This window comes from Gorilla gorilla, chromosome X (assembly GCF_029281585.2).
Source record: "Gorilla gorilla gorilla isolate KB3781 chromosome X, NHGRI_mGorGor1-v2.1_pri, whole genome shotgun sequence".
NCBI classification, from domain to species: domain Eukaryota; kingdom Metazoa; phylum Chordata; class Mammalia; order Primates; family Hominidae; genus Gorilla; species Gorilla gorilla.
In genome coordinates this window covers 125,599,751-125,671,839 of record NC_073247.2, presented here as the reverse complement: position 1 = coordinate 125,671,839, position 72,089 = coordinate 125,599,751, and positions in this window count along the sequence as shown.

The following is a 72,089-nucleotide window of genomic DNA, read 5'->3' as shown; positions in this document are numbered from 1 at the left end:
AAGCTGAAATTATCTTCCTTCCCTTAAATTTGCATCTATCTCTTCCCGGGTCTGCCAGCTCAAGCTAAGCAGCCATTCTTGATTGTTCAATCCTTCCAATCAGCCACTTTATGCTGTATCTAAAAACTAAATATCTCTGGAATCCAACTACTTTTCTCTATCCTACTTCATTACTTATCTTAAGCCATCATTATCTCTTGCCTGGATTACTGCAATGGCTTTCTCCCAACTCATACCCTTGCCTTCATTTTTTACCCTTCCAAAACTCCTACTCTTATGACACAGTCCAAAATGATTTTCTAAAGCACAAATTACAAAACTGGCCATGTAACTCCCCTAATAAAAGGCTTAGTTTTTCCTCCATTTCTTTCAGGATAAAGTCCGTTGACTATAATGTAACTCATAAAATGCTGAATGATCAGCCTTCTGCTTATTTCTCCAGCCTCATATCTTGCCTTCACTGTTTATCCCCTCTTCTTACTGAATGATTACAGAATGTGCTCCATCTCTAGTAAATAATTTGCATCTATTGAAATATATTGTGGTCTTTCTTCAAGACTCCAGAGTCCCTATGTTGAAACACTTTAGGGGCAGCAATATTGTTACAAAATGGTGCTAAAGTGTTGTCTTGAAGCTACATTTCCATAATAAATGAAACTTTGTGTGTGTGTGTGTGCACACGCGTGTGTGTGTGTGTTTTGTAGTTTGGTGATGGTACCGATAGAGATTGTAAAGGATAAATAACTCCTCTTGCCACCAGTTTGCTTTAGACCTTTGCACTTGTATTTCTTCATTTCTAGAGCATTTTTTTCTCTCCCTCCTTCCATATGATCATCAGATCATTCTTCCAATTCAGTTGTTGGTTCTTCCAGAAAGTCTTCCTTAATTCTACAAAGCCAGATTAAGTGTCCCTCTTCAGTGTAACTCACTGTAATCTTGATTCTATCATACCACTATAACATATGGGAGTCACATGTTAGGGGATAGATTCTAAAAATCATTCTTTCCTTCTCTGGTTGGCAATGCGATGGTTATAGGATGATTGCAGGAGTCAGATCACTAAAGAATGCATAATGCCTAGTAGCTGAGAACGCAGAGAAAGGCATAGTGCCTCAGGTTTGTGTATACTCGGTAATTTTAAATGAACAATAGAAAGATGACTTGAAGAAAAGTGTGGGTAGAGTACAGAGAGAAATGAGGCGTAAATTGCAACATGAGTCTGGGAACAAGACTGTCCAAGATCATGAAGAGCCTTTTTGGCTTTATTAAAAAGCTTGGTCTTTATATTTAGTGCAATAAAATGTTGTTGGAAGATTTTTTTTAATCATAAGAAAATCTCTATGATATATTAAATAAAAAAATCAAAATGCAAAACATAGTGGACAGAGACTAATGTTTATTAGAAATAAAATGCATGTAGGTATAAATAGAAAATGTATGAAAAATTTATAATAAACTGACAAACAACCTTTATTGCCTGTGGGAATGGGGATTTATAGCCTAGCATTTAGGTTATACCCTTTTATATTGTTTGTGTTTTCATTCTAGTGTATGATTGCTTTTTCGAATAACCAAAAACTTGATAACCATGAATTTTGTTATCAAAGACAGATTGGAATCCTGATCTGCTTACTCACTGTGTGATATTGGACAAGTGACTTCATTTCTTTGGACCTCAGTTTCCTCATGTAAATAGGGATGATAATCATGCATACATATGGTTGTGAAGATTAAATAAATTAAGAAATGCTAACAGAGCCTGACACATAATAAGCACCCACTATATGTTACCAATTACCATTATTGTTTTTGCCTTTATCAAAATTCACACAGGTCAGCAGAGCATAACAGTTAAGAACTTGAGCTTTGTAGTAAGAACTGAGTTCAAAATCTGTTTCTGCTACACGCTGATGGTGTGAATTTTATCATGCCACTTCCTTTCTCTATGCCTCTGATGACTTATTGTAAATGTGAACAACTAGAGTACTTATTCCTAGAGTGGTTGTGAGACCTGTGCCACAACAATAATGATAGCTCCCAATTTTGGGGCACTTTCTATATGCCAAGTTATATTAAGTGATTACAGATAATGATTGATTTCATAACTATTCTTTTTCTTATTACTAATGCATATGTGGAGAGAGAGAGAGCAATATTAGTAAGAGTCACTTGCATACTAGCCATTGGGTGATTACCAGTTGTTTCTCCAAGAAAGTGGAGATACAACAAATTTATTTAAAAATATTTCAATATATTCTAACTGCTCTGGCTAAGTCTCCCTACCATGAAGCCATAACGCCCACGAAGTCAGTCACACAATCTGGAGTGATGACCACAGATGCCAAGATATTTGTGGTCCAGGTAGGATAGTAGGTAGGGGCTCTGTACACTGTGTCTGGCACCAACTCAGAAAAGTGTTTCTTCATTATGCTTATCCACATGGTACTCATCAGCTGCAGTTGATAGTACACAAGAATGGTGAGATGGTATAGGACCACCCTGTTACCACCACCCAAAATGACATACAGAAAAGGTTTTCCTGTGATATTGGCAGATGGGATAAATATACTCTAGGTTGATCAGATCAATATCTTTCTATTGCTTTTTCTTCAGTTAGAGGTTACTGTTGGAGACCAGGTACAAGCTAAAATACACAGTCTTCTTGGGCAAAGATATCATCCAGCACATCAGGTATCACAGCTTATCTTTGAGCAACTTGAATGTGCTCAAAACCATTATCTTCTAGAAGTGGTTCTTGATCTTGTTTTTGCTCAAGCTTCCAATGATGAAGGCTGACACAGCCTTCTTGATCCTCCCTTCCAGGGTCTACAGATCCTTGTCTGGTCCTTCATAGATAATGCTAAAAAGGTTACTTTTGTCTGATTGCCAAATGGCTGCATTGCACCAGTTAGTCAATGGCTCTCCCTGTACATGTCCTCCTAAAATATGTGGTCCCGTCAGCATGGTGCTGACAATTTCATTCATATATATGAAGATACATTAGCCCAGTGCATTATGAATTCACACTGGCTTCTCTGAATTCAAGAAGATCTTGATAACAAAATAGGTGCTAGACGCTACCACTTTCTCTCAGCAGATCATGCATCCAATTTATGAAGCCGTGGGGACTGTGGGTTTTTTGAATCAACGCTGGGCCGAGTCTCAAGCCCAGATGGTATTGTCTAAGCAAATGAAGCAACACAATGTGTCCAGCTGCTCTGCCAGTATACCACTCATGATAGATGTGAACTGAGTATGAAGAAAAATGTGACCACAGGGCCAAAGTAACAGCTGAAGCTCATCTAGACTCTGGAATGGCTGCACTCAGCTACCAGCCTCAGGATGCTGATCTAGCCACTCCTATAGTGATAGTGGTGAAGGTCATCCTGACTTCCAGAAAATATGTGGTCAAAGAAAACCTTGGACATTACCATATGGGTCACATGGCTAGTAACGCTCAATGATTTTAAAACAGGACTATTCCATTATCCAACTTGTTTTTTTAAAAAGGGGATAAAGATCACTGTGTGCATTGTGAATGGAAGCAGGGGAGCCTGGGAGAAGCAAAACCAATTAGAAGGATGTGATATTGTGATATAACAAGAAATATATATTTAGTTTTTGTTCCTGTTCTTGGCAGGGAGTTCCTAAAACACTTGGAATTTCCTGAGTAATAATGATGAGAGGAACAACTCTTGTTATACATAATATGCCCCTTGCAACCATATCTTAGTTTATACTAATAAAGTAACTCTTGGAGGATGAGGGCTGATTGCCAGAGGAACCAACCACGTGATTAGAAGGTTGAAACTTTCAGCCCCACCCCATGACCTTTGAGAAGGGAAAGGCGCTGGAAATTGGCTGAATCACCAATGGCCAATGATTTAATCAATCATCCCTACATAATAGAGCCTTCATAAAAACCCTAAACTAGGGGGTTCAGAGAGCTTCCCGGTTGGTGAACACACTGAGGTGCCAGAAGGGTGGCATGCTTGGAGAGAGCACGGAAGCTCTGTGCCCTTACCCCATGCCTTGCCTTATGCATCTCTTCTATTTGACTGTTCCTCAGCTATATATCCTTTATAATAAACTGGTGATAGAAATTAAAGCATTCCCCTAAGTTCTGTGAGCTATTTCAGCAAATTATTGAACATGAGGAGGGAGGCATGGGAGCCCCTGATTTGTAGCCAGGTTGGACAGGAGTGTGGGTAATCTGGGGATCCACTACTTGCAATTGACTTCTGAAGTGAGAGAGCAGTCTTGCGGAACTGAACCCTTAACCCATGGGGTCTGAGCTACGTCCAGATTAGTTAGTTAGTGTCAGATTTAATTAAATGGTAGGACACTCAGTTGGTGTCTGCAGGGAGTTGGAGAATTGCTTCGTGTGGAAAATCCACACATTTGGTGTCAAAAGTGTTGTGTACAGAGAAAGAATTTTCTTCTTCAGAGGATATTACAGGAATCTAGGCATAAGGTAGTTGTGGCTTGGATAGTTCTATGGCAAAGGGAGAGTGGTTATTATTTTTGCATGTAAAAAATTATTTTAATGAAGACTTATTTTAATTTGATGCTTGAAAAAGCATCAAATTTGATATTCCAAGTGATAAGTGCATTAAATGCATTTCATTAAGGAGGGAGCAGTGGCAGGCATAGCTTCATGTGAAGTATTTGATTTGGGTCATAAAGAATGAAAAAGTCTAATGGATAGAGAAGAGGAAGGAGACAGTGGAAGAATGAACAAATGCATGGAGATACAGAATTTTTAAAGACTGCTTGGGAAGCAGTAAATGGAAGAATTTAACTGAAGTGGGCAGGATTTTTAAGGGCAGAGTGGAAGATAATGCTGGTAAAATAGATTGGTGTCAGATTATGAAAGTCCTTGCACACGTGGCTTTGAGAAATGGACAATGCTACTATAGTGGCCCAATTAACAAAGATAAAGAAGCAGGAAAGGGAGTACTTTGAGTGAGGAAGATAATTAAGAGTCTTTCCTAGATGTACTGGTTGAAGTCTGGATACTAGATAAGGTTATCAAAGAGGAGATTAATAGAAGAGGTCAGAGAAAAACTTATGCTCCTGACCAGTTGAAAAACTTTTCCTAACAATTTCTAAATTTCTATAAGTTAGGATATATGCTACCATAAGAAGTTCTATCCACCCATCTCTTTCCATATACTAAATAAGTACAAATTCATCATATACAATTGGATACAATTCCAAAACTTCTTTGTAAATTGAAAGATCTGGAAAGTAAATATAAAGGAAGTTACAAAATTAGCAATGTATTGCTAATAATGCTACTAATATGTATTGCAGTAGTTTGTATGAATGTTTTGTCCTTTTACTAAAGTGTATTGGAGTATCAGAGGCTCAGGCAATACCAGAGCTAGGGCTCAAGTATATTTGAACTTTTATAAATTTTTAAGTGTACTTTGTTTTGTGAATCAGAATGATAGCATATACAAAAATAAAACTAGTTCAACTAAAAAGGATCCAAACGTATTATCAGGAGCTGTATTTTCTCTGGTTATGATGTCCATCCTTCCTTGTAGCCAGGTGTGATTTTGTCTACCTATCTGAATTCTTGCCTACCTGAAATCTGGCACCAGCATCAGCATTGAGTAGAACAATCCAGAAACAGAACATTTGTTACTGTTGTGCCTTAGTGTTCCCTGAGTTTTAGGTTATTTCCTATTTAAATTATCTGCCTGTATTTTCTTCATACATCATTGTGGTACCTGAAATTTGAATTATAGAATGTTTGTTTGTTCCTTCCTGCTTTAATTCACTTACCTGGACTTGTCATTTATCTTTTTGCCTGATTCTTACTTTGGTGGCATCTCCTTTGAAGTCAAAGTTGTAGTAGTATTCACCTTATTTTAGACTTTTCCTCTTTTCCTGCCACACAAGTCCTAGCCCAATGTTTGTGAATTTTGTTATCAGATATCCACAGATGCTTTCACATGAATATATATATATATATATATATATATATATATATATATATATAAGCAATCCACTGTCTCTTTCTTAGCATTCTTTATACACAAAATGTCTAAATTCCTTAGATCTCCTTCCCAAACTCATAGCATATTCCACTCAGCCCCAAAATCTTGTGTCATGACCTCCAGACATTTCCTGTTATCTGCCTCCATCAAAACTTATCTGTACTTCAATCCATTTTCTCAGGACCCAGACCTCTAGTAAGGTGCTATGGTCTGAAAGTTGGTGGTCCTCCCAAAATTTATATGTTGAAACCTAATACTTAATGTGATAGTATTAAGAGGTAGTGCCTTTGGGAAGTGATAAAATCATGTGAGCTCCACTCTCATAAATGAGATTAATGCTCTTATAAAAGACACTTAAGTGGATTCCCTTGCCCCTTCTGCCATGTGAAGACAGTGTTCTACCCTTCTGCTATGTGATGATGCAGCAACAAAGCATCAAGGAAGCAGAGCAACAAGGAAGCAGAGCGTGAACTCTTACCAGACATGAAATCTTCTAGTCTCTTGATCTTGGATTTCCCAGTTTCCAGAACTGTGAGCAATAAAATTCTGTTGTTTACAAATTACACAGTCTAAGGTAATTTGTTATAGCAGCACAAATGAACTAAGGTTAATCTTTGTGTTATAGCAGCAAAAATGAACTAAGGTTAATCCAAAAAATTAAACCTCGTTTAGATATTAATGATTGATTGTAAGCTTACATACAATTCCTACTAAGAAATCAAGTTTTACTTTCCCTTGGCTTATTATGCTTTAACTGCAAATAAATGTAGCTGGCAATGGAGCTACACTGAGGGTTGGGATTATTTCTGAAACACTCTTCAAAACAGATTGTGTAGTTAATACACAATCTGCAGCAGCCATCACATTTCTGTATTGTTTCTGAAGAATTATCTCCTGAGAATGTGTTTTTATACAGTTAAATACTCTGACATGCATTTACTCTTTTTCTAGGAATATGATTTATATTTGACATTGAACATATATTGGATATAATTTTCTCTGTGCAGTTCAGTTATATTTCCCAAATGCAATTATCACATTTGAATATAGTATATTCCCCAAAGATGGAAACTTCTTATATTTTGAAAGGAAATCAATGCAATATGAAATTGAACAAAAAGATAAAGAGGATTGAGGACCTTATTACAGATAGGGAGTAAAAAAAGTAACTCTTCATCAAGGCTAAACTAACATAGACCATAAAGCAACCTGGAAAATTAGAACAAAAATGTCTTGAAGCCATTAACAACTTTAGCAGCTTAAAAATACGCAAAACATCACCATGTCCTCTACTCATACCCTCTGGCCTTCATGTCAGACTCTAAGCCCTCTCAATACTCTTCATAAAGATGGTAGAACCAGGGTTCTGTTTGCAGCAAATACACCTTAGTAACAAATTCACGTTAAATCCAAACAAATTATAATAGAATCCTTTAAAGTGAGTTAATTGCTACATTCTCTATGAAACCTTTACCAGACAGCTGTATCTAGAAGTAAGTTCTTCCCTCCCTGAACTCTTTTTCTACTACTCTTCTGGAACATTGAGCACAGTCTAATATGCATTGCAGTAGTTTGTATGCATGTTTTGTCCTTTGACTAAAGTGTGAATTCCTTGAAGAAAGAGTTCATGTTCTGTCTTTGAATCTCCAGTGCCCATTGGAATATAGTTTATTAAAAGGCATTATCAAGTCTAAAAAAAATCTACTTTTATTCATTAGTTCATCATTAATTCACTTGCTCAACAAATATTTAAACACCTATAATGTGCAAAGCACTCTCCTAGTTAGAAGGCATATCGTGATGTACAAGATGCATGGTTCCTACCTTCATGGAGCTTATATTCACATAGGAGAGACAAATAACAGCAATTGATTAACAAATTACTTTATTAAAATATCATATGTGGGAGAAAAACAGAGTAGTCGTTGTCAGTGGTTGTAAGAGTGATTGACTACAAAGAGGATGCACAGGGGAACTTTTAGGGTGAAACAATTGTTCCTTACTTTTAGAGTGAAATACCTGTGCTGTATTGGGGTGGTCAAAAACTATTTACATGCATTTGTCCAAACCCATAGAATTGTACATTACAAAGAGTGAATTTTAATGCACGCAAACTAAAAAATAAAATCAATCAGGATGTAGGGTATCTCACAATGGAATACAGACTGTGAAAAATGAATCTATCTCTTTTACAAATGTATAATATGGCCTCACTAAAGGGAGTGGGGAAAGTGGTCTGACCTAAGTAACATTGGAAAATAATGTTTTGACTGAAAACTATAAAACTAAAAACAAAAGATATTATGTAAGCACAGTACTCTAGTTGGTAAATTTATTTCTCATGGAGGTACAAGTTAATAATTCTAACCCTGTTGTCTATGTATCCTGGGTTAAATAAATAAGTAAATGGATGCTGCGCAGGGGTAGCCAGGTTTCTTAATGTTGGAGTGGTAAGTTACAAATAAGCAAGTTTGGGGGGAAGGCAAGAATATACCATGTGATACTGGATTGGAGTTGGAGACATCTGTATGAAATCATGCTTAGCTTAATATAGGTATTAATCAATACACAGAAATATTTATTGATATGTTTATATAGATGGTTTAGTATACACAGATGTATTTTCTTGCTGTGTCCACCAAAAGGGCCTAAAAACAATGACAGTTCGGTAGCAATAAGCACAGCCAGCACATAGATCGTGGTCTCTAAACACCATTTTTCAATAAAAGGAAAGAGAGCTCCATGGAGAAATGGCTGATTGTAGGGCTGGAGTGGGGAATATATGACATGAGCCTGGAGCATCTTGCAATGGCAGAAAGTAAGGAAGTGCCCTCCTTGACAAAGAAAAACTAGCAATGATAAGACTGTGCTAGAGGGACACTGGAGCCAACTAGTGGCCCAAACTGGAACAATCTGAGCAACAAATCAGTAAAGTAGTTCTGAATTAAAACCCAAAGTATAAAATAAATATACATTAACCTATAGTGATATTAATAAATTATTAAATAAATAAATAAGTAGAGGTAAGGAGAAACATCCTTTTTAACAAAGAAACTCCAAATAATATATGCAGATACTTCCCCCTTCAAGGAGGTAGAGTTTAATCATCCCTCATCCTCCCACTAACTGCCTGACCCATCTCCACTTAGCATGTGCCAGATTTAGTGACTTGCTTCCAGAGATTAGAGTAGGGAAAGCGAAAAATAAGAACTTTATAATAAAAGTAATAAATATAATATTATAAAATGTGGCAAACAGTACATTAACCAAGTGGTGAAGGTTAACATCAGTGGTGTCATATAGATATGTAAACTCTCATAGATATGATGAGCAAGGCACTTCATCTCTGTGATATTCTTCCCTTAAATCCATAACTTTGGTCTAATCATGAGAAAAACAGCAGACAAATTCAGATTGTGAAACATTCTACAAGACACCTACAATATCCCTCCAGACTTTCAAGGCCATGAAAAACACAGAAAGACTAAGAAAATATCACAAAGCAAAGGAAACTGGGAAGACATCATATCTAAATGCGTGGTGGCACCCTGCATTGGACCCTGGAACAGAAGGAGGACCTTAATGGAAAAACTGGTGAAATCCAAATAAAGTCTGGAATTTAGTTGGTGGCAATGTATGAATATTGGTTCCATAGTGTTGACAAATATGCTGCAGAAATGTAAAATGTTAACCATGGGGAAAATTAGCTGAGGAGTGTAAAGTCTTATTATCTTTGCAACTTTTCTGTGAAACTAAAATTATTTCTATATAATTTTATATACAAAGTTTATGAAATGCAATAAGTGATTCAAATACTTATTTGAATGGCTCTGTGATTTTAAAATATTTTAAAGTATACAAATAGATACATATAAATCCATTGAACAATTTGAAGATCTTGCTAAGATCTATCTTACTGCTATGTCTTTACCTTCTTAGAAACCCTCTCCATCCTTCTGTCCTTTTGCACCACATCTAGAATCATCTCCCTACAGAAATGCTTCCATTATTCCACTTTTCCACTCAAAAAATCTATTGTGGCTCCCCGTTTCTGTAGGAGAAATCCTAAACTCCTCAGGTAGATATGCAAGTTTTCTTCATCAACTTATCATTACCTTATCTTTCCAAACTTTTGTATGGTTTAATTGAATAGGTGAACAAATAACAAATGTTTATTAATCACCAACTATGAGTCAAACATTCTGCTGATAGCTTGGTAGGATAGAGAGATTTAAGATGTTGTATCTGCCCTGCACTTGCAAACAGAAACATAAACAAAGAGATCTAAATGTTCTAAGTGCTAAAGTGTAGGATGGAGAAGATAAGACATGGATAAATAACTCACAGAGGAGGGAGTGGGAGAGCTGAGTCTTGAATGTAAGTCAGTGTTTACCAAGCAGAGAAGGGTATTTCATTCAAAGAGAAACAATTATAAACTCAGGAAGTCATAAAATACATGTGTAGGGATCAATGACTAGAGTGGATGGTTCTTTTGATAGAGGCAAATGAGACTAGTGAAAGTTAAAGTCAGATTGTGAAAGGTCTTGGATTCTTGGTTAAGAAATTTTGTTTTCTTCATGGAAGCTGTAAGTAATCCATTTGCTGAAATGCTAAGTCATCAAACATAGCATTCTGTATCATTTCACACTGTTCTCTAGTAGTTGTTTTTGTATGAAAGAGTCTTTAACAAATTCTGCTTTTCTACCTGGGTTGCAAACCAAGTCTTCCATTCCTGGATCCCAAAATTACATAGCAGAGTAATGGGTTCAATAAGTAACAGTTCTTGCAAACTTTTTGCTTAGCTTACCATTGTTTATTTATGCCAGGCATTCTTGCTCATTTTAAGACAAAATGAATGGAAAAATATTCTTAATTTTCAGGGCCACATAAGTGAATATTTTCATTCTAGTATTTGCATTTCTAAGTTCACTAGATATACAACTTCACTTTTTCCTTGAATTTCAGTATCAGTCAGTGTTATACTATGCACAAAATATTGTTTGGTTATTTGCCTAGTGGCCTCGAATTATTACTTATAGAAATTTAGTAGTTTTCAAATCCATAAGGAAGAAGCCAGTTGCCCATGGAAACTTTGCTCAAATACCTGGAATCATGGGGATTTTCTCAGCTTGTTATAGGGTGACAGTCAAGCATGAATAAAATTGGGTTATGAGCTCTGTTCTTGTTCCTCTCAAAATCCCTAATGTTACTACTGAACAATACATTATCATCCATCACAATCTTGAGAGACAAAGGAAGAGCTACTGAACAAGGTGCAAGTCAGTCTACTTTTTTCTTCATTCTCTCTCTTTCAGGGAAATAGATTGCATGAGACACTTTTATCCTGCCGAAGAAAATCAATTATAGTTTTAAGACTAACAAATGTGTGAGACACTTTTATCTCTATAGTTCAGATGAGAAAACAGAGGCTAAGTGAATACTATTTAATCACAAAGCCAATTAATAGTGGTTCCAAGAGCAGTCCAGGTCTCTTGAAGCAGTAATTTACAAAAACTACAAAGTTCATCAGTAACCTAGCTAACATAAATACAGGTTACTAGAACACTAAAAAAAAAAAAAAAAAAAATCAAATGGTGTGATGCAGAATATCCTGTCCACATTTTTTTATCATAGAAAGATGCTCTTTTGTGGGTTGCAGTTTTGAAGGCAGATGTTGCTGAAAGCAACCACGGCAATTACAAAAGTGACAAAATCAGGTTTGTCATGAAATTCATTCACGGATGAGAAAAGCAATATTCTGTATAATATCAACCACTGCACATAAGAATATTTTATACAATTGACAGAATCATAACAATATGAAAAATAGCACACTTAATTGGATGAAAACCAAACAGACAAGACCGTGTATGTAAATCCAAGCTTCTATAATGGTCACCGAAGGTGATCCAGATAGTCACAACTCCAAAATGAACCTCCTGATTACTTCAAGCTGGGAATTAGGCTTTGTGATCTGTGTGACAGCTGTGACAGATAATAAAAGAGAAGTTCCAATAAAGAGACATGATGCTGCATAATAATGTCACAAGAAGCAACAGATAAGATCAAGATTCATTGGAATTGGAACTTATGGTTAGCAAAGATAGTTTTATTCTATGGAGATTTACGAATAGGGAAAGTTCTCTTTTTCCTAAATTAACAGGAGATATGGTTAGCCCCAAGGTAAGATGATATCTGTATATTCTGACCTACCTAAGCTGGCTGGAAGCAGTCTTCATGTATTCTCAGTCTTATTGTTCTATGAAGCTTACTTTGCTATTCTAATTCCCAGGAAGTGAAAGATACAATCAATTTCCTTTGCACTCCTCAGTTTCCTTCTATGGGGATCTTCTTTTAACCAGCCCTACAACTACCCAATTTATTCTTACCACAAGTGGAAGAAAATTAATACAATAAGTTCAAAGCATATAAGGGCTAAATAGTACCCACAGATGTGAAAATATAATTTTCCTTAAATTTTATAAGAACAGTGAATATTTAGTCTTGTGTATAATTGGACCACAGTCCTGATGACATAATTTATTTTCCAAATTCTAGAATATCAGTAGAAAAATCTCTCTTACAAACTAGCCCTGATCATTTCTTCCTATGCCTATGTAAGAAAAGCATAAAATAGAGAGAGGAGAAAAGGATGGCATAGATACTTGAGATATTTTCTCTTGTTAAATAGGATATGGTTATACGTAACTTAACTATAGGAAAACTTTCTGAGAAATGTGCTGTTAGGCAAGTTTGTCATTGTGCAAACAGCATAGAATGTGCTTACACAACCATAGGTGGTATAGCCTGCTACACACCTAGGCTATGTAGTACAGCCTATCACTCCTAGGCTACAAATCTATAGAACATGTTACTGTCTGTATTGCATCCTTAGACAATTGTAACATAAGGGTAAGTATTTGTGCATCTAAACATAGAAAAGTTACAGTAACAATATGCTGTATTAGTGTATTCTCACACTGTTATTAAGAAATACCTGAGACAGGGTAATTTATACAGGAAGGAGGTTTAATTGACTTGCAGTTCCACATGACTGTGGAGGCCTCAGGATACTTACAATCATGACAGAAGGCTAAGGGGAAACAAGCTTGGACCTTCTCACATGGTGGCAGGAGAGAGAAGACTGAGGAGTGAAGGGGGAAGAGCCCCTTATAAAACCATCAGATCTTGTGAGAACTCACTCACTCACTCACTACCATGAGAACAGTATGGGGGAAACCACCCCCATGATCCGATCACCTCCCACCAGGTCTCTCCCTAGGTACATGAGGATTACAATTCAAGATGAGATTTGGATGGGGACACAGAGCCAAACCATATCATTCTGACCCTGGCCTCTTGCAAATCTCATGTCTTTTCACATTTCAAAACCAATCATGTCAGCCGGGCATGGTGGCTCATATCTGTAATCCCAGCAGTTTGGGAGGCCAAGGTGGGCAGATCACCTGAGGTCAGGAGTTCGAGACCAGCCTGGCCAACATGAGAAAACCCAGTCTCCACTTAAAAATACAAAAATTAGCTTGGCGTGGTGGTTGGCGCCTGTAATCCCAGCTACTCAGGAGGCTGAGGCAGGAGAATCACTTGAATTCAGGAGGCAGACCTTGCAGTGAGCCAAGATGGTGCCACTGCACTCCAGCCTGGGTGACAAAGTGAGACTCCATCTCAAAAAAAAAAAAAAAAACCAACAAAAAACAATCATGTCTTCCCAACAGTCCCTTAAAGTCTTAACTCATTTCAGCATTAACTCAAAAGTCCAAGTCCAAAGTCTCTTCTGAGATAAGGCAAGTCCCTTCCACCTAGGAGCCTGTAAAACCAAAAGCAAGTTAGTTGCTGCAAAGATAAAATGGGGGTACAGGCACTGGATAAATGCTCCCATTCCAAATGGGAGAAAGTGGCCAAAACAAAGGGGATACAGGTCCAATGTAAGTCCAAAATCCATGGGGGCAGTCATTAAATCTTAAAGCTCCAAAATGATCTCCTTTGATTTCATGTCTCACATCTGGGGCATGCTGATGCAAGAAGTGGGCTCCCACAATCTTGGACAGCTTCACCCCTGTGGCTTTGCAGGGTACAACCCCCCTCCTGGCTGCTGTCAGAGCTGGCATTGAGTGTCTGTGGCTTTTCCAGAGGCACAGTGCAAGCTGTTAGTGGATCTACCATTCTCGGCTCTGGAGGATGGTGGCTGTCTTCTTACAGCTCCACTAGGCAGTGCTCCAGTGGGGACTCTGTGTGGGGGCTCCAACCCCACATTTCTCTATCATACTGCCCTAGAAGAGGTTCTCCATGAGGGCCCCACCCCTGCAGCACACCTGTGCCTGGATGTTCAGGCATTCCCATACATCCTCTGAAATCTAGGAGGATGTTCCCAAACCTCAATTCTTAATTTCTGTGCACCCACAGGCCCACTACCATGTGTAAACTGCCAGGGCTTTGGGCTTGCACCCTCTAAAGCAATGGCATGAGCTGTACCTTGGCCCATTTTAGCCACAGCTATGATGCAGGGCACCAAGCCCAGAGACTGAACAAAGCAACAAGGCCCTGGGCCAGGCCCATGAAACCATTTTTCCCTCCTAGGCCTCCTGGCCTGTAATGGGAGGGGCTGCTGTGAAGACCTCTGACATGCCCTGGAGACATTTTCCCCAATGTCTTGGCTATTAACATTTGACTCCTCATTATTTATGCAAATTTCTGCAGATGGCTTGAATTTCTCCATAGAAAATGGGTTTTTCTTTTTTATCTCATTGTCAGGCTGCAAATTTTCCAAACTTTTATGTTCTGCTTCCCTTTTAAACATAAGTTCCAATTTTAGATATTCTCTCTCAAGTTCAAAGTTTCACAGATCTTTAGGGCAGGGGCAAAATGCTGCCAGTCTCTTTGCTAAAGCATAGTAAGGGTTGCCTTTGCTCAAGTTTCCAAGAAGTTCCTCATCTCCATCTGAGACCACCTCAGCCTGGGCTTCATTGTCCATATCACTATCAGCATTTAGGTCAAAACCATTCAACAAGTCTCCAGGAAGTTCCACATTTTCCCACATCTTCCTGTCTTCTTCTGAGCCTTCCAAATTGTTCCAACCTCTACCTGTTACCCAGTTCCAAAGTCACTTCCACATTTTCAAGTATCTTTATAGCAATATCCCACTTTCCATAGTACTAATTCACTGGATTAGTCCGTTTTCACACTGCTATAAAGACATATCTGAGACTGGATAATTTATAAAGACAGGAAGCTTTATTGACTCACAGTTCTGCATGGCTGGGGAGGCCTCAGGAAACTTACAATCATTGCAGAATAAGAAGAGGCACCTCTTACATGGTGGCAGGTGAGACAGAGAAGAGCAAAGGAGGAATTTGCCAAACACTTATAAAACCATTGGATCTCATGAGAACTCACTCACTGTCATGAGAACAGCACGAGGGAAACCGCCTCTCATGATCCAGTCACCTTGTAGCAGGTCTCTCCCTGGACTCTCCCTGGACATGGGGATTACAATTCGAGGTGAGATTTGAATGGGGACACAGAGCCAAACTATATCATATGGTTTAAAAGATTTAAAAAAATGGTACACCTCTGTAGGGCACTTACCATGACTGGAGCCTACAGGACTAGAAGTTGCTCTGGCTGTCAGTGAGTGAGTGGCGAGTGAATGTGAAGGCCTAGGACATTATTGTACACTACTATACTTTATAAACACTGTATACCTAGGCTGTACTAAATTTATTTTACAAATTATTATTTCTTAAAAAAAAATCTTAGCTCACTGTAATGTTTTTACTTTATAAACTTTAAATTTTTGAAAACTTTTTGACTCTTTTGTAACAACATTTAGCACAAAACACAAACACCATTTTACAGCTGTACAAAAATATTTTCTTTCTTTATATTCTTATTCTATAATTTTTTATTTTAAAATTTATTTACTTATTTACTTTTACTTTTTAAATAATCTCTATGGAAAACATTATAGAGATTTCTCAAAGAACTAAAAATAGAACTATCTTTCAATCCAACAATCCCACTATTGGGTATATATCCAAAGGAAAATAAATTATTATATTAAAAAAGACATTTGCACTCAAATGTTTATTGCAGCACTATTCACAATGTCAAAGTTATGGAATTAATTTGTGTCCATTAATAGATAATTGGATTAAAATGTCATATATATATATAATGGAGTGTTACCTAGCCATAACAAAGAATGAAATCATATCCTTTGCAGCAACATGGATGGAACTGTTGGCTAGTATCCTAAGTGCAATAACTCAGAAACAGAAAGTCAAATACATGTTCTCACTTATAAGTGGGAGCTAAACAATGGGTACACATGGACATACAAAGTGTAATAATAGACACTGGTGACTCTCAAAGGTGGGAGAGACGGTGGGGAATGAGGGATGAGGGATGAACCTCTACCTATTGGGTACAATGTACACTATTCAGGTGATGTGTACACTAACAGCTCAGATTTCACCACTATGCAATATATCCATGTAACACAACTGCACTTCTATCCCTAAACCCATAGAAATAAAAAAAAATTAAAAATAAATAAACTCTTTTGTTAAAAATGAAGACACAAACATACACATATTAGCCAGTTCTATACAGGATGAGGATAGTCAGTATCACTGTCTTCCACCCTCACATCTTGACCCATTCGAAGATCTTCAGGGGCAAAAGCATGCATGGTGCTGTCATCTGCAATGATAATGATGCCTTTTTTGGAATACTTCCTGAAGGATGTGCCTAAAGCTGTTTTACAGCTAACTTTTGAAAATATAAGTAGAAGTAGTATACTCTAAAATAATGATGAGTTGATGGGTGCAGCAAACCAACATGGCACATACCTATGTATCAAACCTGCACGTTGTGCACATGTACCCTAGAACTTAAAGTATAATTAAAAAAAATTGTAAGTATAGTAAATACATAAACCAGTAACAAAGCCATTTATTCTCATTATCAAGTTGTAAGTATTGTACATCATTGAATGTGCTATGCTTTTATGTGACCAGCAGTGCAGTAGTTTTGTTTATAACAGCATCACCACAAACATGTGAGTAATGCAATGTGCTATGACATTACAACAGCTATGACATCACTAGGTGATACGAATTTTTCAGCTCCATTATAATCCTATGGGACCACTATCTATACGCAGTCTATCATTTACCAAAACATCTTTATGTGGCTCATGACTGTACATGCTGATTTTATCTCACAAACCTTTTCTTCTTCTATTATATCATAAGAGTATTTTAAAGAAAATTCCACCTGTGTCATAACTCAAATAAAACTGGAAGTTAAGGCATTTAATCAAAAAGAAAGTAAGGAAGGAAATGTTAAAAAACTGCATTAGTTTTCTATTGCCGGGTAACAAATTACCAAAATCTCAGTGGCTCAAAATGAAATAAATTTATTATCGCACAGTTCTGTGAGTCAGAAGTCCTGGTAGTCTTGACTGTCTTCTCTCCTCCAGGTTTCAAAAGGCTGAAATCAAAAGCGTAAGCTGGTCTGTGTTCTTATCTGACGGTTCCAGGGGAAAATTCTCTTTCATGCTAATTTCAGCTGTTGGCAGGATTCCATATAACTATAGGACTGAGGTCACCGTTTCCTTGCTGGCTGCTGGTGAGAGGTTGCTTTTATCTTTCAGAGACCATCCACATTTCCTGAATCGTGAATCCTTTCATCTTCAGTATCAGCATGGTGGGTTGAGTCCTTCTAAAGCTTCAAATCTCTCTGATTTCTCCTTCTGCTTTATATTTCCTGTTTTTAGCCTGAGAAGATTTTCTGCTTTTAAGGGCTCATGTGATTAGATTGAGCCCATCCAGATAATCCAGGAAAATCTCCTTATTTTAAGATTTGTACCCTTAATTACCAAAACAGATTCCCTTTTGTTACGTAAGATAACATATTCACAAATTCTGTGATTCAGGCATAGATATTTTTGGAGATGGTGTACTTGGTCTCTCATCATAACCTACCCAAGACAAAACAGCCAATAAACAGTGTAGTAGTTTATTCAAATCTTGGGCTCTTCTCTCTTATCTATAGCACTTTCCACTATATTTTGCTATACTGTCAGTCATTTTCTTTCCAGATTGGTTAACAAAGGACCACTAAATCACCATTACTGTACTGGGTGGTAAATATTATATCTTGAGAATAAGAAATGTTGTTGAAAATGTAAAGATTAGGAACTTTTATTAAGAATTCCAAGAAATTACTCTGCCGAGCTGTTATGGGGAAAAAATAATTCCGAGGATCTAAGGGCTTCTAAATAATGTCTTGCTCTCGGGAAAGAGATCTGCCCTTTTTTTTAGTCAGAAGCTCACAATTCTAATTACATAAAACTAGTCGGTAAAGGAAACTTCATTTTCTTATAATAAGATATTATGTTTTCTGATAGGACAAAATATTGACTAGGAAAATTATCTGAAATCAGCCAGGATGTCATGAATGCCTTCCCACTTGATAAAGTCTTTTAAGGGGCTCAGTCTGGTTAGTTTCTCTTACTGTATGAAACAACTAACAAGCTATCATTTTTTCTTTCTAATTTAAATTCCATGTGCAGGCTACACACACAACACACACACACACACACACACACACACACACACACACTTTCTGTCTCTCTTTCTCTCATGTAGAATCTTCAGAAGTTGGCCTCCTATTCTAAGGCTAGCGCATAGAATTAAGAGATCTGAGCTCTTGTCCTGGATGTGCCACTTTCTGTGTGACTTCAGGCCAATCACTCAGTCTCTCTGCAGCTCAGATTCCCAATCTCTAAGCTAAAGGGAGTGATCTAGATGATATTTAATGTTCACAATAGCTCTGGTTTTCTATGAATCAATCATCTTAAATATTCAAATGAAATATCCTTGGCATCCTAGCCATTTTATCCACTTTATAAAGTGCTGTTTTGATAGGAGATTCTATGAATCTTTACTGGGATTTTGAGAGATCTTCAAAGCCAAACTTTGAATGTTTTGAATTTAAAATTCAATTTGTCTTTTATACAACTAAATTATTGCTATTGGTCTTATTGCTATATTTTCAACAAAGAGGATGCTTCCTGAACAATGAGGTCTACACTATTGTTAAAGAGTTGCTCTCTAACCAGAGAACTCTTTTGGAAGCTGAACTGCCTTTGGAAGCAATTTAATAACTCTTATTTAAAATTTTTTAGTTAAGTTAGAAGATGGAGGTAAAGGTAAATAGGCTAAAAACCGTAGTTCCAAAGCCTTCTACTCTTATTTTAAATGGCATTGGAAATCTTAGATCAAATTTCTAATGGGAAGATGGAACAGGAGGGCTAATCCCTGGTCTCTCCATTTAATGAACTAGTAAGATGTTTGTGAGAACGACATCAGTGTGATAATTTTTAGTTCAAATAGGCTAACCTCTGTTTCAAGCCAACCCCAAAATTTCAGTGGCTTCACACAAAAGGGTATTTGTTTACTCAATTCCTGTTGTGGAGGGTGATGGGGTAGGAGGACTTCTGCTCTACACAGTTATTCAGGGGCACAGGCTGCTAGCAACTCTGAATCTTCAGTAGATGATTCCCAAGGTCACCCTGGGAGTCAATGTACAGACAGCATACTAGAAAATAGAATGGAAGATGGCAAGCACAGTATTTTAATGGGTCAAGCTTGAAAGACCATACATTATTTTCCTTTACACACCTCTGGTTATAAATCATTTGTATGGCCACACTTCACTGCAAAGGAGGCTGGGAAATGCAGTCCAGTTATGTACTCAGAAAGAAGAGGAAATGTGGTTAATGAGCTCTATAGAGATCACTTTTATACATTATTTTAACTAGTGAAAATGACAAGCTTGCAAATGCTGAAATTCACAGAATTCATATTTGCAGTTAGTTTGGGATCTTTATAGTATTTAATTCCTATTTTCTAACCAAATTGTTTAAGATTTATATTGATATTATATTGAGGTATAACTTACATAGCATAAAATCCACCCATTATAAGTGCACAATCCAATAATTTTTAGTAAACTTTTACAGCTGTGCAATCATCACCACAATTCAGTTTTAAAATGTTTCTATCATGCAAAAATGTTCACTTGTACCTATATGTAGTCCATTCCTGCTCCCATCTCCAGTCCCAAGCAACCACTCATGTGCTTTCTCTCTCTATAATTTTGCCTTTTCTAAAACTGCATTATAAATGAAATCATATAATATGTAGTCTTACATCTGCCTTCTTTCACTTAAAATAATGTTTTGGAAGTTAACCCACACTCCTGCATGTGGATGTCAGCAGTTGATTCTTTTCTACTGCTTATTTGGATGTACCACAGTTTACCTATTCACCAGTTGATGGACATTTGGATTGGCTACAGATTGGGGTTGTTGCAAATAAAGGTGTTATGAACATTTTTATACAAGCCTCGTGTAAATGTGTAAATAAATGATTTCATTTATTTTAGGTAGAGATCTGGGAGTAGAATTGCTGGGTCAAATGCTAACCCGATGTTTAAGATTTTAGAAACTGAAACTGTTTTTCAAAGTGGCTGCACCATTTTACATTCTTCCTAGCAATACATAAGGGTTCCAGTTCCTTCGCATCCTCGCCAGCACTTGTTTTTTTGTGTCTTTTTTATTATAGTAATTCTACAAGTGTCTTGTAGCTTTAATGCGTTTCCTGTTGGAATTTGAAACTTGGTATCCCAGTGGTATATGCAGGATATAATCGTAACAGGTTTATAGGTATTTGCATCGTCATTACAACACTCAAAGAACATAGCTACATATAGGCAACCATATTCTATTTCACCATTGCCAGGAATTTGGCTAGTCCTATACATACTAAAGTGTTTTGCTACAATAAATCTGTATCAGTCAGCGTTCTCCAGAGAATCAAAACCAGTGGATTTTGTGTGTGTGTGCATGCGCATGTGTGTGTGTGTAATTTATTTCAATAGTTTATTTCAAGGAATTGGTTTACACAATTGTGGAGTCTGGAAAATAAAAAACGGGTCGTGTGGGTTGGAAAACTGGCAGGCTGGAAACTTTAAGATAGAAGCTGATAGAATACTTGTAGAATAATTTCTTCTTTCTCAGGGAACCTCAGTTGTTCTCTTAAGGCTTTTCAAGTGACTGGGTGAGGCCCACCCACATTATTGAGGATAATATTTCTTAAGGTCAACCAATTATGAAGGTTAACCACATCGTTAAAATAGCTTCACAACAACACCTAGTGTTTGAATAATTGGGTATTGTAGTCTCGCCAAGTTGACACATAAAACAAACCATCACAGTATCTATTGAAGGAAAAATTGCAGTGCAAAAGATTATTCATTTGCTAATAGCTAAAGTAAATCTTTCAAAGACAATACCTAGTTTGGCTGTAAAAAACAATAAAGGACATTTTTTTTCTACAGTGACAAGTTTTCAAAAAAGAAAAGTTAATTGGTTCCCAAGAATTATTATTTTCAATTCTATTGATGTAAGACCATATTAATAAATCGTGGTCAAATTTTAGGGAGAAGGGCCAAGATGGCCAACTAGAAACAGCTGTGGTTGGTGGCTCCCACAAAGAAGAACCAAAACGATGAGTGAATCCTGCACTGGCAACTGAGGTATCCAGGTTCTCTCATTGGGACTGACTAGGTGGTTGTCGCAACCCACAGAGAGCAAGGAAAAGCAGGGTGGTGTGATGACCCACCTGAGAGCCACATGGGGTAAGGAAGGCTCTCACTCCCAGACAAGGGAGGAGGTGAGTGATCATGCTACCCCCCATCCCCAGGAAAAAACTGCTTTTTCCATGAATCTGTGCAACCCAACCAATGGATTGCACAGAGGAGATCCCCCCTCGTGAGCCCACGCCACTAAGGCCTTGGGTCCCAAGCACAGAGCTGTGCAGATTCTCAGAGACCACCTGGCTGGAGACTGTCTAAGACTACCAAGTTCCACAGAGGAGAGGCAGCCATCATCACTGTGGCTGTATTTTGAGACAGCTGAGCTCCCCAGGGGAGGGGTGACAGCCATCACTGCAGCTCCAGTCTGCCATCTTTCCCCTGCCAGTGCTGGGGAGACTAGACACTTTGGACCCAGGAGGAATTCCCCACAGCACAGCACAGTGGCTGTGGCAGACAGTGGCCAGACTGCCTCTTTAGGGTGGACTCTGACCCATCCCTCCTCACTACGCTGGGCCTCCCTGCAGAAATTTCAGCAACTTCAGCCAGGAGTTTAGGGACAGAACTCTGATCTCCCTGGGACTGAGCCTCTGTGGGGAGGAGTGGCCATGGTCTCCATGGATCAACAGACATACTATTTTCCCCAGCTGGCTTTGAGGGATCTGGGCAGTCCAGACAAGAGGGATTGCCTCCAGCACAGTGCACCCCCTCCTCCAAGGGGCAGACAGAGTGCTTCATTAAGTGGGTCCCAGATCCTATGTCTCCTGACCGGGCGAGACCCCAAAACAGAGATCACTAGATACCTTATACAAGAGCATTCCTGCTGTCATCAGGTTGGTACTCCTCTGGGATGGAGCTCCCAGAGGAAGAAGCAGGTGGCCATTTTTGCTGTTCTGCAGCCTCCAGTGGTTATATCTCCAGGCGTGGGAGGGACCCGGGTGAATAGGGTCTCGAGTGGACCCCCAGCAAAGCACAGGAGCCCTGTGGAAAAGGGATCTGACTGCTAAAAGAGAAACAAATGAAAGCAACAACAACAGCAGCATCAACAAAAAAAGTCTCCACAAAAACCCTATCCAAAGGTGAGCAGCCTCAAATATTGCAGCTAGATAAACTCATGAAGATGGGAAAGAACCAATGAAAAAGTGCTAAAAGCTCAAAAAGCCGGAATGCTTTCTCACCATCAAATGATAGCAACACCTTTATAGCAAGGGCACAGAACTGGGCAGAAACTGAGAGAGATGAATGGACAGAAGTAGACTTCAGAAAGTGGGTAATAACAAACTTTGCTGAGCTAAAGGAACATGTTCTAAGCCAATTCAAAGAAGCTAAGAATCATGATAAAGCATTACAAAAGTTGCTAATCAGAATAACCAGTTTAGAGAGGAACATACATAAATGACCTGATGGAGCTGAAAAACACAACATGAGAACTTCACAATGCAACCACAAGTATCAATAGCTGAATAGACCAAGTAAAGGAAAGAATTTCAGACCCTGAAGACTATCTTGCTGAAATAAGATAGGCAGACAAGATTAGAGAAGAAAGAATGAAAAGGAATGAATAAAACCTCTGAGAACTATGGAATTATGTAAAAAGACTGAACCTAGGGCTGATTGGGGTACCTGAAAATGATGGAGAATGGAACCAAGTTGGAAAACATACTTCAGGATATCATCCAGGAGAACTTCCCCAACCTAAAAAGAAAGGCCAACTTTCAAAATCACGAACTGCAGAGAACCCCAGTAAGATAATCCACATGAAGATCAACCTGAAGACACATAATCATCAGATACTCCAAAGTCGAAATGAAGGAAAAAATGTTAAGGGCAGCCAGAGAGAAAGGCCAGGTCACCTACAAAGGAAAACCCATCAGATTAACAGTGGACCTCTCAGCAGAAACCCTACAAACCAGAAGAGATTTCTAATAGTCAACATTCTTAAAATAATTCCTAAACTAGAATTTCATACCTGGCCAAAGTAAGTTTCATAAGGGAAGGGGAAATAAAATCCTTTACAAACAAGGAAATGCTAAGGGCATTTGACACCACCAGGCCTTCCTTGAAAGAATTCCTTCAGGAAGTACTAAATATGGAAAAGAAAAACCATTAGCAGACCTTGTAAAAACACACTGAAGTACAAAGACCAATGATACTGTAAAGCAACTACATCAACAAGTCTGCAAAACAACCAGCTAGCATCATGATGACAGCATCAAATTCACACATAACAATTTTAACCTTAAATGTAAATGGGCTTGGCTGGGTGTAGTGGCTCATGCCTGTAATCCCAGGACTTTGGGACAGAAGCAGGCAGATCACTTGAAGTCAGGAGTTTGGGACCAGCCTGGCCAATATGGCAAAACCCTGTTTCTACTAAAAGCACAAAAACTAGCCAAGTGTGGTAGTGGGTGCCTGTAATTCCAGCTACTTGGGAGGCTGAGGCAGGAGAATTGCTTGAACCCAGGAGGCAGAAGTTGTAGTCAGCCAAGATGGTGCCACTGCACTCCAGCCTGGGTGACAGAGTGAGACTCCATCTGAAAAAAATAAAATAAAATAAGAAAAAAACATGTAAATGGGCTAAGTGCCCTAATTAAAAGACACAGAATGGCAGATTGGGTAGAGTCAAAACCCGTTGGTTTGCTGTATTCAAGAGACGCTTCTCACATGCAGACACACATAATAAAGGGATGGAAGGAAAGTTATCAAGCAAATGGAAAGCAGAAAAAAGCAGGGGTTGCAATCCTAGTGTGTGACAAAACAGACTTCAAACTAACAAAGATCAAAAAAGAGGAAGAAAAGCATTACATAATGGTAAAGGGATCAATTCAACAAGAAGAGCTAACTATCCTAAATATACATTTGGCCAATCCAGGAGCACCTAGATTCATAAAACAAGTTCTTAGAGACCTTCAAAGAGACTTAGACTCCCACAAAGTAATAGTGGGAGACTTTAACACTCCACTGTCAATATTAGACACATCATCAAAACAGAAAATTAACAAGGATATTCAGGACATAAACTCAAACTCTGGATCAAGTGGAACTGATAGATATCTACAGACTTCCTCCCAAAAACAACAGACTACACATTCTTCTCGGTGCCACATGACACTTACTCTAAAATTGATCACATAACTGGAAGTAAAACACTCCTCAGCAAATGCAAAAGAACTGAAATCATAACAAACAGTATCTCAGACCACAGCACAATCAAATTAGAACTCAAGATTAAGAAGCTCACTCAAAACCATAAAACTACGTGGAAATTGAACAACTTGCTCCTGAATGACTCCTGGGTAAATAATGAAATTAAGGCAAAAATCAAGTTCCTTGAAAACAATGAGAACAAAGGGACACTGTACCAGAATCTCTGGGACACAGCTAAAGCAGTGTTAAGTGGGAAATTTATAGCACTAAATGTCCACATCAAAAAGCTAGAAAGATCTCAAGTTGACGACCTAACATCACAACTGAAAGAGCTAGATAACCAACAGCAAACAAACCCAAAAGCTAGCAGAAGAAAAGAAATAACCTAGATCAGAGTAGAATTGGAGATAGAAACATGAAAGAACCTTCAAAAAAATCAATGCATCCAGAGGCTTTCTTTTTTAAATTAAGAGAAGAGACAGATCACTAGCTAGACTAAAAAAGAAGAAAAGAGAGAAGAATCAAACAGACACAATAAAAAATGATAAAGGGGATATCACCACTGACCCCACAGAAATACAAACAACCATCAGAGAATACTACAAACACCTCTGCACATGTAAACTAAAAAATCTAGAAGAAATGGATAAATTCCTGGACACATACACCCTCCCAAGACTGAACCATGAAGAAGTTGAATCCCTGAATAGACCAATAACAAGTTCTGAAATTGAGACAGTAATCAATAGCCTAGCAAGCAAAAAAAAAAAAAAAAGTAGTCCAGAACCACATGGATTTACAGCTGAATTCTACCAGAGGTACAAAGAGGAGCTGGTACCATTTCTTCTGAAACTATTCCAGACAATTAAAAAGGTGGGGATTTAAACTCATTTTATGAGGGTACAATTATCCTGACACCTAAACCTGGCAGAGATACAACAAAAAAGGAAAACTTCAGGCCAATATCCTTGATGAACATCAATGCAAAAATCTTCAGTAAAATACTGGCAAACCAAATCCAGCACCACATCAAAAAGCTTATCCAGCAAAATTAAGTTGGCTTTGTCCCCAGCATGCAAGGCTGGTTCAACATATGCAAACCAATAAACATAATTAATCATATAAACAGAACTAAAGACAAAAACCACATGATTATCTTAATAGATGCAGAAAAGGTCTTTGATAAAATACAATATCCCTTCATGTTAAAAAATCTCAATAATCTAAGTATTGATGGAACCTACTTCAAAATAAAAAGAGCCATTTATGACAAACCCATAGCTAATATTATATCGAATAGGTAAAAGCTAGAAGCATTTTCCTTGAAAATCAACACAAAAAAAGGATGCCCTCTCTCACCACTACTATTCAACACAGTATTGGAAGTTCTGACCAGAACAATCAGGCAAGAGAAAGAAATACAAGGTATTCATATAGGAAGAGAGGAAGTCAAACTGTCTCTGTTTGCAGATGACATAATACTATATCTAGAAAACCCCTCATCTCAGCCCAAAGGCTTCTTAAGCTGATAAGCAACTTCAGCAAAATCCCAAGATACAAAATCAATGTGCAAAAATCACAAGTATTCCTATACATGAAAAACAGACAGTCAAATCATGAATGAACTCCCATTCATAATTGCTACAACAAGAATAAAATACCTAAGAATACAGCTAACAAGGGAAGTGAAGAACCTCTTCAAGAACTGCAAACCGCTGCTCAAGGAAATAAGAGAGGACACAAACAAATAGAAAAACCTTCCATGCTCATGGATAGGAAGAATGAATATCGTGAAAAAGATTATACTGCCCAAAGTAATTTATAGATTCAATGCTATTTCCATTAAACTACCACTGACATTCTTCACAGAATTAGAAAAATAACTAGTTTAAAATTCATATGGAACTAAAAAAGAGCCCATATAGCCAAGACAATCCTAAGGGGGGGGGGGGGGAAGAAAGCTGGAGGCATCACACTACCTGGCTTAAAGCTATACTACAAGGCTACTGTAACCAAAACAACATGGTACTGGTACAAAAACAGACACATAGACCAATGGAACAGAATAGAGATCTCAGAAATAAGACTGCACACCTACAACCATCTGATCTTCAAACCTGACAAAAACAAGCAATGGGGAAAGGATTCTCTATTTAATAAATAGTGCTGGGAAAACTGGCTAGCCATATGCAGAAAATTGAAACTGGGCCCCTTCTTTACATCTTATACAAAAATTAACTCAAGATGGATTAAAGACTTAAATGTAAAACCTAAAACTATAAAAATCCTGGAAGAAAATGTTGGCAATACCATTCAGGACATAGGCATGAGCGAAGATTTCATGATGAAAACATCAAAAGCAATTGCAACAAAGGCAAAAGTTTGCAAATGGCATCTAATTAAGCTAAAGAGCCTCTGCACAGCAAAAGGAACCATCATCATAGCAAACAGACAACTTACAGAATTGGAGGAAATTTTTGCAATCTATACATCTGACAAAGGTTTACTATCCATCATCTACAAGGAACTTAAACAAATTTACAGGAAAAACAAAACAACCCCATTAAAATGTGGCCAAAAGACATGAAGAGACACTTTTCAAAAGAAGACATTTATACAGCAAACAAGCATATGAAAACAAAGCTCAACATCACTTATCATTAGAGAAATGCAAATCATAACCACAATGAGATACCATCTCATGCCAGTCAGAATGGCAATTATTAAAAAGACAAGAAACAACAGATGCTGAAGGGGCTGTGGAGAAATAGGAAAGCTTTTACACTTTTGGTGGGAATGTAAATTAATTCAAGCATTTTGGAAGACTGTGGCAATTCCTCAAAGACCTAGAGACAGAAATACCATTTGACTCAGCAATTCCATTACTCGGTATATACCCAAAGAAATAGAAATCATTCTGTTATAAAGATACACGCACATGTATGTTCATTGCAGCACTATTCAAAATAGCAAAGACATGAAATCAACCCAAATGCCCATCAATGATAAACTGGATAAAGAAAATGTGTTACATATATGCCATGGAATACTATGCAGCCATAAAAAGGAATGAGATCATGTCCTTTGCAGGGACATGGATGGAGTTCGAAGCCATTATCCTCAGCAAACTAAGGCAGTAACAGAAAGCCAAACACTGCATTTTCTCTCTTATAAATGGGACCTGAACAGTGGGAACACATGGACACAGGGAGGGAACAACACACACTGGGACCTGTTGGAGTGGCAGGGGGAGGGAGAGCATCAGGATAAATAGCTAATGCATACTGGACATAATACCTAGGTGATGGATTGATAGGTGCAGCAAACCACCATGAAACACTTTTATGTATGTAACAAACCTGCACATCCTGCATGTGTATCCTGGAATGTAAAATAAAATAAAATAAAATAAAAAATAAATAAATAATTCATGGATAGTGCATCACAGAAATGTCAAAGTGGTTAAGCTGAGAATGCTAGACTAAAAGACAGCCAAAACATACATCAGGAAGGAGTGGAACCTAAAATATGCTACATCCCCTTCACCTATGCTCTTCAACCAACTGAATAATTTGACTTCTACTGTAAGAAGAAGGTAAAAATCTTGATAGAGTCAATACAACCAAAGGGGTGATTATTTGAAAGCACCCAAATATTGTATTAATAAAATGATTTATGTAGAACAAGTATGACATAAACTTGGAGATAATTAAACTTAATTTAGCCATGCTCACTAATGCCTTTAAAGTGATTTACATATGATGAAGCACTTTAAATCGTCTTGTACTAGATGATTCCACTTATACCTTATAATCATATGAAGAAATATCTACAGAAGCAAAAGTAATGGCTATTTAAGGCTACTCTACATAAAGTTTAAAATCAAAGGATTATACGTGTTTTTCATTTGCCACCATTATCACTTATGTTGACCATATTTGTATTAGTCAAGGTTCTCCAGAGAGACAGAACTAACAATATATATGTAGATATATGACAGGGGATTTATTAGGGAAATTGACTCATGCAATTATGGAGGTTGAAAAGTACCATGTCAGGTCATCTGCAAAATTGAGACCCTGGGATGCCGGTAGCATGGCCCAGTACAAGCCCAAAAACCTCAGAACCAAGGAAGCAGATGGTGTAACACTCAGTGTGAGGCTGAAGGCCTGAGAACCTGTGGGGGGGCGGGGAGCACAAGTGGAAGTCCTGGAGTCCAAAGACCAGAAAGCCTGGAGTTGTGTTGTCCAAGGACAGGAAAGGAAGAGTGTATTCCAGCTCTAGCAGATAGATTACACTCCATGTTTCCTTTGTTTTTGTTCTCTCCTGGTCCCCACTGGATTGAAAAGGGTAGATCTTTCCCACCTAGTCCACTCAGAGTCACATGCTAATAAGAACTTAGCATGTGGAAGAATGCTAAGAATATTTAGGAATATTGATTAATTTTAATCCCTTAATCCAGTCAAGTTGGCTGGATTAAAGAGTTAAAATTAATCAATATTCCTAAAGTAAGTTATTCCATTCATTTTTGTCTTTGGAGACTCAGCTTTTAAGTTTGCATTGAGAGAAAATGCTAAGAGGAACAAAAATCACGTATGGAAGAATCAAGTTTTAGTTGACAGAGGTGTCAGCAAAAATTATTTTCAACTCTTTTTTCTTTGGTTTATAATGTTTTACCTCCATTGAAGAACTCTATTCTGAGGCTGGGATGGAACTATGCCTCTAATGGGCAAAATTTTCACTGATTAATGAACAATGACATCATTCATAACACGTGATTGTTCTGCTACCTTCATAAAACACTATACCAAAATCCTCTAGCCAATTACACACAATTTGTGGTGTTTTTCTATGATAATTAAATTTTTTTAATTTAAAAAGATAGAAATCTAAAAATCTAATTATAACCATGTGGAAAGCCTGATAAATAAAAAGCAATAAAAAACAAGTGATTCCTTCCTGAATATATGTTAGCACAGAACAACAGTTGAGTATAAGATTCTTGGTCACCAACTGTATTGTTCTACACATGCCTTTGATATCTTTTTAAAAAGCTCCTAGATCTTTGTTTCTCTATCTCAGAAATCTCTATCAATGACAAATTCAGACCCTGGTAAGCCTTTATTTAGACTACTTATTACGGTTCTTTTCTTTCTTTCTCTCTTTCTTGCTTTCTCTCTCTCTTCCTTTCCTTTCTTTCTTTCTTTTCTTTTCTTTTTTCTTTTTTTCTTCTTTCTTTTCAAGACAGGGTTTTACCTTGTCACCCAGGCTGGAATGCAATGGTGCAATCACAGCTCACTGCAGAATCAAACTCCTGGGCTCAAGTGATCCTCCTGCCTCAGCCTCCATGCCCAGCTGATTTTTTAATTTTTTGTAGGGACCAAGGTCTCTGTTGCCCAGGCTGGTCTTGAAATCCTGGGCTCAAGCCATTCCCCTTCTCTTGGCCTCTCAAAGTGCTGGGACCACAGGTATGGGCCACCATGCCCAGCCTGGTTCTATATTTTAACATGAATTTTGGAAAAATAATTTAAAAGGGATATGAGTAGAAGGGAACTTTGTTCTAAAAGCTTTGCTGTAAAATACTTTTTAGTTAGTAAATATTGCTAAGGCCATTAGCATAATGCCAAATAGTCTATAGAAAGTCTTTATCCAATATGTTCATGATCTAAATTTAAGGATGCAGGATTTTTTGAATCACGCTTGTATTCACAAGCTTTACAGGATAAGAGCTATTATCTAGCTGATGTCCAGTAATATTTAGTGCTAGTGGGCACGTCTATTTCAATGATTTGTTGCTATGCTATTTTGACATTCTTGTTTTTCTTTCTAGCATTGAGAAATCTAGAAAAAAATTCATTGTTTTGTAGGGAGAGTTATTAATTGTTAATATTAATTAATGAATTTAAAATGGATACATGAAGTGTAAGAAAATAATGATTCTATGAGTAGCCACCAGGCTTCTTGCTCTTAGTCTATTTCTTTGTCATTTCAGTAAACATTTTTTAGATTTGAAAAAAAAAACCCTTTAAACTACATAGTCACCTAGAACATACCACTTTTCCTCTGACTTTAATTCAGGAGGCTAGAAAGGAAACAATTTCTGCCTGAGTAGCAGAAACTTAACTCCACTTTATTTCTTAGGATTCACAAAGTTAACTCATTAGCTGTCTAAACCCCTGAAATCAGTCACCTAGAATAGTTTGTGGAGCCAAAGAGATGCTTTTACTATAAGATTTGCTTCTGGTGATTATTAATAGCCTAAAATTCTTTTTGTTTCCAGTTTAAATAAAAGATTAACCATTATATATATGATAAATATGGTAATTAAAAAAATCCCATGAAACTGACTCTGAAAAGAACATTTTCAATATTTCTTAATGGATTTTTAAAAGTCTTAATGACCCTGAACATACTTAGGCTTTACCCATTTGCAAATGACCTGGCCACATCTCTTCTACATGCATTAGCTTACAGTTCAATTTTTAGTCATTATTCTTCTTCAATCAGATTAGAAAAGTTGGCTTTGGCTTCAATAAGCTGGAAAATCTGAATAAGGTATATGATTAAAGACAAAAGAAAATAAGAAAAAATAAAGAAGAAATGAAAAATCTCTATATCAAGACTTCGGAAATAGTTTCCAACTTATATCTGCTGATAGAATATTCTACTTTTCAATGATACATTACTTAAGATAATTCAGGCAGAACTTTCAGTTCCTGAGCACAGTGGCCTCCTGTTTTCTATTTCTTATGATAAATTATCCCAGGATTTCAAAAAAAAAAGTTTGTAACTCATATTAATAAAAGAAATAGCTGACATATCTGGGATCATTAGGAAAGTTTAGTGATTTACTGAATAACATACAGGATACTAGTAATCAGGCTGGTTTGCTCACAAAACCCCGTGACAGGCTTTAGGGTTTGTTGTAATATTAATATAGTTTATTTCCCTAAATAATTTATCTCATTTAATCTCATCACACACCCCATTAGGCAAGTATTATTGTTTTGATCTTTAAACATGAGGAAAGAGAAATTAATGTCATATGATCTGTCCGGGTGGTAATGCTCTTAATATTCCACTAAGGCTCTAGCTTGGGCATGTGCAATGCCAAATCCACTAACCTTCTTTTAGTCTATTGCTAACTAGGCAGTTGGAGAGATGTCATATTCTAGACTATCTGGATTTTCAGAATGCACATAGATCATTTTTCTCATGACACTGTTTCCAACTGGGGATGGACTATCTGTAAAGATAAAAATAAATATGAGAGTATAATGTGGGATGTAACTAGGATGTACAAAGATGGGTATGGATTCATGTACAGGTGCCAGCCTGAGAAAGATTTCTGTAGATGATACTGAAGTGGTCTTATGTTGCTTCTGTCCTATGCAACATACTTAGTAACAATGTGCTATAGTAAGTTGAGAATATATTGATGTCATAATTTTCGCTCTCTTGGAACCATAAATTAAACTATTTCATTTGTTCAGAACATGGACCCACACTTTTCTGCCTACTTCACTTCTCAGTTTCCATTTTTTAGATATAGCTTAAATATTACGTCCTCTAGGAAGTCTTTTCAGAATCTCCTACCCCTAAACTATGGCAGAGTCCCATGTTACACAGTTTTATAACAAACTATTTTCCTTCACGGTACTTAATAACAATTTTACTAATATTAACATTGTTATCATAATTTTCATACCACCAATATAAACTGCATGGTTTTATATACTTTCCCTATATCTGATACCTTAGAGGTATTTCACAGTCTTAGGGTCTGGCAAAGACTAAACTGGGAGTGGAAAATTACATATAGGACTCACGGATATAAAAAGAGTGCTCACTGGAGATGGGAAAGGGATGCTAATGCAGTTTATACTCCATTGTATTAGTCTGTTCTCACACTGCTATGAAGAAATACCCAAGACTGGGTAATTTATAAAGAAAAGAGGTTTAATTGACTCACATTTCCACATGGCTGGGGAGGCCTCAGGAAACTTACAATCGTGGCAGAAGGCACCTCTTCACAAGGCAGCAGGAGAGAGAATGAGAGCCAAGAGAAGGGGGAAGCCCCTTATAAAACCATCAGATCTCGTGAGAACTCACTCACTATTACGAGAACAGTACGGGGGAAGCCATCCCCATATTTCAATTACCTCCACCTGGTCACGCCCTTGACACATTGGGACTATTACGATTCAAGGTGAAATTTGGGTGGGGACACAGAGCAAAACCATATTGTCCATTAATATCAACTGTAGCTCTTTTTTTTTACACTATTGCCTCATATCAACTGGTGATCAAATAGAAGTTGAGAATCAATCATTTCAACAAATATCATACTAAAATTAAATTTCAAAAGAGTACGAAGATAGCTTAGAAGATTGCTACTGCTAAATAGAGTGACATGCTAAGAAATATCCAACGATTTCCCACATTAGGCTCCAGAGAATCTTGAATGATTTTCACCATCTTTTCTCGGTGTCATGGGAAAAACGTAAGTTTTGGAGACAGATGGTACTGGCATGAAGTGTCACATTTTGCCACATTTTTTACTTAGCCAGTGTCAGTATTTGCAGATGCTGTTGCCTCATCTCTCTAAGCATCCATTTTCTTAGCATGGATGAAACTGGAGGTCATTATGTTAAATGAAATGAGCCAGGCACAGAAAGATAAATTTCACCTGTTCTCATTCATATGTAAGAGGCAAAAATTAAGACAATTAAACTCATGGAAAAGGACAGTAGAATGACAGTTACCAGAGACTAGGAAGGGTAGTGGGGAGGGCCAGGGGAAGTGGGGATGGTTAATGTGTGCAGAAATATATTTAGATAGAATGAATAAGATGTAGTATTTGATAGCACGACATGGTGCCTATAGTGAACAATATTTATTTTATATTTTAAAATAACTAAATGAGTGGAATTGGAATGTGCCTAACGCAAATAAATGATAAATTCTTGAGGTGATGGATACCCCAATTACCCTGATGATTACATATTGTATGCTTGTGTCAAAACGTAACATATACTCCATAAATATATATACATATAATGTATTTGTAAAAATTAAAAATAAATAAAATGGGTACAGGAATGTCTATATTATAGGTTAATTTTGAATATGCAATCCAACAATATGTGTAAAATACACAGCAGAGGTTTTGTAACATAGTAGACACCCAAAAATACTAACCTAACTCATTCCATCTCATGGTCCATGAACTCAGATAAGGTTCTTGTTTTCAAAATGTTTAAACTCATTCAAGATAAGCATATGCACATTGTTAAAAATGATTGTGTTTGGCATTCTTTATATTAGAAATAACTAATCAAGAGTTGTGATTATTGTCTTAGGATTTTGAGATAGAGCTAAGAAATACTTTAAACCATTCTGAGAAGTGTTTTATAAATAAGAAATTGTGAAATGACTATGAATTCTTAGTTAAGGCTCCCTGATTAAGCCTTCCGTTTCTTAGGAATATCTTTTTTTGATCCGTATTGAAAACACCATCCTCACTTCCTTCTTCACTTTACTAACAAGTTTCTTTAAACAACCAGTATGTCCTGGATTTTTACAATTTTTTTTTGCCTCTGTCCCTAGATTCTAGGTCTGTCCCTCCATGTTACTGACATCATTCTCTTAAAAATCATCTCAATTGTCAAGTTTAATGGTGGCTTTCATGTTCTCATCCTGTCAGTGTGCCAGAGGATGTGTAAACACTTGGATAAGCATGATGCATCTTCCAGATTCATCAATTTTGCACAGACTCAAGAAACTTATTTTCTATCAAAACAAATAATTATGCAGTCAAACACAAAATTTGTATGAAATTTGTCTTAGTCCATTTTAGTTTGCTTATAACAGAATCCCAGAAACTGGGCAATTTTTAAAGAATATAAACGTATTTCTTACAGTTCTGAAAACTGGTATGTCCAAGGTCAAGAAGCCAGATCTGGTGAGGGCCTTTTTCTGGTGGGGCCTCTGCAGAGCTCCAAGGCGGTGCAAGGCATCAAATGGTGAGGAGGCTGAGCATGCTAGTTCAGGCCTGTCTTCCTCTTCTTATAAAGCTACCAGTTCCACTCTCATGATAGACTATTAATTCATTAATCCATGAATGGATTAATCCAACCATGAGGGCATAGCCCTTATGACACAATCACCTCTCAAAGGCTCAATCTCTCAATACTGCCACATTGGGGATGAACATTCCACATGAGTTTCGGACAGAAAAAACAATCAACTGATTGCAAAAATATATAGTGCAACAGGAGACTTCAAAGAACTGTCATAATTACAGATGGCTGCTCTAAATCACGCTGACTAATGCTGTCATTGTTGACTTCTATTTTTTACTCTACTCTTCTGGTCCTTCTTCTATCTCTGAGTGCTTCTCCTCAGATTCCCTTTCTAGCTCAATTTACTTCTTATATTTGGTGTTTCCCAAGACTTGAATTCTTGTTCATCTGCTGCTCTTCAAGGCTGGTAGCACAACATAATCTGGTATGTGTAGTGGCAGACAAAGCAGGACATCAACATTGACTATAGCTGTTCCATATTTATTGTTGAGTGACTAGTCATAAGCCTGAGTAAATGGAATTGAACACTGCACATCTGGCGACTCAATATATGAAGAAGTGTTAATTATAAGGTACAGTGCTCTACGTGCACCTCTGAAAAAAATAGCATGTAACTGGAAGTAAACAGCTCCTTGACATTCTAAGAGGAACTTGGTGAACAAACCCAGGGAGACCTGACTTTGGATGGAAAATAGGATGTCAGGCTTCAAACATCTTTTATAAGGTGGGGTGAATTCCCCAAGAATTGAAGAGTTACATAAGAAGGAAATATTTATATGTACTGCTGCTTTATTTCTATTTGTTCCTTCTGCTACCTAATACACTGAAATGATGAAGGACATCTTAAAGTCTTTTGGCAAATCCATTCTTTACTAAGTCCATAATCAGGCTAATATTGAAGTATCCCATCAGAGAAAAAAGCAGCATCTCCTAGAGCCAACAAAAATGCTGAACTGAAGACTCTTACTTGGAATACACCTTAATAAGTAATGATCATCACTTGAGCATCCGCCACCACATTTCAACAGTGAGTCTACAAAAACCTTCACCTCAGCAAGAGCACCAAAAATTCATCAGATTGGCAGCACTATTTTGTCATTGCAATATTTACAAAGTACTCATGTTTTCCATAGTGCCAACACTTTGCTTTTATCTTTTAGTACTTGATAGGATTTAGTTTACTGGAGTGGCTTAATGAACATATGGAAGTTGACTAAGGACACCTTAGGTTATCAACTCTTCATGTTCTTTTCCATCTCACCCTTGCCCCATGCCTCCAAAATGAGAAAAATATCTTCCTAACTTTTAAGAGAAAATTACTCCAACTTTCCTCTACCTGCTTTTATCTTCCTGGAACATACCCTGAGGAATCTGCTGACAACTCTTTCCTTTTAATAGCTTGTCCTAAAATTACATATGCTGTAGATGCTAGTTCCTGGTTTGTGTGAATTGCTCCTCTCCCAAAAATGCATTTGTATCATGTCTTTGCAGCAAGATGTGACTATATCTCTGTGAATGCTACATACATTATCATATTGTAATTTAACACCAAAGGCATTAGCTGCACCAACTTTTTATTTGTTGTGATCTTGAAAAATACATGGTCTTCACATTTTTTGATGAGGGTCATTAAAAAATATTTATGGAATATGCATGTCAATCCCTGATATATTGAAATGAGTAAACCTTCATATTATGCTGTTGGCTACATAACAGAGCAATAGCTGGAACTACTTTGCCTTGGACTCTTAAAACAGGAAAGATTTTATATACTTCATTGTCCAAAGAGTTATCTAGATACCAAGTGATGTGAAGTGCTCTGACAGTTTCTTGATTTCATTCAAATACATTTCTAAAAACATTCCCCTTAAGATGGCTTTCTGTTTTGCATTTTATAGATGTACTTGAATTTGTAAGTACAGAATTAGTGCAACTTTTTGCATATCAATCATAGCTTTTTAATGTCTGAATTGGTTTGTGGATCTTTTGCAAAGTGCATTCTCTGTGCACTGCAGACCTTGCTGTCAAAATCATGCTATGGTCAGCATTTATATTTGTCCAACTCAGGAATGCTGTTACTTTAAGAAGCCTCCCTTTAAAAAGATACCAATGAGTAACAAACTATTAGGGATCTAGAACTAGAAATACCATTTGACCCAGCCATCCCATTACTGGGTATATACCCAAAGGATTATAAACCATGCTGCTATAAAGACACATGCACACATATGTTTATTGCAGCACTATTCACAATAGCAAAGACTTGGAACCAACCCAAATGTCCAACAATGATAGACTGGATTAAGAAAATGTGGCACATATACACCATGGAATACTATGCAGCCATAAAAATGATGAGTTCATGTCCTTCGTAGAGACATGGATGAAACTGGAAACCATCCTTCTCAGCAAACTAACACAAGGACAAAAACCAAACACCGCATGTTCTCACTCATAGGTGGGAATTGAACAATGAAAACACATGGACACAGGAAGGGGAACATCACACACCCGGGACTGTTTTGGGGTGGGGGGAAGGGGGAGGGATAGCATTAGGAGATATACCCAATGCTAAATGACGGGTTAATGGGTGCAGCACAGCAACATGGCACATGTATATATATGTAACTAACCTGCACATTGTGCACATGTACCCTAAAACTTAAAGTATATAAAAAAAAGATACCAATGAGTTATATTGATAGAAAAAGTAAAAAAGAAGAAGCCTACTACTAACTACACAGCTCAGTATATTTCCTATGCTGTCCATTAGTTCTGTTTTTATGTATGTTTGGTTTCTCCAGTGAATAAATACAATCATGTAAATTAAGTTTGCTCTTTTTCCATTTTGCATGAACATGAATTATTAATTTAGCATGGAATAATGGACCACACTTGGTAGATTACTGAAAGATTTGAAATTTGAATTTCAATCTTACCTCTGACCCTATAGAGCTCATGATCTTGGGTAAGTCTTTTCTATTCTTTAGGCTTTGTTTTCCTCAATTCAGTTTTTAGTGCAATTTATTAAGAAGTATGGGATATGAGTCCATCCTCCCTGAATAGAAATCCTGGCTTTGCCTCTTACCACATAAGCGGCCTTAGGTAAGTTACTTACATGTGCCACAATGGTGATAACAATCCTACCTTATAGGGTTGTTGGGAGGATTAAGTGAGTTTATTAAGGCAAATTTAAACGTGACTTGGCACAGGCAAAGTACTCACCAAATATTAGATGTGCTCATCTGGAAAATTAGGCTATTTGACCAGATAAGATTTTTAGAGTCATCCAGTTCTACAATTCTATTTCTTTGATTGTGTATAAGCTCCTTAAGAACAAGCCTTCTGTGAAATAGCATATTTAGCACAGAATTTTTCATCTAATACATTCTCAAAAATATTTGATGAATTAAATAAAATTAATAGAAAAACCTATGTTAAAGCAAAAAGATGACTCTTTATCTACTATTGCCAGAAAATTTTTACCCATGGGTCTTTCATAAAAATATGGAATTAAAAAATGCTTTAAAAACATCACTGCCAATTAAGACAAACCATTTTAATTTGTTGACCAATTTTCAGATTCCAATTTCAAGATGAAAATTGATATTCTATCATAAGTAGAAATTAGATTGCCTGAGAAGCAGGGTACTTTAAAATGTAATGAAAAGCACATTTCTTAACCTATTTAGGCAGTTTAAGATTGAATACAAAGTACATTTAGAAAACAACATGCAATGCCAATAGATGGTAAGCCTGACATTTGAAACTCACTTTATTATTCATTGCCTTCTCCTGTGGATATGAAGTTCCTTTGTGTTCTCTTAAAAATTTAAACTGTTTTGTTCTGTAACTGACCCGCTGAAGCTGGATGCTATGCAAAAGGATTGCAAAAAGCAATAGAAGTTGATAAGAATGGTTGAAAAAGTCAGTTGAATACAAAGCCATCCCTTCTTTGTACCCTCATCATAACTAGGATATATGTCTTATAGTAATTACCACCTTATAATTTTGATGTGACAGATTAGCATGCTGGAGCTACCAAAGTGGTTGACTGAATTCCTAACTTAAAAAAAAAAAAAGCAGAGTTGGATGTTGGGACACAAGCGCATGGGCATCCTGGTTACCTGGTTAGGAACAGGCTTCTGATGGTTTATTTCTGATGCTTCCTCAATAAAATCTCATGAAATAATTAATGTTCTTGAATTATAAGAAGTTTTGCCTTTAGACCTTTATCTGGCTACTTTCACAGTTCCAGTATTCACAGACTGTTGTGGGAAACAGAAAAATAAAAGGAATCCAAGTTATAAAAATTGCAATTTTTAGAGAAAGAGGGTAGGTCCATATGAGACATTGAAGTTAAGGGAGTATGCATATGTCTAGTATAGTAGCTCTTAGGAAATTGGGTAATTCAGCTATCTTCCTCTTTCTCATTTCCTACACGTTTACCTCTGAATAGCAAATAAACTATAATTTCCTCTGGACAAATATCTAAGTCTTAGATTTACTTATATCTTCTTCAAGACCTTAAAAATGGTACTATACAAGGAGGTCATTGATGATGGATTGATTTTTTTTTTTTTTTTTTGAGATGGAGTCTCACTCTGTTGCCCAGGCTGGAGTGCAGTGGCGCCATCTCGGCTCACTGCAACCCCCACCTCCCAGGTTCAAGCTATTCTCCTGCCTCAGCCCCCGAACTAGCTGGGACTACAGGCACGTGCCACCATGCCCAACTAATTTTTGAATTTTTAGTAGAGACTCAGTTTTACCATGTTGGCCAGGCTGGTCTCAAACTCCTGACCTCAGGTGATCCACCCTCCTTGGCCTCCCAAAATGCTGGTATTACAGGCATGAGCACCACACCCGGCTGATGATGGATTGATTTTAAGTGGGGACGATTAAAGTACAGATTTTTTTTTTTTTAAATGTGAGCATTCAGGATGTGTGCCTTCAGTGACAAAAGAGGCTGTTCAGTTCAATGTCCTCATTTTAAAGATCTGGAACCTGAAAACTAGAGAAGAAAATGAATTTTCCCAAGATCATGTGACTGTTTCATCAAAGTGCTAGGACGGGCATTCAGATCCCCCATCCAGAATCCCACTGCTCTTTCAACTACAGGGATTTTTTCCCTTAGAGGAAAGGCCAAGTGGTCCTCTATGTAAAACAAGAAATCTTTCTAAAAGAAAACTTAGTGGAAAAGTTGAAGGAAAGGGTACCTTTTATTATTTTAAGGAGCATGATAAATTTCACAACTGATCTCTTCATGGGAAGTAGTTAAAGGTGCTGTGGACTGAGCATTGTGAAATTTGGTGGGGCCACATTAAGGTATTTCTTACCTTTGGGCCACCCTCCTTTCCTTAAGTTATAGCCTTGTCCTTGTAAAGCAGTTCAAAGAAAATAGAACAGTAATAGAAGTTTCTAGAGAGAAGCAGTGACATTCTTCTACAGTGTAGAAGATATATTTGAAGGGAAAAGTGAGTGCAGTGCTGTGGTCCTGAACATTCCATAATTGATCTTCAGTGCACTGACTATATGATGCATTTACCTAGCTCTTATGTGTTGTCATCACAAATCAAATCTTCAATAAGCTTCCCTTCATGTTGCTTTATAATTAGGAGATGCTTCAAAATGAATGCTTCAAAATCAGTTCATCTTCAATGAATGAATGAATGGATGAGGGCTTACCTTTGACACCCTTGGACATGTACTATTGAATCTCTTTTCTACATATATCACTGTCAGCCTAAACTAATCAAAAGGGTCGGAATTCACGTTAAAGAGAGTTTATTCAAGTGCAAAGTTTGGAGATAACCACTTAGAAAGCACAGATTCCAAAGAATGGAAGTCAGTGTCCTGGAATGTAGAAGTTTGCGAACATTTATATAGACAAAGTTGAGAGAAGTTTAACAGAATTTCAGTATCTTTCTATCTAAGGCTTAGTGCATAGCTAGAATATCTGACTAGTTGAGGTGGTCCTTTTCTTTCTAGAAAGGTATAGTTAGCATTCCACACTGAAGATGTAATCATTTTAGGGCCTTTTGCATCATCTAGTCTGAGTTAGGTATAGGACAATTAAGGAGGGAGTTAATCTATAACAAAAATCAGGGATTGGAAGGGGAGAAGGTTTGGTCTCTGGTCTTTCCTAGTCATTTACAGAACAAGAACAATGAAGAAGCGAATTAATCTATAATCTATAAAACAAAAGTTGCAAACATGTGACTCAGCCTCCAGGGTTAATGCCTCCCTTGGCATAATAAATTTAAAGGGTCCTGAAATTTCATTTTCTTTACATCACCATTCATCTATTTCACTCCTCATCACTTCCCTTACTTAGAAATTAGCTAGTAACAAATGATGGATTGGAATCGTATAGGAGAGCATGGACCTGGTCTCTTTTTCATCATTGCATCTCCAGCACATAGTGCAGTGCTCTGTACATACTAAATGTTCAATAAGTATCTGATGAATTTTGAATGGAAGCTTATCAAATAGTAGAGCCCATCTTTTCCTCCCAGAAAATATTGCTATTGATTAGAGTACTTTGTATAACAACAACAACGACAACAAATTAATCTCTCATTTGTGGAATTTGAGAACAACAGGTAAGATAGCTGATGTTGAGGACTTTTCACAGTCCCTCAAATATACGTCAAGAGGATTGCTGTCTAATGCACCTATTTGTACAGCCATTCTTTCCTAGAACATTTGTTTGGAAAGGATACCATTATAAGAACTTAATATCAATGTAAATTTAATATTAAGATGGGAATCTAGAGTTTATTTTTGTTTTTTTCTCTATACAATTATTTATTTATTTTTTGTATTATTTCTCTAAGATTTGGTATATAATTCCAATTTATTTGGTTTTGCCCAAATTTATGATTTAAATTGTTCACCATTTCCCCAGAAAACTCACATTATACTAAATATTGAGGAAGAGTTCAAAGAACTGGGATAATACATGTGGTATCAAGGACTGGTTAAACATAGCCTATATGCAGAGTTAGCAAATATTAAAAAATGCCTTTACTTCAAAGAGTTGAACAGACACTTTACCAAAAGAGATATTCAGATGGAAAATAAACTCATGGGAAATATGTTTGATATCATTAGTCAAATGGGCAATGCAAATAAAAATCACAATGGGATAGAACTATACACCTATCAGAATATCTAAAATTAAAAAGGTGACCAAAGTAAGTACTGATGAAGATACAGAGCAATTAAAAGTGTCATACATTGCTGGTGGGAATACAAAATTATACAGCCACTTTAGAAAATAATTTGGCAGTTTCCTATAAAGTTAAATATAAACTTGCCATACAAAACAGCAATTCCACACCTAAGAATTTGTCCAAGAAAAATGACAAATTTTTCTACAAAAGGCTTATGCATGAATGTTCATACACACATTAATCATAATAGCCCCAAACTGGAAGAAACCCAAATACCCCTCAAGTAGTGATTAAATAAACAAAATGTGACGCATGTATTCAATGCAATACTAGATACTATTTCACAGTAAAAAGAAATGAACTGCTGATATATTCAGCAACACAGATGAAATCTTAAACATTATGCTAAGTCAAGTAAATTGGACACAAAACACTGCATAATGTATGATAACCATTAGAAGAAATTCTAGAAAAGGCAAAACTATAGTGACAGAAAGCAGATCATTGGTTACTAGGGTCTAGGTATGGAAGGAAGGGGTTGATTGAAAAGAAGACAGAATAAACATTTTGCGGTGATGGAATGTTCTACATCTTGATTGCAGTGATGGCTATATGACTATATACTTGTTATTACTCATTGTATTATGTACTTAAAATTGGTGAATTTTATTGTATGTAAATTATGCCTCTTTAAAATGGGTTTAAAAAATGCTTTGGCCCAAAAGATTTTCCTTAGCAGCTAGCCATAATGCTTGAAAAGACTCATCATTAGTCTTTTCCTTGGTGAATTTCTTGAAGGCATCTGCTGAAATGTAAATCATAGCTGCATGATGTCATATACCAAGTTGTTAATCTTCATTAACTACTTGTTTTGAATTTGTTTTTTCATCTAATTTTCAGCCCCCTGCAGTGATATATGGGAAGGATACATAAGATATACAATCTATTGAGAAGGGACAGACATGAGAGGCCAAGAGCAGAGGAGATGGTAACATGGTGGTGTTGGTGTATGATAATGAATGAATATTATGTGCAGCAACAGAGTCAGTATTGGGCACAAGATAATGAAGGAGAGAAGAAATTAAAAGAGAATGAAAAAAAGAGAAATTAGTCGTTAGGCTCTTAATTGCCAATGCTTTCTAAATACTAGGTTATTTAATCCTCAAAATAACTCTAGAAAAATACAGTTATCACCAGTCACAAGTATACAGAGGAGGAAAATGAAGTACAGAGAGGTGAAATAAGTTGTTCAAGATCATAGCCAGTAAGTGGCAGAGCTGGGATTTGAAAGTATATATTCCTCCTAAAATGTGTTGAAGGAATATATTTTCTAAAGTTCTCAGCTTGACAATGAAGATAATCAACAGTTGCCAGAAAAGATTCAATTTCTGTTCTCCTGCACATGTAATTCCTTATTTTTTACACAAGTGATTCATAGGTTTAAGACTGAAAGTTGAAAATTCAACTTACCGTAGAATTTTCTAGAATTAAGATATATGAAACCAGGGAGCTGGCTTCCAATGGTAAGCCTAAAAAGTTATTGAGACTAAGAAGACTTAGTCATTCTGTGCCAATGCATGACACAGAAACCCTGCAATCTGTGTTATTAGTTCTGGAATGGAATCTAGATCAAAGAAATTTTCCACAATAAACATTGAAAGGCCAAGAAAACCATTTTCCTCCCAATACATAGCCTGCCTTAAGTAGTCGTTTGTTACTCTTACTTACCGAGTTAGGAAAAAAGATTCTTTTTCATGAATAACATAAATGGTCTTTAGTTTGTTTGATATTCAGAGTTTACTGTCACCATTTCTAGGTGAAATTATGTGATATTAATTAACTTTATATACTGATATTTTCACTCTCACATTTTCTCTCTGATTAGACATATGCAATTTCATTAAGAAAGTTCACAAGGCAGCAGAATTAAATTAGATAAGCATTTGTATCTCCCCAAAATGAGATTATTGCTCTTAAAAATTTGTCACTTTAAAATTATATTGTGAAACTAACACCCAACAATTGAAATTAAGGAGGAATTCTCATGGTACTTCTGATGAGAAGATACTAACTTCATTACTGATATAGCCATATTTCAATGTTTCAAAATACGGCCCAGTTCATTTTCTGAGTGTGGGACAAAGTTTTCAAAGAGGACCTCAGCTTTAGCTTTAGATTCTTTTCCAGAATCTCCAGCTGTATTGACAAACAAGTTCCTATCATTCTTTGTTTCCTGGCTTCTATCTCAGCACCATCTAAACAGAAAACTAGCTTTATAATCAGGCACTTTGGGGATGCTGAGTTGTGCAATTCATCAGAAAGAAACATGGAAAAACATCTGAAATTCACAAAGTAACTGCAAGATTCATTTAGCCCAAGTCAGGTAATACTGAAAACTCAAGAGAAAATATGAAGTACGAAGTGCCTGAAGTAGACTTCCTAGTGACTGCCAAAGGGCATGTAGATTAAAACAGGCTCAAATCTTGAATCAAAATGAAGGAAGTGTTCCAATGTCACCCACTGGACCAAAAGAAAAAAAAAAAATCAATAAGGTGTATTTTAGGTCTAACTCAAAACTTGGGTGGTCGTAAGAGTGGTCTGTATGGGAAGCTATAAGGTAAAAAGAAATATATAGACTACATATTAGCCAAAGGCCTAATCCACAGGTGCAATATGGCTACATAGTGTTGGGCAAATTGTTAATTTCTCTGAGCCTTAGTTTTCCAATCTGTTAAATGATAATGATCAGATATAGGATTCTTATTCTTAAAATATGCTAATGTCCCCGCAATTCTTCTCCTTGAAACAAGACAAAGCAACAAGGAGAACGAAAGAAAAACTTCTAAACCATATTTTCATGAAACTGGGAAAGAGAAGAAAAAAATTGTGAAGTCTAAAGTACATGTAAATTCTGCAAAAAGCAGCCGAAACCAGCAGGGTTATATTGGGAGCCCATAAGAAGCCAAAACAGGAGTTGCAGGGAAGAAAGAAGCATAAGGGGGTTTTCATGGTGGCAGATCTGAAAACTTATCAGTAAAAATACATTTTAAAAGAAAGAGGGGATGACAACAAATACACTAATAATAAAAGACATTAATTTGTCAAATTCCAAGACAGGGTGAGTAGACAAGTAAGGATATAAGAGACTCAAACGACGTAATTAATGAAGTAGATGTGATAGACATGTACTTAACTCAGTGGTTCTACAATATAGAATGACTCTTTTTTTTGAGACATAGTCTCGCTCTGTAGCCCAGGCTGGAGTGCAGTGACGCGATCTCGGCTCACTGCAACCTCCACCTCCCAGGTTCAACCGATTCTCCTGCCTCAGCCTCCCGAGTAGCTGGGATTACAGGCACGTGCCACCACGCCTGGCTAATTTTTTTGTATTTTTAGTAGAGATGGGGTTTCATCGTGTTAGCCAGGATGGTCTCAATCTCCTGACCTCATGATCCGCCCACCTAGCCCTCCCAAAGTGACGGGATTACTGGCGTGAGCTACCATGCCTGGCTAATTTTTGTATTTTTAGTAGAGACGGGGTTTCACCATGTTGGCCAGGCTGGTCTCCAACTCCTGACCTCAAGTGATACTCCTGCCTTGGTCTCCCAAAGTGCTGGAATTAGAGGTCTGAGCCACTGCGCCCAGTCTCATATTTTTAATCACCCCGAAATGGGCAATTCACATGGACCCCCTATTTGCTCACTAAGATATCATAAATACATTCTTAAAGGATATAAATGATACAGATATTCTCTTATGACACCATAAAGTTAGAAATCAAAAACAAAGTCAGAAAATAAAAGACCTTTTCATCTATAAATTAAAACACACACATCTTCTCTCATAAAATTATTTTTTCAACAGAAGTACAAACAAAAAGTATCGCATTTTGAAAAAAGAGTGAAACAGAAACACTATATTTAAGAATCTATGCAATACAGCTCAAATAATGATTGGAGAAAAATTCAGTGCTTTCAATACTATATAACAATAAAGGAGAAAGAATGAAAAGATAGTTCTAAAAATTAAAATAAAAAAATCAACAAAATAAAGTCAAAGAAAAAAAATGATATCAGAAGAGGTAATTAATAAATGCTAAAATAGGAAAAACAGTAGAATTAATCCATAAAAAAAAAACCTGGTTCTTGGAAAAAAATCAATGACCAATTACCACTAGACAAGCTTGCCTTAATAAGAAAAAAAGAAAAAACAAAAATGCAGAAATAAGGAATAATAAGGGGGTAACAATAATAGAAAAAGAGGAAATTAAAGAATCATGAATAGATTTCTTTCCACAAATACATGCAAATACAATTGAAAACTTGGATTAAATGGATACATTCTCCCCCCAAAATAAAATGTACCCAAAGTAATCTCAGAATAGTTTCATTTAAAACAAACAAACAACAAAAAATAAAAGACAGAGAAGGTTCTAAGAGAAATCCTCTCTAATAAAAGTACCAGACCTAGAGGGTTTCACAGGAAAATTCAACCAGATATCTGTAACTCATCCAGAATGTAACAAACTAAATTACATTTCTACTTTTTAATGAATTTACTATGAAATTGATTCCAGAACAGGACCAAGATTGAACACTAAAACTACAGACCAAGTATTCATGTAAAATCCTAAATAAACTGTTAGCAAACAGAATCCAGCAGCACATTTAAAAAATACTATATTATGACCAAGTTTGGTTTATTCCAGGAATGGAAATAACATTTTATATTAATAAACATGTTAATATATTTAATCATATCAATAAGTTTAAACAGAGAAAAGATTATGTAGTCATTTCCATAAAAGACGAAAAAGCACTTAACAAAATTCAATACAATTCTTTTTTTTTTTTTTTTTTTTTTTTTTGAGACGGAGTTTCACTCTTGTCGCCCGGGCTGGAGTGCAGTGGCGTGATCTCGGCTCACTGCAACCTTTGCCTCCCGGGTTCAAGCAATTCTTCTGCCTCAGCCTCCCAAGTAGCTGGGATTACAGGCGCCCACCACAACCAGCTAATTTTTGTATTTTTAGTAGAGACGGGGTTTCAGCACATTGGCCAGGCTGGTCTTGAACTCCTGACCTCAGGCGATCCACCTGCCTCTGCCTCCCAAAGTGCTGGGATTACGGGTGTGAGCCACCGCGCTCAGCCAATACAATTCTTGATTAAAAAATAAAGCTCTATAAAATAGGAATTGATGGTTACTTCCTTACTGTTATTTTATATAATCAGAGTTGAAAAGGCAAGCTTCATTTTTAATGAGAACACGCTGAAGGAATTCTCGCTAAAAAATACGACCAGGATGTCCACTAGTACAATCACTATTGAACATTATACAGAATGCAGCTAAATCCAACTGGTAAAGATAATCAGAACTATAAAACACAGAAACGAAAAGGTGAAATTATCACCGTTATAAAATTGTATGTTTACATAAAATTGTATGTTTACATACAATGTTTATACTTGAAAAACCAAAGATAACCTATTGAATAACTACTATAAACAGTAATATAAATAAATAAAATTAAAATAAATAAATCAAAAGCCTTCACTTAGAATATATAAACAGAAGAATAGACTAGTTTACAATTACAAAGAAGATACTTTGCCTAAGAAAATGAGAGAGACTAAAAGTTTTTGAAGATAATTCACTGTAAAACACCCCCAAAGGATATAAAAGCAGACATGAACAAAATTGAAAGAAATGTCATAGAAGTAAAAAAATTCAACATTTTAATTTTCATAAGTCACTATTACAATCGTAATAAAAATAGCAAGTTATTTTCTTCCACCTTGGAGTTAGAGAGGTGATTCTAAAGTTCAAATGAAAAATGAAGCCAAGAATAGAGAGAAAAACTCTGAAAAAGAAAGGCAGTTTGGAGAACAATCCTTTTCAAATATAAAATCTTATTTTAAAGCCTTAATAACTTGAACAGCATGACACAGGTTCATGAATAGATATATACCTCAATGGAAAAGAAGTAGAAATTCTAGATTTACATTTATATATGTATGGAAATTCAGCATATCATACAGGCAGCTTCTTAAATTAGTGGTAATAAGATAGAACTTTTCAGTACATTATGAGGAATGATTGTGTAGTCATTGGAAAATGAAAGTTGAATCCATGCTGCATTAGTCAAGATTATCCAGAAAAACAGAACAATTAGCATATATAGAGAGAGAGAGAGAAAGAGAAAGAGAAAGCGAGAGAGAGAGAGGGAGACATGCAATTATGGAAGCTAAGACCCAAGATTTGCAATTGACAAGCTGGAAACCCAGCAACACCTATGGTATAGTTCCAGTCCAAAAATTGGCAGACTAGAGATCCAAGAAGATTCAATGTTCAGTTTGAGTCTGAGGGCAGGAAAAAAGACCAAAGTCCTGGCTCAAGGTTGTCAGGCAGGTAGAGTCCCTCCTAGCCATTTTGTTCCATTCAGACCTTTGGTGGACTGGATGTGGGCTACCTACATTAGGGAGAGCAATCTTAAGTTCCTCCAAAAGCTGAGGAAAAAAAAAGGGAGAGCAATCTACTTTCCTCAGTTTACCGATTTAAACGTTAAAATCATCCCCAAACACGCTCACAGACACACTCAGAATAACAGTTAATCAAATATCTGGGTGCTCTGGGGCCCAGTCAGGTTGACGTGTGAAAGCAACCATCAGGCACACACCTCATACGTTACGCCAGGATAAACTAACAATGGGTCAAAATTATACCAACACACATACACACATGCATGCATGTACCTACATAATAAAATGTATGTGCATGCATTATATTATTTAAGATAGTATATGATACATACATATATATATTATGATGTATATGTAGACATATATGTGGATGTATCTTATGTCTTCTAAGAGATATATATGATACAATATATATAAAGTTATAAAACATTTTTAAAATATTTAAATATATTTTAAAATTATTTTCTTGAATTATAAAATATTAGAAGAAAACATAGTGAAATTATTTTGTAACCTCGGTTTAGCGAGGGTCTTTTCATTCTACGACTCAAAATGCATGCACATACAATGAAAAACAAAAGAAAACCACAAAAATGTCTGCATGGCCTAAGACACAATACACGAAAACATGAAGAACCGGTGAAAATGTGTAATTCAGATAAGACTGAAAGAAATTCTAGAGTTAGAATTCTACTTTTCTGGATATATCTAAAGCACCTTTAAATTAATAAAACAATACCAGCAACCCAGTCTTCAAAAAAAATAGACAAAAGATATGGTGATTATTTTTATATGTCAACTTGGCTAGGCCATGGTACCCAGCTATTTGGTCAACCATCCAGTCTAGATGTCTCTCTGAAGGTACTTTTTAGAAGATATTAACATTTAAATCAGTAGACTTTGAGTAAGCAGATTACCCTCCATAAGATGGGTGGCCCTCATCCAGTCAGTTGAAGGCCTTAATAGAAAAAAAGTCTGAGGACCCCTGAGGAAGAGAAACTCTGACTCCAGAATAACTTCTGACTTGAGGTGCAACATCAGCTCTTCTCTGAGTCTCCACTCCATTGGCCTGCTCTGAAGATTTCAGAGTTGCCAGACCCCACAAATCAAGTAAAACAATTCATTAAAATAAATTTCTATCTACACACACACACACACACACACACACACACACACACACACACACACACACCCTATTGGTTCTGTTTCTCTGGAGCACCTTGACTAATACGAAGGGCACACACACAACTAGAACTCCACAAATGACTCTTAAACATATGAAAATATGCCAAACCACACTCAGTAAGAGAAATGCAAAATAAAACTACCTAAGGTAGTTTTACCTCCCAGTTTGGCAAAAAAATAAAAATAAAAATAAATTACAACAGGCATTCTCATAAATTATTAATGGGATGACAAAATGGTAGAATCCCTATGGGGGAAAATTTGGTAATGTCTATTAAAGTTACAAATATATCTAGCTTTTGAGCAATTATCTCACTTCTGGGAATTTATCTGGCTACTTCACTTGCACACATACAAAATGAAGTATATTCAAGATTATTCCTTGAAACATTTTTACAATAGTAAAAGACTGAAAACAACACAAGTAACCATCAATGAATACTATGAAGCTTTGAGAAACTGAGGAAGCTCTCTATTTACCAGAAAAATCTCCTGGATATTTTTGTCAAGTAAAAGCAAAGCAAAATGAAGCAAGGACAAAACAATATAGATACTTTTCTCTCTTTTGTGTAAGAAAGAAGGAAATATAAAATATAATGTACATATATATTTGGATTAATTTGTATAAACAAACATGAAAAAAGATTCAAAAGAAACTTAGAAGCGGTTATTTGCATGGGAGTGGTTACATTAAGATAGATTACATATATACATATAAAATGGAAGAGGATGAGTATAAGACTTTCCAATGTGTGCCTTTCCACATCATTTTGATTTTTAAAGCATATATATTAATAATATAAAAATTAAAAATAAATACCTGAAAACAATTGTTATTTTTAATGGCTGCAGATCATTACATTGTGTATATGTGCATTTATTTATTTATTTATCTATTTAGAGACAGAGTTTTGCTTTTGTTGCCCAGGCAGGAGTGCAATGGTGCGATCTTGGCTCACTGCAACCCCTGCCTCCCGGGTTCAAGTGATTCTCCTGCCTCTGCCTCTCTAGTAGCTGGGATTACAGGCACCCGCCACCACGCCCAGCTAATTTTTTGTATTTTTAGTAGAGAAGGGGTTTCACTATGTTGGCCAGGCTGGTCTTGCACTCCTGACCTCAGGCAATCCACCTGCCTCAGCCACCCAAAGTACTGGGATTACAGGCGTGAGCCACCGCGCCTGGCTTGCTACAATTTATTTTAACCAACCCATTATTGATTGCCCTTTACACATTTTCTGATTTTCATTGAGACAAATATTTTGATCAATAATCCTGTCTACAAATCCATGTGCACATGTCTGATATTTTCTCATGTGTAGAATTACTTGATTAAACAGGATTACCATATCGATAAATTGTCTTCCAGAACACTTGTAGCAATAGCATTTTCTTCGAGTGGTTGGTGAATATGGCCCTTTCACTGCTCCCTGGCCAAGACTGACAGCTATTGGGATCATAAATTTGCAAATTTGGTAGGCCAAAAGTAGCGTGTCATTGTAGTTTACATTTAGCTATTGGGTCCAAAGTAGCAACTGAGCATAGTGGTGAAGAGCACGGGCATTGAAGTCACACAGATTTAGACGTAAGTTCTGGTTCCACTACTTACCAGCCAGTAATGACCTCAGGTAGTTTAATTATTTTTTCTTAATCTCAGTTTCTCAAGTTGTAAAACAGAAAACATAGTTTACACCGTAAAGACACTTATTGTGATTAGTGTCTTGGCATATGGTACTCAGAGAACATTCTTTTCCTTTTTTTTTTTTTGTTTGTCTAATCATAAGCCTACTTCTGTAGGTCTTCATAATTGGTTTTCTTACCTCCAGAAAGAGAAAGATGAATATAGAAAGGTTTAGCATTTAAATAGTGGAAATAGGGCAAGAGAAAAGATGTACAATAATGTCCAATTGTCATTATGTTGTTAAAGGTAACTTGATATGAAGGGTTTGACATCTCTAGGAACAATAAGGCATTTGGGTGTAGTGAAAACTACACAGGATTTATTGAGTCAGATGTGAGTTCATGTACCAACTCCAAACCTCTGATCTCTTGACAATGGAAGTAGAGCTGAGTCTTCATTTTTTTCATCTATAAAAGTGGGAAGAATAATTGTATTTGCTTATTTTGTCAGTGCTCCCCAAAACTACTCCCAGGCTCAGTGAGCCCCTACATAGACTCACAGGACTCAGAAGTCTTTATATCTATGGTTATGGTGTATTACATTGAAAGGATATAAAGCAAATTCAGCAAAGAAAAAAGACACAAAGGGTGAAGTCCAAAGAAAAGCAGACCCAAGCTCACAAGAGTCTTTTCCCAGTGGAGTTGCACAAGACCCACATAATTCCTCCAGCAATGAGTGAGTTGGAATAACATGCATGGAGTGTTGTCTACCAGGAAAGCTCATTACAGACTCAGTGCCCAAGGTTTTAACTGGGGGCTGGTTACACAAGCACACTCCGCTTAGCACGTACAAAAATTCTTGACTTCCAGAATGAGAGTGGGTGTTTAGCATAAACCACATTGTTTGGACAAACAGTTTAGGCACAATGAGCCACTCTTCTCACTTAGGGAAGGCCTTCTATCAGTGTAGGGGATTGTTCACAAGCCAAATTTCCAGACATCAGCCAAGAACCAATCTTGTAAGCAGACCTTTCTAACAATAAGCAGTTTCAGGTCTGCTGTGTTATCATTTCTTCGCACAGTCTATCCCTTTGGCCCCTGGCCAAGTCCATCTTTACAGCAAAATTACTATCAATAACCCTCCACGTAGCAGGATGAATTCAATCTGCCCTGTTGGCCCCAGTTATTTCTTCCAGGTGTCCTAAATTTACATAGTTAAAACAAATCCCATTAACCATAAAGATTTATCTTAGAAAGCCAAGTGGCTTCATCCTTACGTTTCTATATGAACCTTTTTTACTTGGCCTGAGTCATCCATTCAGGCATAGCACAAGTCTGGTAGGTATCCAGCGCTGAGGCAGTGTCATGATAGTCAGGGTGCACACAAAAGTACAATCCCAGAGGACACACGTGATACTCCTGGAAACAAAGAGATTGCACTGGTTGATCACTCCAAGCAGGACATACATTAGTCAGGCAGCACAGGTTAACAGGGTCCCCCTGTGGCCCCTTTACTATGGGGCCTTCTGCTCTAAGGTTTGTAATTCAGTCCAAAACACTTCAGACCTTAGTTTCATAAAGACTGCCTAAAAGGCAGTGCTATGGTTTGAATGTGTCCCCTTCCCAAATTCAGGTGCTTCTGATGTGATAATATTAATAAGTCAGGCTTTTCAGAGGTGGTTAGGTCATGAGGGCTCCTCCTCTCCCCGAGATTAAGGCCCTTATAAAAGAGGCTTCATGCAGTATTAAACTAGGCTGTCCTTCTGCCTTCTGCCCTGGGAGGACACAGCATTCCTCCTCTCTGGAGGGGGCATCAACAAGGCACCATCTTAGAAGCAGCGAACAGTCCTTGCCAGACAAACGAAAGTGCTGGTGCCTTGATCTTGGACTTTCTAGCCTCCAGAAATGTGAGAAAATAAATGTCTCTTCTTTATATTAATTAATTACCCAGTCTCAGGAGTTTTTGTTCTAGCAGTAAAAAAGGGACTGAGGCGGTCAGTTTCAAATAGTTTTCCTTGTTCATGACACCAGTCTACTGCACTAATGAGTGTGGCCTACAGCTGGAGGTTTTCTATGTGGAAAGTTCAGGAGCTGAAGCCACTGTTGTCTCAGTGAGCACTGGCAGATGTGACAATCGTTGGTTCAGCAGTCATTTTGAATTCAAAGCACTTGGAGCAGTTTGGAAGGGAAGCAAGAAGTTTTTCTTTGGGAGTAGGGGAAAGCCTTTAGGAGCAGTTTTGAAAAACAAATATCATTAATGCCCTTACCACTTCCCCATAACTCCCTAGATGCTGGGTTTTTATTTTGCCTCTGTTGTGATAAAATCACTGTGTTCCATTCCATATTCATAGTTTACATTTCTAAAAAACCTTGCAAAAATCTCACATTTCATCTGGAAAGGTTGCATGCAAGAAAGACAAAACCACTTTTATAGAAAAGCATTTTATACAACCTAACTAAAATGACACATCCTGCTAGGAAATAGGATTCAATTTTGAATTTCTTATTTTGTCTTTCAAAATGAGTGTATCTAATCCTTTTCCCACCCAATCTAGTTTGTTCTGATCATCTGTTCAGTGAGTAGCTGATAAAAGATCAGTTAATTTTGGGGGATAACTGCAGTTAATTATCAAACTGTCAGCCGGGTGCGGTGGCTCACGTCTGTAATCCCAGCACTTTGGGATGCCGAGGCAGGTGGATCACCTGAGGTCAGGAGTTTGAGACCAGCCTGACCAATATGGTGAAACCCCTCTCTATTAAAAATACAAAAAATTAGCTGAGTGTGGTGGCAGGCACCCGTAGTTCCAGCTACTCAGGAGGCTGAGACAGGAGAATTGCTTGAACCTGGGAGGCAGAGGTTACAGTGAGCTGAGATCGTGCCACTGCACTCCAGCCTGGGTGACGGAGCAAGACTCCATCTCAAAAAAAAAAAAAAAAAAAATCAAACTGTCTTACTAGGTTATGTATATCAGGAGAAAGGTGGGAGAAGTAGCATCAGGCTCTCGGTGCGTGATGCAAACTGCAACAAATTCAGAAAGCTGAAGAACACGAGTCAATAGCAGTAAGGCATCCTGAGATGGGCTAAAAGTCCAATCTGTTAGGAGTGGATGGAGCGGCCACCATGTTGGTAATGTGTCCTCCCCCAGTTTACAGCTTTTCAAAAATCACAACTTAGAAATGCAGTTAGTCTGTGTCAGAGCCTATGAGCAGCTCAGTTTTGTTAATAGGTGGTCACATCAGAGAACAAGACCTTTCGATAGGGCACCTGCACATGACCCAGAGGGTCCAGCCACCACCCATGATGTTGTCATAGTTTATGGTCTCACAGGGCGTGAGGGTCCTAAATCTGTGAAAGTCCAAGCGTCTGAGTTCTGTTCATTGAGTCTCTGCTTTCAGCTTAGCAAAGCTCTGAGTTTGAAACACCCTCCAGCCGACAGTAAGAGGTTGCAGTTTTGAGTCAGATTCAGGAAATTAAGATCTGAGAACCCAGGGTTCCAAAAAGGCAGTGGTTTTCTTCAGCAACAGCAGAGCCTAGACATTGTAGGGCCAGACAGCTGTGTTCCAAGTGCAAGAAACAAAGCAAGTCTTTCCTAAGATGACTTTATCTTATCAGTCTTTTTTTTTTTTTTTTTTTTGAGATGGAGTCTCACTCTGTCACCCAGGCTGGAGTGTAGTGGTGCGATCTCAGCTCACTGCAACCTCTGCCTCCCCGGTTCAAGCAATTCTTCTGCCTCAGCCTCCCAAGTAGCTGGGACTACAGGTGCCTGCCACCACACCCGGCTAATTTTTGTATTTTTAGTAGAGACGGGATTTTACCATATTGGCCAGGCTTGTCTCGAACTCCTGACCTAGTGATCCGCCCTCCTTGGCCTCCCAAAGTGCTGGGATTACAGGCGTGCACCACCGCGCCCTGCTATTATCAGTCTTATAGGCCAATTGACTCCCCTTAAAATATGCACAACAGGCTGGAAAATCATTAGCCACAGGGGTCAGACCTCCTGTTTAATAAGAGCACATTAGCAAACCAAAAAGTACTTTTTAAAGCTCCAAATGTGTATCTTCATGTGAAGATTATCTCTCTTATCTTTTCTCCCTTTTTGCAGATGCTCCAATATACAAAAAATCGTTGTACAAATCATCAGTTATGGAGAACTGTTTTCTTTTCAATACTCAGATAATTTAAATTCCATTGCACCTGCCAGCAGTAGAAAGCAAGGACCTTGTATCCCACTAAATTTTTGTGTGTACAGCTTTCCCTTTAGCATTTATGAAATTGCAATCCTATAACATGTTACATCAGTTTTTCTCATGCATCCAGAATCATAGCCACAAAATACAAAGCCATTCTTAAAAATCATTACCTGCCTTTTATCTCACTGCATGTTTATTCAAACAGCTAGCAGTAAATTTAGCAATTAAAAGATGAAGGTTATGGGGAAGGAGAGAAGGGGTGCAGCAGCTGTGGTAGCAGCTAGGCTGGAGTGGTTTCTTTTTTGATCGGTTTTTTTTTTTTTCTCCTGATTTCTCCAGTTCATTGCGCCAGCCGTGTGAACTAATTTAACCTTTTTTCATACCACTTGGAGAAAAGGGCAATGAAGATCTTTAACATTCTTGGTCTACTCAATGCCCACCTATAGGAGTTTTCAGATCATTTCTCCTGCCACCTGGAGAAGAAAACTACAAACTAAAGTTTTTTAACTTTTCTCCCCAAAAAAAGCCCATTTTGGGGAATGTTTGGGTCTTTTAAACTCCCACCTGGAAGAAAGAACAAAAACCAAAGGCATCACCCCATCTGTGTTTTTGTCATCACTTTAGCAAGGCCAAAAGCAGGTAGGGGATCCAGGGGAGCCAGTTTGCCTGAGGTTGGATCTATCATTTTGAAATTTCACAGGTAACTTTTGCCTCTCAGCAAAGACAGCAACTTAGCTGCTATTTCATACCTTGCATGACTCCATAGCCACCCAGGAAGAAACGTTTTGTCATCACCCTCCCACACTTTTTTTCAAATAGCTCTGTAGTTATATTTCAGTAAGTTAGGGGTCGCTCTAGTGAATCCTGCCACAGTCACTGCTGTGTCCAGGGTCCCCAAGACCACTTCCATGTTCCCTGAATCACAAGAAGGACTCGTGGAACTCAGCATATTGTTTTCCTCACAGCTAAAAATTTTGAAAGTGATGTGTTATAGTTACACAGCCAGATCATAAGGAAAATAGGCAGAAGAGGAGTCTGGAGGAAGAAGGGTGCAGGTTTCCTTATTCTTTCTCCCACGAACACTCACAGAGAGCACTTCCACCAGCAATGGAAATGTAGTAATTTGTGTGGGATGTTTCTGCCCAAGGAAAAATTGACTACAGACTTGGTGCCCAGATTTTTACTGGAGTCTCATCATTTAGGTAGTTTCTGCCCAGCATGTGCTAAAATTCCAGACCATCAAAAGGAACTCCTAGCATTTGCACTAACAGTCTAGGCATAGTGAGCCGTGCTTCTCATTTGAGGATTTTAAAAAAGAAAAAAATCAGTGTAAGAAACTGTTTACCAGTCAAGTCTCAGACACCAGCCAAAGGAAAAACTTGTAATAACTCTTTTCTCTTCATTCCTTCTTTCTTTTCCTTTTTCTCCCTCTCCATCCCTCCCTCCCTTCTTTTTTGGAGGGGAGAGTAACAGATTTATTGAGATAAAATACACATACCATTACAATTCACCCAATCAGAGTGAACAGTACAATGGTTTTTAGCATATTCAGAGTAGTGCAACTGAAGTGGGAAAAGTTCCCTTGTCCCGCTCCCAGGGCATGCAATGGGGGTGCTCAGCTGTTCAAAACTCCTAGAGGGTGCAGGCAGATGGGCAGGTTGCGGGGAGCATGAGCTCTGACACCACGGCAGTGTCTAGGGGTGAGTGTTTACAGCTGCTGAAGCCCCAGTGAGCCTGTGTTACAGGTTGCTCTTTTAGTTTTGCCGCCTGTAGGTGGCTTGTGTTAATCAGCTCTATTAGACTCCCTGCCTTACCACAAGGACAGGGTGCTTTCTGTATCCCGGGATTTCTTGCCTTGGTGTACCAGAAGAATTGGATCACACGTGGGCTTGGAGAATGAGTGCAAGGTTTTATTGAGTGTAAGTAGCTCTCAGCAGGAGACAGAAGGGAGATGGAGTGGGAGGTGGTTTTTTCCCTGGAGTGGGGCTGCTCAGCGGCCGGGCTCTCCTTTGAGCACTCTGGCCAAACTCCACGTTGTTCCGGCATCTGCTGGTGCCTGTTGGTGTGCTCTGACATCAGTGCATTCCTCTCGACATCCAGCCACTTGTGTGTGTGCTCGCTAGGGTCTCGGGGTTTTTATAGGCACCGGATGGGGGCATGGCGGACCAGGGTGATCTTGCGAAATGCAACATTTGGGCACAAAAACAGAAATGCCTGTCCTCACCGAGGTCCGTGGACACAGGCTTGAGGGTGGAGCCCTCGTGAGGGACCCATCCTTCTCCACCCAGCACTTCCCTGCCCTGCTCCCGTATCACAACCATCACCAAAATCAATTTTAGAACATTTTCATAGCCCCCAAAAGAAAACCTGTCCTCCTTAAGTAGTCACTCCTCACTGCCCCCTCCACCCAATCCCTGGCACCAGTAATCCAATTTCTGTCTCTATAGATTTGCTTATTCCAGACATTTCTTATAAATGTAATCATAAAATATTTGGCCTTTTATCTTTGGCTTCTTTCACATAGCATGATGTTTTAAAGGTTCATCCACGTTATAGCACAAATCCGTAGTTCATTTCTTTTTATGGCTGAATAATATTTTATTGTATGGATATACCATATTTGGTTATCCACTCATTAGTTGATGAACATTTGGGTTCTTTCCAGTTTTTGTGTATTATGAATACTGCTACTATGAGCATTCTGGCAAACATATTTGCTTGAACATCTGTTTTTATTTCTTTTGGATATATATCAAAAAGTAAAATAGCTTAACAGAATATGTTAAAACATTAACAGAATATGTTAATTCTGTGTTCAAGTTTTTCAATAACCACCAAACTATCTTCCATAGCAGCTTCACTAGTATATATATTCCCACCAGCAATATATGAAGGCTCCAATTTCCCAATATCCTTGTCAACACTTGGTATTTTCCTTTTATTTTTTTCTAAATCATGACTGTCCTACTGGATGTGTTATCTCATTGTGGTTTTGATTTACATTTTACTAATGACTAATGGTGTTGAACATCTTTTCATGTGCTTATTGGCAATTTGTATATTTTCTTCAGATAAATATCTATTCTGATTTCTTGCCATTTTTAAAGTTGGCTTATTTGTCTTTACAATATTGAGACATGAGTTTCTCTTATATTCTACATACAAGTCCCTTATCAGATATGTAATTTACAAATATTTGCTTCCATTTTGGGGTGGACTTTTCACATTCTTGATAGCATCCTTTGAAGCACAAAAGTTTTTGATGAAGTTCAATTTATCTATTTTTTTTGTCATTTGAAGTTTTGTTGTCATATCTAGATGTCACTTGTGCTTTGCCTAACTCGAGGTCACAAAAATTTATGCCTATGTTTTCTTTTAAAAGTTTTTTTAAAAATTATTTTTAGCTACTACATTTAGATCAGTGATCCATTTTGAGTAAATTTTTGTGTGTGGTGTGGTAAAGAGGTTTAATTTCATTCTTTCACATATGAATATCCAATTGTCCCAGCACCAATTGTTGAAAAGACTGTTCTTTTCCCATTGAATTTTCTTGGCACCTTTGTCAAACATCAATTGTGCATAAATTCACAATTATTTCTGTATGCTCAATTTTATTCCATTGAATTATATGTCTAAACTGATGCCAGCACTACATTTTCTTTACTACTGTAGTTTTATGGCAAATTTTGAAATTCAGAAGCAAGAATTCTTCAACTTTATTCTTTCTTTCCAATATTAGCTTGGCTTTTCTTGATCCTTTAAATATGCATATGAATCTTAGGATCAGTTTATCAATTTATGCAAAAATCCAGCTATGATTTTATGGGGATTCTGTTGAATCTGTGGATTGATTGGGAAGTATTGCCATCTGAACAATATTAAGTATTCTAATCAATGAACATGGAATGTGTTTCTATTTAAAAATTTTTTGCCAATATTTTGCAGTTTTTCATGGAGTACGCATGGACACAAAGAAGGAAACAACAGACACTGGGGCCTACTTGAAGCTGGAGGGTAGGAGGAGGGCGAGGATTGAAAAATTGCCTATTAGGTACTATGATTACTATCCAAGTGATGAAAAAAATCTATACACCAAACCCCGTGACATGCAATTTACCTATATAACAAACCTGAACCAAAAAGTTAAAAAACAGTTTGTAGTTTTAGAGAATAAGTTTTGTACTTTTTTGATAAATTTATTCTTAAATATTTCATATTTTTGATGCTATTGTTTTCTTCTCTTAACATCAAATTACTCATTGCAAGTATATAAAAAGTTCAATTGATTTTTTCGGCCAGGTATGGTGGCTCACGCTTGTAATCCTAGCATTTTGGCAGGCCCAGGCAGGTGTATCACCTGAGGTCAGGAGTTTGAGACCAGCCTGGCCAACATGATGAAACCTCATCTCTACAAAAAATACAAAAATTAGGTGACTGACAAGATGGCTGAAAAGGAACAGCTCTTGTCTGCAGCTCCCGGTGAAATCAACACAGAAGGTGGGCGATTTCTGCATTTCCAACTGAGGTACCCAACTCATCTCACTGGGACTGGTTAGACAGTGAGTGCTGCCCACGGAGGGCAAGCCGAAGCAGGGTGGGGCGTTGCCTCACCCAGGAAGTGCAAGGGGTTGGGGAACTCCCTCCCCTAGCCAAGAAAAGCCATGAGGGACCGTTTTGTGAGGAACAGTGCATTCCAGCCCAGATGGTACGCCCTTCCCATGGTCTTCGCAACCCACAGACCAGGAGATTCCCTCGGGTGCCTATGCCACCAGGGCCCTGGGTTTCAAACACAAAACTGGACAGCCATTTGGGAAGACACCAAGCAAGGTGCAGGAGTTTTTTTTTCATACCCCAGTGGCACTTGGAACACCAGCGAGACAGAACTGTTCACTCCCCTGGAAAGGGGGCTGAAGCCAGGGAGCCAAGTAGTCTAGCTCAGTGGATCCCACCCCCACAGAACCCAACAAGCTAAGATCCACTGGCTTGAAATTCTCAATGCCAGCACAGCCATCTGAAGCCAACCTGGGACGCTTGAGCTTGGTGGGGAGAGCGCCATCTGCCATTACTGAGGCTTGAGTAGGCAGCTTTCCCCTCATAGTGTAAACAAAGCCCTTGGGAAGTTCCGACTGGGTGGAGCCCACTGCAGCTCCGCAAAGCCACTGTAGCCAGACTGCCTCTGTAGATTCCTCCTCCCTGGGCAGGGCATCTCTGAAAGAAAGGCAGCAGCACCAGTCAGGGGCTTATAGATAAAACTCCCATCTCTCTCGGACAGAGCACCTGGGGGAAGGGGCGGCTGTGGGCACAGCTTCAGCAGACTTAAATGTTCCTGCCTGCCAGCTCTGAAGAGAGCAGTGGATCTCCCAGCATAGCATTTGAGCTCTGCTAAGGGACAGACTGCCTCCTCAAGTGGGTCCCTGAGCCCCATGCCTCCTGACTGGGAGACACCTCCCAGCAGTCATCAACAGACACCTCATACAGGAGAGCTCTGGCTGGCATCTGGCAGGTGTCCCCCTGGGACGAAGCTTCCAGAGGAAGGAACAAGCAGCAATCTTTGTTGTTCTGCAGACTCTGCCAGTGATACCCAGGCAAATAGGGTCTGGAGTGGACGTCCAGCAAACTCCAGTAGACATGCAACAGAGGGGCCTGACGGTTAGAAGGAAAACTAACAGACAGAAAAGAATAGCATCAAAATCAACCAAAAAGATGTCCATTCAAAAACCCCATCCGAAGGTCACCAACATCAAAGACCAAAGGTAGATAAGGCTGAAAATTCCAAAAACCAGAGTGCCTCTTTCCTCCAAAGGATCACAACTCCTTGCCAGAAAGGGAACAAAACTGGATGGAGAATGAGTTTGATGAACTGACAGAAGTAGGCTTCAGAAGGTGAGTAATAACAAACTCCTCTGAGCTAAAGGAGCATGTTTTAACCCAATGCAAGGAAGCAAAGAACCTTGAAAAAGGGTTAGAGGAATTGCTAACAAGAATAATCAGTTTAGAGAAGGACATAAGTGACCAGATGGAGCTGAAAAACATAGCACGAGAACTTCGTGAAGTATACACAAGTATCAATAGCCAAATAGATCAAGTGGAAGAAAGGATATCAGAGACTGAAGATCAACTTAATGAAATAAAGTGTGAAGACAAGATTAGAGAAAAAAGAATGAAAAGGAATGAATAAAGCCTCCAAGAAATATGGGACTATGTGAAAAGACCAAATCTACATTTGATTGGTGTACCTGAAAGTGATGGGGAGAATAGAACCAAGTTGGAAAGCAGTCTTCAGGTTATTATCCAAGAGAACTTCCCCAACATAGCAAGACAGGCCAACATTCAAATTCAGGAAATACAGAGAACACCACAAAGATACTCCTCAAAAAGAGCAACCCTAAGACACATAATCGTCAGATTCACCAAGGTTGAAATGAAGGAAAAAATGTTAAGGGCAGCTAGAGAGAAAGTTTGGGTTATGCACAAAGGGAAGCCCATCAGACTAACAGCAGATCTCTCTGCAGAAACGCTACAAGGCAGAAGAGAGTGGGTGCCAATATTCAACATTCTTAAAGAAAATAATTTCCAACCCAGAATTTCATATCCAGCCAAACTAAGCTCATAAATGAAGGAGAAATAAAAATCCTTTACAGACAAGCAAATGCTGAGAGATTTTGTCACTATCAGGCCTGCCTTACATGAGCTCCTGAGGGAAACACTAAATATGGAAAGGAAAAACTGGTACCAGCCACTGCAAAAACATACCAAATTGTAAAGACCATTGGCACTATGAAGAAACTCCATCGATGCTATGAAAAACTGCATCAACTAATGGGCAAAATAACCAGCTAGCATCACAAAGACAGGATCAAATTCACACATAACAATATTAACCTTAAATGTAAATGGACTAAATGCCCCAACTAAAAGACACAGACTGGCAAATTGGATAAAGTCAAGACCCATCGGTGTGCTGTATTCAGGAGACCCATCTCACGTGCAAAGACACACATAGGCTCAAAATAAAGGAATGGAGGAAGATTTACCAAGTAAATGGAAAGCAAAAAAAAAAAAAAAAAAGAACCAAAAAACAAAACAACAAAACAAAAAAAAAAGCAGGGGTTGCAATCCTAGTCTCTGATAAAACAGACTTTAAACCAACAAAGATCAATAGAGACAAGGGCATTACATAATGGTAAAGGGACCAATGCAACAAAAAGAGCTAACTATCCTAAATATATATGCCCCCAATACAGGAGTACCCAGATTCATAAAGCAAGTTCTTAGAGACCTACAAAGAGACTTACACTCCCACACAATAATAGTGGGAGACTTTAACACCCCACTGACAATATTAGACAGATCAACAAGACAGAAAATTAACAAGGATATTCACTATTTGAACTCAGCTCTGGATCAAGCAGACCTACTAGACATCTACAGAACTCTCCACCCCAAATCAACAGAGTATGTATTCTTCTTAGCACCACATCACACTTATTCTAAAATCAACCACATAATTGGAAGTAAAATATTCCTAAGCAAATGCAAAAGAACGGAAATCATAACAAACAGTCTCTGAGACCAAAGTGCAATCAAACTAGAACTCAGGATTAGGAAACTCACTCAAAACTGCACAACTACATGGAAACTGAGCAACCTGTTCCTGAATACTACTCGGTAAATAAGGAAATTAAGGCAGAAATAAACAAGTTCTTTGAAACCAATGAGAACAAAGACACAACTTACCAGAATCTCTGGGACACAGCTAAAGCTGTGTTTAGAGGGAAATTTATAGCACTAAATGCACACAGGAGAAAGTGGAAAAGATCTAAAATCAACACCCTAACATCACAATTAAAAGAACAAGAGAAGCAAGAGCAAACAAATTCAAAAGCTAGCAGAAGACAAGAAATAACCAAGATCAGAGCAGAACTGAAGGAGATGAAAAAACTGATGAATCTAGGATCTGGTTTTTTGAAAAGATCAACAAAATAGATAGAATGTTAGCTAGACTAATAAAGAAGAAAAGAGAGAAGAATCAAATAAACACTATAAAAAATGATAAAGGGGATATCACCACTGATCCCATAGAAATACAAACTCCCATCAGAGAATACTATAAACACCTCTACTCAAATAAACTAGAAAATCTAGAAGAAATGGCCGGGCGCGGTGGCTCACACCTATAATCCCAGCACTTTGGGAGGCCGAGGCAGGTGGATCATGAGGTCAGGAGATCGAGACCATCCTGGCTAACATGGTGAAACCCTGTCTCCACTAAAAATACAAAAAAATTCTCCGGGCGTGGTGGTGGGCGCCTGTAGTCCCAGCTACTCGGGAGGCTGAGGCAGGAGAATGGCATGAGCCCGGGAGGCGGAGCTTGCAGTGAGCACAGATTGCGCCACTGCACTCCAGTCTGGGTGACAGAGCGAGACTCCATCTCAAAAAAAAAAAAATAAATAAATAAAAGGAAAATCTAGAAGAAATGGATGAATTCTTGACCCCACATACACCCTCCCAAGACTAAACCAGGAAGAAGTCGAATCCCTGAATAGACCAATAACAAGTTCTGAAATTGAGGCGGTAATTAATAGCCTACCAACCAAAAAAAGTTCAGGACGAGACAGACTCACAGCCGAGTTCTACCAGAGGTACAAAGAGGAGCTGGTACCATTCCTTCTGAAACTATTCCAAACAATAGAAAAAGAGGGACTCCTCCATAACTCATTTAATGAGGTCAGCATAATCCTGACACCAAAACCTAACAGAGACACAACAAAAAATAAAATTTCAGGCCAATATCCCTGATGAACATCGATGTGAAAATCCTCAATAAAATACTGGCAAACCGAATCCAGTGGCATATCAGAAAGCTTATCCACCATGATCAAGTCGGCTTCATCCCTGGGATGCAAGACTGGTTCAACATATGCAAATCAATAAATGTAATCCATCACATAAACAGAACCAATGACAAAAACCACATGATTATCTCAATAGATGCAGCAAAGGCCTTCAATAAAATTCAACACCGCTTCATGCTAAAAATTCTCAATAAACTAGGTATTGATGGAATGTGTCTCAAAATAATAAGAGCTATTTGTGACAAACCCACAGACAATGTCGTACTGAATGGGCAAAAGCTGGAAGCATTCCCTTTGTAAACCTGCACAAGACAAGGATGCCCTTTCTCACCACTCCTATTCAACATAGTATTGGAATTTCTTGCCAGGGCAATCAGGCAAGAGAAAGAAATAAAGGGTATTCAAATAGGAAGAGAGGAAGTGAAATTGTCTCTGTTTGCAGATGAGATGATTGTATATTTAGAAAACCCCATCGTCTCAGCCCAAAATCTCCTTAAGCTGATAAGCAACTTTGGCAAAGTCTCAGGATACAAAATCAATATGCAAACATCACAGGCATTTCTATACACCAATAATAGTCAAACAGAGAGCTAAATCATGAGTGAACTCCCATTCACAATTGCTAGAAAAAGAATAAAATACCTAGGAATACAACTTACAAGGGATGTAAAGGACTTCTTCAAGAAGAATTACAAACCACTGCTGAAGGAAATAAGGGAGGACACAAACAAATGGAAAACCATTCCATGCTCATGGATAGGAAGAATCAATATCATGAAAATGGCCAATCTACCCAAAGTCATTTATAGATTCTATGCTATTCCCATCAAGCTACCATTGACTTTCTTCACAGAATTAGAGAAAACTACTTTATATGTCATATGGAACCAAAAAAGAGCCCGTATAGCCAAGACAATCCAAGCAAAAAGAACAAAGCTGGAAGCATCATGCTACCTGACTTCACACTATACTACAAGGTTTTAGTAACCAAAACAGCATGGTACTGGTACCAAAAATAGATATGTAGACCAATGGAACAGAACAGAGATCTCAGGAAGAGTGCCACACATCTACAACCATTTGATCTTTGACAAACCTGACAGAAACAAGCAATGGAGAAAGGATTCCCTATTTAATCATTGGTGTCGGGCAAACTGGCTAGCCATATGTAGAAAACTGAAACTGGACCCCTTCCTTACACCTTATACAAAAATTAACTTGAGATAGATTAAAGACTTAAACATAAGACCTAAAACCATAAAAACCCTAGAAGAAAACCTAGGCATTACCATTCAGGACATAGGCATGGGCAAGGACTTCATGTCTAAAACACCAAAAGCAATGGCAACAAAAGACAAAATTGACAAATGGGATCTAATTAAACTAAAGAGTTTCTGCACAGCAAAAGAAACTATCATCAGAATGAACAGGCAACCTACAGAATGGGAGAACATTTTTGCCATCTTTCCATCTGACAAAGGGCTAATATCCAGAATCTACAAAGAATTTAAACAATTTTACAAGAAAAAAAACAAACAACCCCATCAAAAAGTGTGTGAAGGATATGAACAGACATTTCTCAGAAGAAGACATTTATGTGGCCAACAAACATATGAAAAAAAGCTCATCATCACTGGTCATTAGAGAAATGCAAATCAAAACAACCATGAGATACGATCTCATGCCAGTTAGAATGGCGATCATTAAAAAGTCAGGAAGGAACAGATGCTGGAGAGGATGTGGAGAAACAGGAACACTTTTACAGTGTTGGTGGGAGTGTAAGTTAGTTCAACTATTGTGGAAGACAGTGTGGCAATTTTTCAGGGATCTAGAAACAGAAATACCATTTGACCCAGTAATCTCTATTACTGAGTATATACCTAAAGGATTATAAATCATTCTGCTATAAAGACACATGTACACACGTTTATTGAAGCACTATTCACAACAGTAAAGACTTGGAACCAACTCAAATGTCTATCAATTATAGACTAGATAAAGAAAATGTGGCACACATACACCATGGAATACTATGCAGCCATAAAAACGGATGAGTTTATGTTCTTTGCAGGGACGTGGATGAAGTTGGAAACCATCATTCTCAGCAAACTAACACAGGAACAGAAAACCAAACACCGCATGTTCTCACTCATAAGTGGGAGTTGAACAATGAGAACACATGGACACAGGGAGGGAAACATCACACACCGGGGCCCTGTCAGGGGGTTGGGGGCTAGGGGAGGGATAGCATTAGGAGAAATATGTGTTGGTGGATGCAGCAAGCCATCATGGCATGTGTATACCTATGTAACAAACCTGCACATTCTGCACATGTATCCCTGAACTTAAAGTATAATAAAAATAAAAAAATAATAATAAGCCAAAAAAAATATAAAAATTAGTTGGGTGTGGTGCCAGGCACCTGTAATCCCAGCTACTCAGGAAGCTGAGGCAGGAGAATCACTTGAACCCAGGAGGCAGAGGTTGCAGTGAGCAGAGCTTGTGTCGTTGTACACCAGCCTGGGCAACAGAGAGAGACTCTGTCTCAGTAATAATAATACCTTTGATTTTTGTATGTTGGCTTTTACCTTCTGACCTTGCTGAACTTATTTATTTATTTATAAGAGATAAGGTCTCTGTCAGCTAGGCTGGAGTACAGTGGCATGATCATAGCTCACTGTCACCTTGAACTCCTGGTCTCAAGGGATTCTCCCACCTCAGCCTCCTGAGTAACAGGGACTACAGGTATGAACCACTATACCCAGCTAATTTTCTTTTATTTTTTTGTAGAGACAGGGTGTCCCTATATTGCCCAGGCTGGTCTTGAACTCCTGGGCTCAAGCGATCCTCCTGCCTTGGCCTCCCAAGTTGCTGGGATTATAGGCATGAGCCACTGTGCTTGGTCCTTGTTTATTAGTACTGATAGTTTTTTAGTGGATTCTGTAGGATTTTCTATATAAGATGGCATCATCTGTAAATAGAGATAGTTTTACTTCTTTTCCAATCTCAATGCCTTTTATTTTTCTTGCCTAATTGCCAGGGCCTTATAAACTGTAAATCTTATCTAGACATACGTAAATATTTATTATTTCTTATAAAGTTGAGTCACTCTACTGGGTATTTAGATGAGCAGTAGAGATCATGCCAAGTCCAAATCAACTACCAGTGATTTTCTTTGGCTTCTGGCCTGTCTTTAAGAAAAGATTCATTTTTAAAATTTTTACAATGGCTATTTTCTTTTTCCCTTTATATCAGGAAAGTAACCTTGGCTCTTATTCATATCTGTAAAAGCTTGACAGAATTGGTAGCATGATTGAGTATGGGCCAAATGCGGGGATGGAGAGTTCTTAGTATATACAATCCATTCCTCCTCTATTTCCTACAGGTCATCACAGACCTATGAAGAGTAAGGGTCCATCTGCCATAGATAAGGTGAATGAGAGATTCCAGAGGTTCTGGGATGGGGCTAGGAAATGCTCACATAAGGAAACATTTAATACATATTTATTATAGCCATATAAATGTACAGAAAACTATGAAATATGGGCCTTCCCCTCTTATTTTCCTATTTCCCAAAAAACATCTATATTTTTTAAATAGGATCTTGAAAACACAAGCAGAATTCCTGCAGAATAACTGCATATTTAATATTTAAAAATGAATTATACAAAACAGAGGCTTTTAATGTTATGCCAACCTACCCTGCTCATTTATGCACTATAACTCCAAAATGTGATTACAAGGCTAATTGGAATTAAATTGAAGTCAAATACACCTTTTGCTTGATTGATCTTAACCAGGTTAGAGAAAGACAGCCAGCTTTCTCCATTAAACTTGACATAATCTCAGGTAGCAAGAAGTTTTGTGGGTCTCATTCAGTCAGCAATTCTTTTTATTTTAACTTCATGGCCTATAACAGGAATATATGTTGAACTTTGGGTTACTTAAGTGAAACATATTGGATAATACATTACATGACCTGAAGGTAATGTGATTCAAAATAAAATTGTAAGTGAAAGGTGAGAAAGAAAATGAAGTATGAAAACTTGGTTCACTGAAGTGAACACTGTTTTTCACAGTAAGTGGCAAACTTAAGGGTTGGAACGTAAATAAATATTGAAGGCAATGCCTGGGGCTGTAAGCTATATTAAATGTTGCCTAACAACGCTAGGAATCTCAGCCTCTAGGTGTATTAGATCTTAAGAAACAGATATAAAATATTACCAAAATTGAGCCAGGAGCTGTGGCTTGCACCTGTAATCCCACCTATTCTGGAGGCTGAGGCAGGAGGATCACTTGAGCCTGGGCAACATAGTAAGACCCTATCTCTAAAAAAAGTTTTAAAATTAGTCAGGCATGGTGGCACAGGTCTGTAGTCCTAACTACTTGAGAGGCTGAGGAGGCTGAGGCTGGAGGATCACTGGAGCCTAGAACTTTGAGGCTGCTGTGAGCCATGATCATGCCACTGCACTCTAGTCTAGGTGACAGAGAGAGATGCTGTCTCTAAAAATATATATATAAAATTATATATTATATATTATAATTATAACATAATTATAATTAATATATCACATAATCATATAATTATAATGTTATTTATAATCATATTATTTATAATATAATTAATATTATATATATCTCAAAATGTTGTAAGGCTATAGTGATATTTGTTGTCTTTTTACATTACTACTAAGAAAACACCTGTAGAGGGTCCTGATAGTTAAAGGGTAATCTCTATCCATCAGTAGCTACAAATAGTTGAAAATATTGTAAAAAAGCCACTGTTGAACACTTCGGAATGGGGTTTTACAGAAAAGTTTCAGTAGGAAAATTTTGCCATTAGACAAAGACCTTCACAACAATGCTGCTATTTTGTAGAGGGGAAGAGGAGATAACTGGATTCCAAATAAGACTACTTCCACTCGGAAAAACACAAAGACTGTTGCCTACTAACAACTAAATAGTGTACCTTGTTTGCCTTTGAGGAAATATGCCATAAGCACATGTAATGAAAGTATCAACCACATGACTGCTTTTTTTTTTTAATACTAGCATTTATTGAGCACTTTATGTAGACAGACTGCAATTTATCCTGCATAAAATATTCTTTATTTCCTAATTTACTCCTTCTAACAATCCTGTGAGGTAGGTACTGTTAATATCTCCCATTTTTCAGACTTGAGAGTTTAGGGTGATTAAGTAACTTGCCTAATATTGTGTAGCTAGTAAATGGTGCATATAGACAATGGTCTGTGACAACAGAGATTGGGCTCTTTATTTGGGTGGAGGGGAACAGGCTGGTACACTCTGTCACCCAGGCTGGAATGCTGGAGTACAGTGGCACAACCTTGGGTCACTGCAACCTCCGCCTTCTGGGCTCAAGCGATTCTCATGCCTCAGCCTCCTGAGTACCTGGGATTACAGGTGCGCACCACCACACCTGGCTAATTTTTGTGTTTTTAGTAGAGATGGGGTTTCACCATGTTGGCCAGGTTGGTCTCGAACTCCTGACATCAAGTGATCCGCCCACCTCAGCCTTCCAAAGTCCTGGGATTACAGGTGTGAGCCACCGCACCCGGACTGAGATAAAGCTCTTAACAATATTATATTCCAGTATTTGTTTCTGGTATTATGTGTTTTATTCTAGTTAGACATAATACTGACCATGGAGGGATTCAGAAAATTAAAATGAAAATCATCTTTGGATCACGCTTTGTAGAAATTGCTTTTTATGATCAACGGCTACATATAAAAATGTTTTTACCCTTCTTAGAAGTACCAGTCTTTTCCAATGTTTATATAGGCATATACAGTGTTTTCAATTTAGCCATTCTAGTGGGTGGGTTTTTGTTTGTTTGTTTATTTTGGGATAATTTTGTAGTTTTAACTTAAATTTCTCTGGTAACTAATGATGTTGAACTTTTTTTTTTTTTTTTTTGAGACAGCTCACTCTGTCACTCAGGCTGGAGTGCAGTGGTGAGATCTTAGCTCACTGCAACCTCCATCTCCCAGGTTCAAGCGATTCTCATGCCTCAGCCTGTTGAGTAGCTGGGATTACAGGCACCCACCATCACGTTCGGCTAATTTTTGTATTTTTTAGTAGAGATGGGGTTTCACCATGTTGGTCAGGCTGGTCTCGAACTCCTGACCTCGTTATCTGCCTGCCTCGGCCTTCCTAAGTGCTGGGATTACAGGCGTGAGCCACCGCTCCCAGGTTTGATGTTGGACATTTTTAACCTGCTTATTAGCTGTTAGATGTTCATAGATCTTCTTTTGTGAAGTGTCTGTTCATACCTTTTATCCATTTTTATTGGGTTATTTTTCTTTGCTAATGAGTTATAAGACTTCTTTAAATATTCTGGATTGAGTTGTAAGAGTTCTTTAAATATTCTGGATATAAGTTCTTTTTTTGTTATATGTGTCACAAAATTTTTCTTTCACTCTGTGGTTTGCTTTTTGCTTTTCTTTATATATATATATATTTATTATACTTTAAGTTCTAGGGTACATGTGCACAACATGCAGGTTTGTTACATATGTATACATGTGCCATGTTGGTGTGCTGCACCCATTAACTTGTCATTTAGCATTAGGTATATCTCCTAATGCTATCCCTCCCCACTCCCCCCACCACACAACAGGCCCCGGTGTGTGATGTTCTCCTTCCTGTGTCCAAGTGTTCTCATTGTTCAATTCCCAACTATGCGTGGGAACATGTGGTGTTTGGTTTTTTCTCCTTGCGATAGTTTGCTGAGAATGATGGTTTCCAGCTTCATCCATGTCCCTACAAAGGACATGAACTCATCATTTTTTATGGCTGCATAGTACTCCATGGTGTATATGTGTCACATTTTCTTAATCCAGTCTATCATTGTTGGACATTTGGGTTGGTTCCAAGTCTTTGCTATTGTGAATAGTGCCACAATAAACATACGTGTGCACATTTCTTTATAGCAGCATTATTTTTAATCCTTTGGGTATATACCCAGTAATGGGATGGCTGGGTCAAATGGTATTTCTAGTTCTAGATCCCTGAGGAATCGCCACAGTGTCTTTTTGCAATCTACTCATCTGACAAAGGGCTAATATCCAGAATCTACAAAGAACTCAAACAAATTTACAAGAAAAAAACAAACAACCCCATCAACAAGTGGGCAAAGGATATGAACAGACGCTTCTCAAAAGAAGACATTTATGCAGCCAACAGACACGTGAAAAAATGCTCATCATCACTGGCCATCAGAGAAACACAAATCAAAACCATAGTTAGATATCATCTCACACCAGTTAGAATGACGATCATTAAAAAGTCAGGAAACAACAGGTGCTGGAGAGGATGTGGAGAAATAAGAACACTTTTACACTGTTGGTGGGACTGTAAACTAGTTCAACCATTGTGGAAGACAGGGCTTTTTGCTTTTCTTAAGGGTTTCTCTTGTATAGCAATATTTTTAAAATATGTGTTTTATCTTTTTCTTTGTGGTTTGTGTTTTTTGTGTTCTGGCACAGGAACCTTTGCCTACAACAAGGTCACAGAGATTTTCTCCTATGTTTTTCTCTAGACATTTTGTAGTTTTAGGTGTTACATGATTCATTTAGATTTTATTGTTGCATGTGGTGTAAGGTAAATGTCCATGTTTATTTATTCTACATGATGTCCAGTTGAATC